The 72,089-nt window shown below is 35.3% G+C and overlaps 1 protein-coding gene across 1 annotated transcript; it reads left to right on the top strand.

The window, feature by feature from the left end:
• The first annotated feature begins 16,328 nt into the window (after positions 1-16,328).
• RERGL (RERG like) lies at positions 16,329-25,753 on the top strand. Its single transcript, XM_043561977.1, has 5 exons — positions 16,329-17,039; positions 18,072-18,128; positions 22,118-22,191; positions 22,457-22,605; positions 25,159-25,753. Exons 1-5 carry the CDS (start codon positions 16,988-16,990, stop codon positions 25,439-25,441), a joined length of 615 nt encoding a protein of 204 aa, XP_043417912.1. The 5' UTR covers positions 16,329-16,987; the 3' UTR covers positions 25,442-25,753.
• Positions 25,754-72,089: the final 46,336 nt, after the last annotated feature.

The raw sequence follows: 72,089 nt of genomic DNA, 5'->3' as shown, positions 1-72,089 counted from the left end.
TAATTGGCATAATTTCTCTTCACAAATAGATTTAAATTGTTTATTTGGATCGGAGTTAAAATGATCAAGGGAAGAAGGAAAGAGCAATTAATTTCATGAATCCAGATTTTAACCTTTTTGAAGCTGCATCAAGACAGCTTAAGGTTTATACTTCTAAACTGATAAATTGCCACAAACTAGAATTTAAATGAAAGAATAAAACTAAGTATCTTAAATTTTTATGACAGTCAAATTATCTTACATGAAAAAATATTGAAATGTTTTTCTTAAATTTAAATTCAGAAACAGAGAGTCACAGTTATAATGATGATGATGATGATGATAGTGGCAACTGAGGGAATGAATAAAAATGAAGAGGAAACAGGTGAGTACTAGGCTTCTATATTTTTGCAAAAGAAAATTTTGCCACACTCACTCTATAGCAACCAATAAATATCCAAAGACATTATCTCTCAAGAGCAAGAGAAAAATAAAGACAGTTTCAGAGAAAATAATCGTATGTCCAAGAGATGGTCACTAAAGGAACTTTTAAGGATGTCATTTCAGTAGAAGGAAATTACTCTGTAAGGAAGACCTGAAATACAAGAGGAAATGGTGAACATTTGTATTAGGAGGATAAGTCTTTTAAAAAGTCACTTGGACCACAAAAACTGCTAATAATAACAATAATAACGTGTAATTTTGAGGATTTAGGGAAAAGAATTGTTATTGATATCATTATTGTGAGGTTTGAATGATGTAGGGTTTGCAAAAGTTTGTATTTTTACCTAACACAATATTTAGTGAGACTTAGAACTCTACAATCAGATTACTTTCAGGAGAGTTAGAACTCTACAATCAGATTACTTTCAGGATAAGTATATTTGTTTTGTTCCCATATGTTTTATTTTTAGCTTGTCTTATAATTTATTTTCAACTTTATTTTTGGTATGTATTCGTTTTCTTTTTTGGTTTTCTATGTGAGATATTTTAGTCCTGGATTTGAACCAATAGTTTAAGGACATAAATCCTGATTTCTTATGTTTAGGTGAATTCAAAATGATTGAAAATCATAATCAAATTGTTTTATGTAGTGTTAAAAATTGAAAAATTCACAAAATAACCTAAAATTTAATCGCTTATAAGAAGGTTTTTAAAAAAACTGGCGATTTGGAGAGGGGGCCACCTGGCTGGCTCAGTCAGTAGAGCATGGGACTCTTGATCTCAGGGTGGTAAGTCCATGCCCTATGCTGGGTGTAGAGATTACTTAGAAAATAAAATCTTTAAGAAAGAAAGAAATAAAAACTGGCAATTTGGGGCACCAAATTGGGGCAGCCAGAAAATTTTAGTTTATTTTTGTTCTAACTTTGTATTTGAACGCCTTTAAATGGGGTGGGAATTCATTCCTTAGTTAACTACCATGTTAAGTATCTCCTTTTTTTTTATATCTATCCATTTCTTGCCATTTCATACAGTTATGTTACATGCCTAATACTTAAATGTGTTTGAGTTCTTGATTAGTGACTTACAAGATGATGAGTATCTGAGGTATGTGTATTCCAGCTTTAAAAAATGGAAATTCCATAAACTTGCTTTCATTGTTCTAAGAAAGTCTAGCATGTAATATTAATGCCAGGACTTATTTAAAACATGTATTTGCCAATTGTTGATGTGAAATCATAAGCTAATTATGTAATCCCTCTGAGTCTGCTAACCATCTGTAAAATAAGTATAATAATTACCCTATTTCAACTGGCATGCTGTGTAGATTTCTGTTCCCAGATTTCTGTAATTTCCCACCCCCTAAAATGAAATATTGCTATTGTTATGTAAGGAGCTTAGAAGTTGTCACTCACTCCTAATAACAAGTAACAAAACGAACAAACTGAAAAAATCAACAACTCTTTGTAAATTCATTAGAAAAGTGAAGTCACAAGGCAGAGCGTTAGGTGGAGAGACAGAGAGGCAAATATGGAAAATCACAACTTACCAGAGCAGAACCCTCTGTGGGAACCAGTGCCAGGATAGGAAAACCTGAACTGTAGTTGATGAATTGATGGAGGCTCACTTCAGACAAGTGTGAGAAAGTCTCCAGGGGGACCCAGTTACAGGGAAGCTCTACACTTTTGTGAGTTTTACCTCTAGGAGCTTTACCAGCTATTTAGAGTGTAAACCAGAGAAAAATGCCCTCATGCTTCTGGGAAGGAGAGAAGAAAATGAACCATTTTTAAACACGTCAGATCATTCTGTTCTTCTTAACAAAGCCTGCCCTCAGGAGAAAGCAATCTTACCAGGATGTAACCTGCTGGGAAAGAACATCATGGGATATTAACTAAAAGAAATAAATAAAATTAATTAATTAATTAAATATAAACTGGCAATTTGGGGCACCAGTCCAGCCAGAGAATTTTAGCTTGTTTTTGTACTAACTTTGTATTTGAATACCTTTAAATGGGGGTGGGAATTCACTCCTTAGTTAATTAGCTACCATGTTAAGAATGCCCTTTTGTTTTATATCTGTTTTACCACGTGTATTATATGGGCACTATAAGTGGGATTGTTATATCAGAAAGTTTTAAAATAAACATAACATAAAAATGAAACACAGACCATCTCTCTGTATGGACTAAGAGATACTAGTTCATATTTAACACTCAGACACTGTTATTTTCTCTTCTCTAAAACTGAGTAATATCACGGAGATTTTGTGTAATGTAGTTTTCTTTTCTTTTTTTAATGTTTACTTGTTTTGAGAGAGAGAAAGAGAAAGTGCATGTGAGGAGAGCAGGGGTGGGGCAGAGAGAGAGAGAGAGAGAGAGAGAGAGAGGATCCCAAGCAATCTTCACACTGTCAGTACAGAGCCCTTCACAGGGCTTGATTCCATGAACTGTGAGATCATGACCTGAGCCAAAATCAAGAGTCAGACTTTTAACCGGCTGAGCCACCCAGCGCCCCTAGGTAAAATAGTTCTTTTGTAATAAGTTTAATAGTTATCTTAATAATCAGATTACTCTCAAATGTAATATATCTTGAAACCAAAATTATATTTTCTAATCAGTTTCCCCACTGCTGTTAGTAAGGCAGTTAGTATACCAATATTATAGACCTGATTAAGTTGTCATCATTCTAAACCGAATCTGTCTTTGCAAACAAATTTTCCTAAGTGTTTTTCAGAATTGCTCATTCATTTTCATTACCACTGATCATCTCCAAAGTTATTACTGTGCATGGTTATCTTGGACATTTTTGAGTATTTTTTGTTTCTACTGACATACCTCATTTTATTGTACTTTACATATACTGTGATTTTACAAATTGAAGGTTTGTGGCAACCCTACCTGAAGTAAGTCCATCAGCGCCATTTTTTTTTTCCAACAGCATATGCTCACTTTGTGCCTGCATCAAATTTTGGTACTTCTCACAATATTTCAAATTTTATTATTATTATATTTATTATGGTGACCTGTGATTAGTGATTATGGAAAACTCAGATGATGGTTAGCCTTTTTAGTAAGAAAGCATTTTTTAATTAGAGTATACAAGTGCTTTTTAGATATTATGCTATTGTGTACTTGATAGACTACCGTATAGTGTAAACATAACTTTTATATGCACTGTACTTTTATATGTTCCAAAAACACTCTTATTAACTTTGTTGCAGTATTTGCTTTATTGTGGTGGTATGGAACCAAACCTCCAATATTTCCGAGGTATGCTTGTATATATATTAATTCTTTTCTGATTCAGCATGACTTGATTGAAGTATTAAAGCCTACTTGATTTCAATGATCACTAAAGAATAGAGCATACCCCAGACAGAGGGATGTGCTTGGTTGCGATAGAAATGAGCATGTGGAACCCAACCCTAGAGACGAGTTCCTGAGGAGCAGCTGGCCTGTCCAGGCTTATAGTTCAGAGAAGCCTGATGCTCAACTAGAATTCTCCAAATGGTCACTATTACAACTTTAAACCTGATAGGGAATAGTGGGAACAAATCCAAGTTCTTAGGAACCAGGCTAGTGGTGGAAATGGCTTTTAAATATGTGTCCATCTAGGGCATAAAACCAACCAAAGCATTGGTAATATGAAAAAAAAATTGTTCTTGAGGAAGAAAATTGTCAACATTTTTCCTTAATCAAATATACTTTTTGTGAATGTATTTTCAAAGATTCCTAACAAAATACAGTTCCCTTTGCAACTAGAGAAGAACATAGCTAAATATTGTCACCATTGAATAAGAAAAACAAGTGTAAGAATAAGGATCACAAAATTAAAACAGATTTGCAAAAGGATATTTCACTTCAGATTCTAAATAGGGAAGTTTCTGTTCTCAGCTAGAGTTCCTTTGGAAAGAATTTAATTATTAGAGTGACAGAGACCAAGTCTTTGCTTAAATAAGTTAAAAAAAAAAGTCTATCAGAGACAGAAGATTTCTGTGTAACAGAAGTTAAAATAATACTTTGGCTTTACACAACTCATCATCTTTTAAAATGAAAATTTGGTGATGAATCTTGGCTTGCTTGGTACACTCCAAATTGTCAGCCAACAATTAATATATGACATTTGGGACACCCACTCTATGTTTAGTGCTATGCTATACATTATAGGACTATAATTTGTTTTGAAAATTAATTTCTGTAACATTTAAGTTCTGTTATATGGTACTACAAACTGATTTAAAAAATCAGTTTCAAGAAATCCTACCAATAAGAATCATCTAGCTTAGAGAAGAGGTATATTAAAAGCAAGAGATAGCATGATACAGTAGAAAAATTACTGAAATTATGCATCACAGAAACTGTAGCTTAAATTCTAGCTTCTACTTACTAGGAGAATTTCTCCGGGTTGCATACTTAAAATCCCCTCTGAGCCTCAGAATGCATGCTTACAAACTGGGACAAATAGGATCCATAATGCTTATTTATGGGGTTGTTAAAATAAGCAGAAATATTTTATTTAGTGTTTTTTTTAGAATTTCCAAAATATCTAAGGCATTTTGGCTTAAGAAATCATCTAAAAAGCCAAATGTGGAAAACTCTTTGTAAATAGCTTTCTCTCTTCTATAGAGATCAAAGTGGGTTTTTTTTTTTCCAGAAAATCACATATCAATTTGCAATCCCTGTCATAAAAACAAGCTTAACTCTGTGCTGAATGTGTATTGATAAGATGAACTGCTTTTCCCTTCAGCTCTGCCTGTTTTCTCACATTAGACTTGTACAGCCAGCTTACTACTGGACACTCCCAAGGATATCTCAAACTTCACATGCCCAAAACGGGAAGCATTTGCTCCTTCAAACTGCTTCTCATAAGTGAAATTGAACAAAGCAAGTGCTCAGTTACAACACCAGTATCAACTTCATAATTTTGAGTCAGAACTTGGTACTCATCTTAGGTTTATTCTCCCTTTCTCATACCACCTCCCTAATCACCGAATCCTGCTGAATTTTAAATTTTTATTGGCCAAGCATTTCTCAAAACAATATTCCTTTGATCCCATTGTCACTCTAACTGAGACCCTTTGAGAGTGTAAAATAACATAACAGGTGTTACTGCTTCTACTTATTTAGTTTCTCTTACCTTCTCTATTTCCCTACTTCAAACCATATCTTATATTACTTCCCAGAATGGAGCATTTCATAATAATGTATTACTCTCCTGCTTAAAAATTCTTTTTTTGAAAAAATTATTTTTGTGTAATCTCTACACCCAACATGGGGCTCGAACTTATAACCCCAAGATCAAGAGTTGCATGCTCCACTGACTGAGCCAGCCAGGTGCCCCTTCTACTTAAAAATCCTTCATAACTCTTGGGGCGCCTGGGTGGCTCAGTCGGTTAAGTGTCCGACTTCAGCTCAGGTCACGATCTCGAGGTCCGCGAGTTTGAGCCCCGCGTCTGGCTCTGGACTGATGGCTCAGAGCCTGGAGCCTGCTTCCGATTCTGTGTCTCCCTCTCTCTCTGCCCCTCCCCCGTTCATGCTCTGTCTCTCTCTGTCTCAAAAATAAATAAACGTTAAAAAAAAATTAAAAAAAAATCCTTCATAACTCTTTATGTCCTATAAGACAATGTGTTTAGCATGCCATGTAAGGCCACCATAATTTGTATTCATTTTGTCAAGGAGCCCTGATTCTCACCATTTCTACTCAGTTTTTGCTTTCCAGTAATGCAGAGGTACTCCAGTGCCCAGCATCTACCATCTACTTTCTACTCTATGACTATTCAAGCTGTTCTTTCTGTCTGTAATACCTTCTCTATTAGTTTCTTAAGGCTTGTGTAAAAGATTACCACAAAGTTGGTGGCATAAAATCACAAAACAAGTATCTCTTCTAGTTCCGGGGACCAAAAATTCAAAACCAGTTTCACTGGGTTGGAATCGATGTGTCAGCAGGGTCCTGCTCCCTCAGAATCACTAAGGGAAAATCCATTCCTTGCTTCTTCTGGTTTCTGGTGGCTCAGCATTCGTTGGCTTGTGATGGATCACTCCAGTTTCTGTCTCTGTGGTTCCATTGTCTTCTCTTCCATGTCAAATTCCTCTCTGCCTCCTTCTTATAAGGATGCGTGTGATTGTATTAGAGCCCGCTTCAATAATCTCCCCATCTCAAGATTCTTAATCACATTTGCAAATCCTTTTTTTCTACATATTCTAACATTTAATTAGAGCCTGATATCTTAAAGGGCCACTATTCAGCCTATTCCACCTACCCTTTAGAATTTAGCTAGGTTTCTCCTATCGGTGCAAGTACAAGGCACCTTGTACTTACCTCAATTTATACTTGATATATAAATATTAAATCTTCCTCACTAAAATGAAAACTTTACAAGGGCAGAGGATTAATGATTTTATTCATTTCCCTTTCTTACTGTCAATGTCCTAGCATGATGTCTGGCCCATAGTAAGCACTCATTGTGTATTTCTTAATCTTTTGAAATGAAGGCAGCTCTGCTCTCTTATTTTCAAAGTAGATGACTTACCGAGTGGGAAAGAACCAGAAAGATAGTATAAGCTTATTTCACTGCCCAAAGCACTCACAACCAGTGTGGCCTACTTCCTGACCATATCTAACAAAATGATGCAAGTAAAAATGCATCACTTTTCAAATGCCGGCTTATTAATTCATTTTCTTAAGATGAAATTCCAAGACATAACTGGCTAATGGGATTATATGGAGCACATTGACTCAAAATTATATAGAACACACTAAAAACAGGTCCACACATGCCTAATTATTCATGTGAAATGTGATCTAATCACCATTAACACTTGCCATCTATAAATAAAACAAAATAAAGATATACTTTGTTTAGAACAAACATCAAATAAAGAGTTAAGGCACATTACAGATATACCCTAAGGTGATCCCCAGTGAGACACATCCCATGTGATCCCCTCCCCTTGAGTGCAGGTGGGGCTTGGGATTTGCTTCTAACTAGTACAGTATGGCAGAAATGATGAAATATCAGTCCTATAATTGCATTAAGATAAATATGTATAAGGCTCACACAAACACACGATCAATATCTGTCTATATGTTTATATTATCTATCTATCTATCTATCTATCTACCTATCTATCCATCTATTATCTGCAAGGTCATATGGACAAACCCAAGTGACAAGAACTGTAAGCAGTATGTATCCAAGAACTCAGAGAGGTCCCTGGCCGACAACCACCACCACCAACTACGACAACAAAGAGAAGAATCAGAGTTCTACAGCCACAAGGAGACTGGAAATAGTACTTTAACCAATAAGGCTTCAGAGACGATCACAGCCCCAGCTGACACCTAGCTTGCAGGCTGGTGAGATCCCGAATCAGAAAACCCAGTTAAACACTGCTGCATGGTCTTTTGATCTATTGAAGTTTCAAGATAATAAATATGTGGTTGTTTTAAGTCATTAAGTCCATGGTAAATTGTTTTGCAGCAATAACAAACTAATGTGGGACATAGCTTTCTTTGTAATAGAGAATTGGCAGAAATGTAAGAAAGTCATTGCAGAATTTTAAGTTAGAAAAAAACCATAGAAGAAAATAGTTGGTGTAAAGCAAGCCTGAAAAAAAAATCAATTACATTTACTTCAAATGAGAAAGAAAATAGATATCTAAAAAATTAACCATGGTTTTATACTTATGAATATAAAGGGATGGTGCTCTAATGGGCTCAACTTTTCAAAAAAATAACCAAGGAGATGAGGTAAGAAAAAAAAAGCCAAATATAAACATGTATCATAACCCTATTGGAATAACATCATTGAGGCTGAAGCAGTAATATCAAAATCTTGCAAAAAATGTTGGAGAGAGAAAAATCTGTTTTATTTCACATAAGAATCAATGAGCAGGGAAAGGAGAGATCTGTGGGGTGTTACAGTGGCTGTTAAAGACGGTAGGCTTTAGGCCAGCTTGCCTTTACTCTTTGTGTAACCCTGAGCAAATTACATTTTGAGATATACTATTAGAGAAAATAAAATTTCATCTTGGAAATTATATTAGGGTTTTTCACAGAAATAGAACCAATAGGACCTGAGATATATATATATATATATATATATATATATATATATATATAACATATACATTATATGTGTATATATACACACAAATAATATACATGTTATAAGAAACTGGCTTATATGACTATGGAGACTGAGGAGTCCTAAGATCTATAGTCAGTGAGCTGGGGATTCAGGAGAATCAATGGTGTAGTTACAGTCCAGGTCTGAAGACCTGAGAACCAGAACTGATGGCATGATTGCTAGTCCAAAAGCTAGAACATTTGAGACACAAGAACAGCCAAAGAATTGATGTTTCATTTATGATTCAGGCTTATGTGAACAGAAGAGAAGCGCACCACTTCCAGACTAGCCCACCCAAACCTCCTACACATGATTTGTCTTTCTTTTTCCCTTTCCAGTGCCCTGGGGCACGATATTTGTAAGCCAGACATTGAAGATGTTGGAGAGATGTTTCACTGATCAGGAACACATATTTAGTATTTTATGTGAGCAGGAAATATACTTTTCTTCTGTTTGAAGCTTTACATATTTTGAGGTCTGTTTATAACAGTCTTTCAGAGGAATCATACTTTTTATTCATTCAATTCCATTTAATTGTATGATTCAGTTTGAATTCTGAACATTTAATTTTGGATTATTTATTTCTCTCTTTTTAAAGTTTATTTATTTATTTTGAGAGAGACAGAGACAGCATGAGCAGGGGAGGGGAAGAGAGAAATAAAGACAGAGAATGCCAAGCAGACTCTACACTGCTAGCACAGAGCCTGACACGGGACTTGAACTCAGGAAACTGCAAGATCGTGACCTAACCCAAAACCGACAGTCAGATGCTCAACCGACTGAGCCACCCACGTGCCCCTGGATTATTTATTTCTAAAGGATAATGAAAGGAGTTGAGAAAATATGAGTAACATATCCTTCTCACAAATGCATTGCTCAGCCTTTTAAATGCCTATTTTTGCAGAATGTGCCCTCACTGTAGTAAACCCCGTGCTGCTCACTCAAGCTTCCTGATAGAGTGGCCACATGACAGAGGAAGACAGTTCTTGAAGACCATAGTCACTTTTGTTCTACTGACCAACTTAAAGTGATTAGGAAACAGCTAAGAGCTAACAAAATTCTTTTTTAGTCTACTCACAAACTTTTGACAAAAACTAAAGTAACTTCAAGGAAAATTACTAGCGCCTACAGAAAGACTGACATACATTTTTAGAGAAGAGAGAGGGCAAATTGCTGAGTGTAATTACTATTAGCTATCATGTTTCAACTATTATATATGTAGCCGGAAACTAAAACCTCATCAAACGATAAACACCTCAAGAATAATTTAAAAGAGTAAGATAAATACTGAATTGTTACCTTGAAAAGATAATTGCAATTATAAGTATGCACGCTGAGAAAAATTAGCAAAGGCATTCAATTATTTAGTTCACATATGCTTTGAAAATCTTTGCAAATTGGTGAGGTATTCATTATTTTTCTTAAAAAAAAAGTCCCATGTAATTTAGTCAATTACTAACATTACATATTGAATAAAATTTTCCTTTAGAATATGATACCCAAATGAAAGATTAGCTTTCAAAACTTGTTCTAAAAGTGATTTAGGATTAGAAAGGCATAACTTTCATAGGTCAGTTCTATTAATGATGTCAACTGAGTTTTCAAGTTGTTTGGGAATGATATAAGCATCTTTACCTTCTTTAATTGAAATTCCTACACACATATATCATATAGTAAAAATCATATGTTTATGTATTATGGGGTGACTTAGTGGTCACGAACTCCTCGAACTCCTTTAGTTTTGTTTTTTTGTTTTTTGTTTTTTGGTTTTTTTTGGTCTGGTAAACTATCTCTCCTATTTTGAATTACTGTATTACAGTGTAATTTAGAACAAAACTAATTCATAAAGGTGAAGTTAACTATGAAAGGGATTATATAGTTTCAAATTCTACTGCACCATATGTCAAACTTTTTCTTTAAATTGAAATTAATTTATACGCTATTTCAACACGATAGCAACAAATAAGAAAACACTCTTAAAAATTGTGTATGTGTGTATACATATATACATACATATATATGTATATATATATATATATATGCATACTCAAGGTAGAATCTATGAAATAAATCATAGAGGAGAAATTAAAGATACAGAACAGGTCAATAGGAGAGAAAATGTCAGTATTAAGAGTCAATCTTGGGGGATCCTGGGTGGCTCAGTTGGTTAAGTGCCCAACTCTTGGTTTTGATTCAGGTCATGATCTCACAGTTCGTGGGATCAAGCCCTGCATCACGCTCTGTGCTGACAGTGCGGAGCCTGCTAAGGATTTTCCCTCTCCTTCTCTCTCTTTCCACCTCTGCTGCTCGTGCTCTCTCTCTCTCTCAAAATAAATAAATAAATAAACTTAAAAAAAAAAGAATGAATCTTGTAATTTCAAAATCTGATTAATGCCCATTTCAAACAGAAAGAACACATAAAACTAGAGTTGAAAAAATTGTTAAAGGCATAATACAAAAACAATTCCTAGAACTGAGATGCAGGAATCTCTAAATTTAGAAGGTGAGGTGAGTGTCAGTACAATTAATGAAAACAATGACATGCACCAGAAAATCACATTGTGAAATTTTAGAACATTGCTAATGAAGAAAGGCACCTACAACCTCTTAAAAGCAGCCAAGAATAAAGGAAGAAAGCAAGCAAGGAGAAACACATTCACACCAACAGGAAGGGAAATGGGGCACAAAGAGGAAGAAGAAAAAGAAAAGATAAACTCAGATTTAGTTGCAATTTGTAGAATAGGTAGGTGTTCAGTATTCAGGTATGATTTGTTAAATTTTAAACAGACACTCAAGAGGCTATCTATAAGCCAAAAACTTAGTATAGACTCTACACTGAAAATAGGTGTAGACTCTGAAAATAGTCTTCCCAGACCAAATAATGTGGGAGTAGTTTTGTTACATAGCAATCTGTTTTACATACTTGTTCAAGTAAATAGCCAATCCATCAAAAATAATCACACATACAAAAAAGAAATCTATTAGGAAAGTGTAATAAGTGAACTGTTAGAACATAAATTGTACTAAGCAAATATTAGTTCTAAAATACATATATTATAGCCCCCCAAATCAGACTGTGGACTAATAGAAGTTTTTGTATGCTAGCTACTGTTAATATTAATAGAGCTTTTGTATAGTAGCCTCCATTCCTATATCTTCATCATTTGTTTAGGCAAATGTCCGTGTTTGAATAATTCCTTTGCAAGAGATTTTAGAGGATTTATGATTGCAGAGAAATTGCTCCTAATCTCTGGCTGAGAATGCTATCTGTGCTATTTATGTCATGAAACATAACATAAAGTGCTTTGAGAACAAGAAGAGATAGAGCTTAGCAATCAAATGTTCTTTTTTTCTATAAATATTCCCTAGATTGCTTACCTAACCCCAACATAATGTGGAAACACCTGAACACTCTTAATGCACTTTAAATCTGTTAGCTGTTTGAAAACATGTGCTTTGTGAGATTAGAATAATACCATTTTCTTCTTAAAAAACAAAAACAAAACTACTCTTCCATTATAAATTTCCATATTATCACATAACATTATCCAGAAGTAATTCCATTTTAAAAACACTTGTTTTCTGCTAGAACTTTCTTTTAGAAACATGGATTATAATTTGAAGTGAAACAAATACCTCAGTTCTGATTAAAAAGAATCCATTTGTAGCTAGAAACTTATTTTCTATTAAATGTACAAATTCACAGACTTTGTTAAATAATCCCATGGAACTAACATAACCAACACTTAAAGATCAATTATGAAAATTCATTATATTGTTTTTTCTGTATATATTTTTGTATATGTCTTTAGATTTTTTTCTTAAAAAATAATGTTTATTTTTGAGACAAAGAGTGAGACAAAACGTGAGTGGGGGAGGGGCAGACAGACAGAGGGAGACACAGAATCTGAAGAAGGCTCCAGGCTCTGATCTGTCAGCACAGAGCCTGATGCGGGCCTCAAATTCATGAACAGCAAGATCATGACCTGAGCTAAAGTCAGACACTAACCGACTGAGCCACCCAGGTGCCCCTGGATCTATTTCTTAAGAAGACTTTTCCCTCTCTACAATTATTTGGAAGATTCTCATATATATGTCAAAGGCTATGTAAACCTCTCTGAATTTAATTTTCACACTAAGATTTTTAGTATTCATAATTTATTTTTCTGTGTGGCATATGGTACAGATATAACACATTGTTCTAAGATTTTTTTTTCTAATAACATCAACATAATTTAAAAATAACATGTATTAAAAGCATTGCATTCATAATAAAATAAATTTCTATGTACTCAAATTCTATATTCAAAAATCTATTCAATTAATGAGCCTATCAATCACATTTTAATAGAATAGTTTTTTTTTTTTTGGTATTATTTGGTTCATGAGAGGTATTTTGTCACTCTTTTACCTAAAAATTCCTCATTTATTCTTACATATTTTCTTTTTCAAAATAAGCTGTCTACATTCAATCAAACCGTCTTTGTTGGGCTTTTAATTGTCATTGCATTTTACTTTTAGATTGATTTGGTAATAATTATAACATTGGGCCATTCTATTTATGTTTGTCCATGTATTCAAGTCTTATTTGATAATCTTCAGTAAGAGAATTCATCATATAAATCCTATACATTCCTTTTTAGTTTTCTTCTTTTTACTTCTTTTTTTCCTTTCTTTGTGAAAAAGGACTGTATTTGTATTATATAATAATGGCACCTACCTGAAGTTTCTCAGAGGATTAAATGTAGTTATACTTGGAAAACATGTTAAAAAATTACCTGTTATACACTGTAAAACATGTGTTAGCTGCTATTTTTATCATCTGGAATTATTGTTTCTATGTTTTTCTTTTACTTGGCCAGCTTACTGAATGATCTTACGTATGCTAATAATGTAGATAAAATACAGGTAAGGAAAATATCATTTGTAGGTTGTAACTATTTTTCTCCCCTTTTTCATATATGTAATTTCTTCCCCTCATTGTATTGAATAGGACTACAAATTCTGTGCTAAAATTAACAGACAAAATACTCTTTTTAGAGGAAATTAAGAGTAAAAATTCTATATGTATTTGTTATTTTTCTGATATGTGGATTAAAAATATATAAACTTAATCAAGTTAGATGTATTTTTAGATTACTAAGCATTTTGTTTTAAGCAGTTGTTAAATTTCATGAAATGCTTTTAGGAGCAGGTTATTCATACAGTTTTTCTCCTTTATCATGCTAATGTATTAGAATATTTTACCAAACTTCCTGTTGTTCAATCAACTTGCCTTTCTTAGAATAAATTCTACTAGCTCATTACAATTGGCTCTTTAAATACACTTCTGGATTTGATTTGCTAATATACTTCAGACCTGGGGATCTATATTCATAAATAACATTGTATTTCTATGATTTCTTTGTTTTCTGTTTGTCTATGTACACCATTCATGTCTATTTTAGATTATTGCAGACACAGAAAGTGAGTTGGGAAGTAGTCCATCTTTTTTAATTTGTTTTTATTTTTTAAATTTTTTTTTCAACGTTTATTTATTTTTGGGACAGAGAGAGACAGAGCATGAACGGGGGAGGGGCAGAGAGAGAGGGAGACACAGAATCGGAAACAGGCTCCAGGCTCTGAGCCATCAGCCCAGAGCCTGACTGCGGGGCTCGAACTCACGGACCGCGAGATCATGACCTGGCTGAAGTCGGACGCTTAACCGACTGCGCCACCCAGGCGCCCCAGTAGTCCATCTTTTTAATGTTCTAGAACAGTATAATGGAACAAAGATAATCTTTCTCCTTGGAGATTTTTTTAATCACTCCACCCTCTGAATCCGCAGCTTTTGGTGAAAAAACTTTGCATCTATTCTAACAGAAATTACAGGGAAATGAGATTAGTTGAAAAGGGCCGGTTAACTTGACCTCAAAATTAAACAGATAAAATTATAGCATTAATGAATACCTGATATGTAATCGTTACTTATTTTTTAATATTTAAGGTCCATCTCCAATGAACAGAATCTGTAAGTACTTTATTCACTAATATGTTTCTAGCATTGAAAATAGTGCCAAGCCTATAGTAGACACTCAATAAATTTTTGTTCATTCAATAAATGAATAAAGTAACAAAAAATTATATTGGTTGTGAATAAATATTTATTTAGGGAAAGGTGAAAGGATTTTGGGTAGTATAAGTAATATGTCTATCAGAACATTCATATGTTAGCACCCTTTACCTGAGGCCAAAAAATATATAGATACTCTGTTTCTTAGAAAAGCATGTACATAATTATATTCACTCTATTCCAACACTAGGCTGCTTTTTTTTAATGTTTGTTTATTTTGAGAGAGAGAGCGAGAGAGCATGAGTGGGCGTGCTTTTGGAGGTAGGGGCATAGAGAAGAGAGAATTGAGGCAGGGCTTGATCCCTGGAACCAAGTGCCCTTAGGCTGCTTTTTTATTAGATTTAGTTTTGGAATTCAGTGGCAGTGGGGAGGAGCAGGATATGGCAAAAAAAAATGTAGGTATATATATGTAACTATCTATATATTGTTTTCAATATCATGCATGCTATGAAATTAAGCTTTTCCTTCATATCAGTAGGTATACTAAACTTTCTAAAGACATCCGTCAGAACTTTCTTAAGATAAAAATATAATTTCTCCAAATAGAGGAAAAAACTTTCAATTTCATAATGTAATGAATCAGCTAGTAAACTCCCTTAATAAAAAAAATAGTTACCTGTTACTCTTAAAATAGGTGTATGGATTACAGAGAGAACATAGGTTATTTTAAATTTTTTTTTATGGTTCATGTGTTAACCTTGATATCACAAATTGCCATACTCTCTCTTCCTTTTTTTTTTTTTTTTCTTTTTCTTTACAGAGTCTATTTCTTCTTTTGGAATAGACACATCTCCCTAATTCCCAATCACTTTTTTTTTCTTCTGTTGGGTCCTGCTCATGTTTCAAGCTTTACCTACTTTTTGAAGACCTTTCAATGCACTGCTCTGCTTTCCTCAGCCCTTGGTTAGAGCTCTGTTTTAGCCATGATCATGTCTATTATAATTCTAATTATGTCAATTTGCATCTTAGTAGACTGTAGATTCATTAAGGAATCTTAATGAATTCTTTAATTGTTGACCTTGTTAACTCAACACATCTTCAATAAAAAGTGGCAGTTGCTCAATGTTTGCTAAATAAATGCATTTTTAAAAAGCATGTTATACCTGTGATCAACCCAGCCTAGAAATGAAACTCCTTTACCTGGGTCTCAAAATTTAGTACACAAGGTTGAGTTCTTCTTTTTTTTTAAATTTTTTTTTCAACGTTTATTTATTTTTGGGGGGACAGAGAGAGACAGAGCATGAACGGGGGAGGGGCAGAGAGAGAGGGAGACACAGCATCGGAAACAGGCTCCAGGCTCCGAGCCATCAGCCCAGAGCCCGACGCGGGGCTCGAACTCACGGACCGCGAGATCGTGACCTGGCTGAAGTCGTACGCTCAACCGACTGCGCCACCCAGGCGCCCCAAGGTTGAGTTCTTCTATTTGTTGTACTCTTTTCTCAACTCTCCAATTTATACATATACAAATGAAGAGAGAGAAAGGAAAGAAAGTAATGGGTACCACAGTACCACAGAAGGAAACATGACAGGTTTTTGCTTATTGCTTTTTAAACAACATGAAGCTGCTTGCTTTATTTTTTTCTCAGAAAACATACTATTGTCTATTGACCTAAAATAGAGAGAGAGAGAGAGAGAGAGAGAGAGCTTATTAAGAAAGACATTGCAGAGATAAAACTCTGTAGTGTCCATATTTTTCATTAAAGCCTCATATGACTCAAAAACATGGGCTGTGTGTTTATGTGCCCTGCTGTCACTCCTAAACAACTACATCTGAGACAGCCATCCTCTTCCTTCTCTCATTTCTTGTCATGACTGAGTAAACTTATTCCCTTTGTCTTTCACAGAAAAAGTCCAAGAAAATATAGGCTCAGGTTTTATAGAAAAATCAAAACTGAGCCAGTCAAAGTAGATTTACAGGAATGTATACTCATCCTCTAAAACCTCATTTTCTTATTTAGAGAAATCCTTTTTCTAGGTCCTAGAAAGTTAAATTCCTGGTACACAAAAAGTAGAGGATTGGGAACTAAGCTTTCTTAGCTGACTTAAGAATCTTCTGCAGAATTTCTGTGAAATTCTTAACTATTGACTTACGAAGACTTTATGTCTAAATAGTAACTGCAATGTTTATTTTTTTAAATGGAATATGTTTAAAAAGACTCCAGGAAAACATTTTTAAAGTTATTATTGGATGGGAGGAATATGGGGCGGAGTTGGCCTTAGAGAAATGATAGCAGCATTAGTAAAAAGGATTTTAAAAAGCACATGCTGGGCTCAAGTCAGCATAGCTCCAAAAGACAGGACTGAGCAAGAAGGATCAGAAAGACAAGATGAACGATGTGAAGCTTGCTGTCTTGGGTGGTGAAGGAACAGGCAAATCTGGTGAGTGGTGTTGCATACTGTGGCATGGTGCAGAGTGTGAAACGAGTGAGAAATATATTGACCTAATAGGTAAATATAGCTACATAATTATGTATACTACTTTTCATTAGGAGTTTTCATTTTTATGAGGAAGTAATGCAATTAACTGTATATTTATAGAACATATAGGCACTTTGAGAAAGATAACTGTTTGAAGTATTAATTTGTAGGAATAACAGTCAATCACTCCATCACCATCCCACCTACTTCTCACTCTAACACACCTGCCCTCACATCCACTAGTGGCCAAACAATGGCCTTGAACTGAGCCTAAGGGTGGAGAAGAATGCAGGGAGACCTGTGGATTATGTTTTAAATGCAACATTCCTGAGGTGAAAAAACAGGATGGGCGTGGCTTTGTAGATGCCTGCAGACTGAGCAACAGGTGCCCCTGACTTTGGAAGTCACGGTTTTGTTTTATTTTACCTGATTTTGGTTTTGGTTCCATTATGATGGTGGTGAGGATGCCATCAATAGAGCTACCTGATCTCAATGAACGATGACAACTGTCCAGACCCAGGAGCTGCAGCAAGATAAACCCACACTAGAGGTCTTTTTTCTGTTTCCTGGGTTTTGAAGTCCCTCTATCCTTGCAAACAACTGTGTGATAAACAAATGTGTGATATTGTCCTTGTTACTATTAGAGCCAGATATGACCTGGTAAAGAATTTAAAGAGATGGTATAGTTCTTGAATCTGAAACTTAATGAGAACTCTGTTTCTGTTACATAAAGTAAGCTGTCTTACCTGTTTGCATTCATGAATTAATTACATAGTGATTTGAATAGGCAGATCACTTTCTAGTCTTTTAATCTTTATGGTTGTACAGTGAAAATCTTGATGACTATTATTTAGACTAGAATTTAATAAAGCTTTAAGGTCTGCATTAATGCTTGGTAATTTTTGAGCTGAAAGATAAAACCTTATGTACATAACTAAGTTATCTGTATCCTAAAACAGAAAAGACCCTAAGTCCAGCCTGTTTGTCTTGTAGCACTTACAGTAAGGTTTCTTACCAAGCGATTCATTGGAGAATATGCTTCTAATTTTGGTAAGTCACCACTTTAGACTTTTTTTTTAACCTTTAAAATTTCATCATTTTAATTAAACCACAATTAAGGTCACTGAAGCATTTTGGTAGAATTTTCCATTTTTGGATTTTTCAGCAACATATTTATTCAGATTCTGGTTGGAAATATCAAAATAGGTACTTGAATAGAATGTGTTTTTATGATAAAATTCACCCAATTTGATGTTAAGTGAGATGGATTAGGAAGTCAGTTTGTTTCAGTCTAGAATTAGAAGAACATTAAAACTAAGATCCCCCTCTCCTAATATTGTGAAGCGTGTCAGTGTGAATATTTTTGTAAACTATGAAACAGTTTTGAAATTAAATAAACATTTGTTGAAAGATGAAGACATATTAATTATAAAAGCACTAGTAACTACAAAATAAAGCTTATTTTAATTTATTCCCATGTGAAAATAATGGGAAAATTATACCTTGATTAAAGATCATATCAAAATTATCTAGGTTGCTTATCTAAGTTTCAGAGAAATTCTAAAACAAGTGTCTTAATATAATCTTAGAATAATTTTACTAACTCTGCTCTAAATTTATTTTGTTCAGAATTAGCATGACATATGGGAAATATCAGAGTGAGGCATTAATAAAAAGTGAGGAACTTTGCCAGAGTTTTGAGTATATTTTTGGCTCAGCAATTAATCAATATTAATACTAATATTAATAATCAACATTAGTACTAATTAGTACTAATAACTCACCTGATTTAAGTCATGAGGGAAAAGTGATTTTGCTTTATGTTTTTTAAACAAGAACAGCAGAGTATAAAAAAATTATGAGAGTTGGAAGAAAGGGGAATGATTTTGATTTTTTTATGCAATAATTCTTACTTAGATTAAGAGGAAGTTATAATTGAAAACATGTTTTTCCATAAGAAATAATGTCCTCCACCAAAAAAGAAAGAAAGCAAGCAAGAAAGCAAGAAAGCCTCCATTCATGAGGTAGCATTATTCCAGAATTTTAGAAACTAACGTTAAGGTATTATATTGTATTACTTTTTACATGTATTTAACATACTACTTCAATCCATATGACATTGGGAATATTTTAGGGAAAGTGCTTGAAAACTGATTAATGATAGAAGAAATACATAGAAAAAGAAATTCCTATTGTTTAAATTCTCAGGTGAAAAACCTCTGTCAAAAAAAGTCAATATAACACAAAGAGTCAGGCAGGAGAAGATGTTCCACAATTACAAAACCAAACCAACACAAATAAAACCACACCCAAAAATAACAACAGCAACAACAACAAAAATCACCTTCATCTTTTATAAGATATAGTTATATAAACAAATGAAGTGTATACATTCCAGGCTGGTACATTTCCATTAAAAAATATATGACTTAGAGACATTTTGAAAAGACAAACAAATGAGCAAAAAGATCATCACTGCACGAGGAAAAACTGGCAGAAAATGATTCCATCTTGTAAGTGAAGACCAGAAGGGGAAATAATAAAATTCTGAAAAGTTAAGAGTTAGTGACCCCAGCTGGCAGTTTTTGATTTTTGAGTAGATATGTTTAAATGTCTAGAAGGAACTTGTAGGGTTCACAGTCAGTAGTAACCTATGAAGTTACAAGGAACTGTCTGAAAACATATTTTAAGGTTTAATGAAACTATAACAAATTTCATTAAATGTAACCTAAAAGGATTTTAAAATGCATCCTTAACCCCTGAAGTCAGCTCCCCAAATCTTGCTATATCTTTTTAGCTATGGGTTATGTTGCCAGAATGGGTCATGATTTTTTTGTCAGTGTGCTATTTTGGAGAGAAGTAGGTCTTTTATTAAACTCTGGAGGAACAGTTACAGAAAGGAAGTCTTTTATTCATTAAACAAATATTTATTGAGCACCTACCATGTCCCAGGTATTCTTCTAGATAGAGAGGCTACAGTATTGAACAAAATAGACAAATATCCAAGCCCCCATAAGATTTATATTCTGGAAGGAAGGATCAATTTTAAAAAAAAAAGTACAAGTTATTTCAGATGATGATAACTGCTATAAAGAAAAAGAAAATATCATGGGGGAATGGCACTAATATGGTATGTTAAAATTTAAATTTAAAATAGGGTAGTCAGGGTAGACTTTGCCGAGAAGGTGATATTTGGATAGAGAAATAAAGGTGGTGAAATTGAGCCATCAAGGTATCTGGAGGATTACATTCCAGGCAGAAGGAACAATTACCAAAATTCTGAGGGAGGGAATTTCTGAAAGAAGTTGAGGAACGCTATGGAGGATGGTGTAGTTTGTGTGCAAATAATTTGAGAGAGTATAGCCAAAGAAGTCATAGAAGTGATGGGAGACTAAACAAAGAGGGACATTTTCAGGCATTTTAAAGGCTTTGGTTTATCCAAGTGAGATGGGGAGCCATTGGAGAGATTTGATCAGACAAGGGATATGATTTGGCTACAAGGTTCACTTTTGCTCCTGTGTTGAGAATAGACTAGGCACAAGAAGGGAGTTAAGAAGGAGGTAAAACAGAGAGATGAATGAGGAGGTTTTGTAATACTCTAAATAAAAACTAATGATGGCTTGGATCATAGTACTAACAATGGCGATAATGAGAAACAGATAAATTCAAAATATACTTTAAAGATAGAATAAAAGGAATTTTTTTAAACATTTATTTATTTTTCAGACAGAGAGAGACAAAGCATGAACAGGGGAGTGCCAGAGAGAGAGGGAGACACAGAATCTGAAACAGGCTCCAGGCTCTGAGCTGTCAGCACAGAGCCTGACGCGGGGCTCGAGCTCACAGACCACGAGATCATGACCTGAGCTGAAGTCAGCCGCTTTACCGACTGAGCCACCCAGGTGCCCCTAAAAGGAATTTTTAATAGGATAAATATGGGAGGTAAAAGAAAGAAAGGATCAGGGATGACTTAAGGCTTTTAACCTGATAAATTGGAGTTATGGGTATATAATTTAATGAAACAGAAAATTGTGGAAGATTCAATCTTTTCAGGGGAGTCAGGGATTCCATTTTAAGTATTTTCAGGTTGAGATGTCTATTAAGTATCTAAAGGGAGGTGTCCGATAGCAGTAGTTGTTTGTGTCTGAGGTTCAAGGAAGAGGTCTAGGCTGGAGATATAAATTGGGTTCATCAGCAATAACTGTTGTGTAAAAATCTGAATGAGATTAGCCAGGGAGTATAGATAGAGAAGAGATCCATAACCTAGACCCATGTCTGGAGTGTGAGAAGACATGGTGGGACAAATGAAAAAGATTAATACGGAGCAACAAAGAATAAAGAAGAAAACATTATAAGGAGGCAGCAGTGATCAGCTCTATTAATTCTACTAGGACACATAAGCTCAAGACAGAATTATCCATTGAATCTAAAACCATAACCTTGATAAGAACAGGTTTATTTAAGTTCTTGGAACTAAAGCCTGATTGGACTGATTCAAAGAGCTGGATGGAGACAGAAATTGGACACAGAGGTGTAGATACTTACTAAAAGGCTAGGAGAGCAATGTGGCAATAGTTGAAGAGATTGGGGGTTCTAAAGGATTGTTAAGTTAGGAGAAATTCAGCGGTTAATAATGATATAGTAGAGAGGAACAGTTTATGATGCAGAAGAGAGAGGTGGAATTGGTATGGTTATGTCTTTCAGTACATCAGAGGAAATGGTAACTAGTTCATGATGAATGGATTGGCCTTGGAAACACAGATAATTCGTCCATAGTTGTAAGATGGAAGATAAGTAGATAAGCACAAAAGCATGCAGTTGAATAGATATGGTGGAAAAATTTATTTGTAAGAAATACATATATGTATGAGCAAATATAACATGCATGTATTTGATCACTAACAGTTAAAAAAAGCCACTGTTCTATTCCACTAAAATCTGACCAGTTGAATTTGTAAGACTGTAATACAAATATGAATTTATTTTTTTTAATTCTAGAGTATTTCCATACTGACAATGAATATATGTATATTTTGCAGAATCTATCTATAGTAAGCATTTGTATTTGGAAGGGAAGCAACTGAACCTAGAAATATATGACCCTTGTTCTCAAGTAAGTAAAACAAAGTATTATTTTATTTTATTTTTTTTCAATCATGATTTGAAGAAGATTGGGTAAGAGTAAATGTAAAGTTGCCAGTCTTAAAACTGAAATGTGTTCTCAATTTTAATTAAAATTTTAAGAGATTATTTTTAATATTATAAAGTCCAATATCTATCTATTTTTTGATAAAATGGGTTACCATTAATTAATTGTCTGAAGTGTCAAATACAGGTGGAATATCCCACCAGTTTCAATTTGCTTGATTTATTTTCAGCCAAAGAAAGCAAAATTTTCCCTCACAAGTGAACTGCATTGGGCAGATGGGTTTGTTATTGTGTATGACATCAGTGACAGGTCCTCATTTGCTTTTGCAAAAGCACTGGTCTACAGAATTCGGGAGCCACAAACTAGTCATTGTAAAAGGTAAGATATTCTCCATTCCTCTTGCCTTTCCTTTTAGTAAATCATCATAGCTATAAGCATCATTAGGAAGAGCTTAATACAGCCTTCCAATTACAAAATTTAACAGCCCTGAACAATTCACCTTCCATTCCACAGGAGTTACACATGTAGTAAAAGGAATAAGATGAGAATACTTTATATCCTGGCTGACATAAACAGTTACTTGCTCTGAGTAAATGGCTATTTTACAAGACAGCTTCTATTGTTAACATGACACTCACTTGCAAAATGGTTCTCTGTACACAAGATAGTTCACTTTTCAACCTTTTCTTTTCATTCCCACAAAAATGTTAAGGATATTAAATAAATCCAAATTTGTTACATTTGGCATCCAATTCTTGTTGTTGGGTTGTTCAATCTATCAAAGCAAAATAGACTGAATAATCAAACCATTACGAATTCTAAGTATGAGAATACATTTTTCTCTGTTTCACCTCCTAAAATAAAGAACTGATCAATGATTACCCATTGTTAATTGTCTTGACACAAAGAAACTATGAGGGAAGGCATACCTGCCTTAAACCATTCTTGTATTATTAGATATATATTTACACATATGAATTTCCCATTTTCTTTATTTTTTTGTTTGAGCCTCTCCCATTTAAAATATTTATTTGACATGCTGATATAAAGGATTCTTTGTGCTCGTGATAAGATTTGCCCTTAGAATCCAAAATAACACTTTAATCTGGGAAGCAAGAAGCACAATATTATTACTGAAAATTGGTATATGTGTTTTTATATCTATTTTAAATGCCCACTATCAAGAAACCATGGGATAATGATTGATAAAGGTTGTTTCCCTGAAGTCAATTGATGTAAATTCTTGTTTATATCTGATTGACCTTAGGTAAACCACTTTAATCTCTAGACCTCATTTTTCTGGTTATAAAACTGATAGAAACATGGTAGGAGAAAAGGATTTGATTTTACTGAGGTAACTTGCAGCTCTGATTTCCTCTCATATTACAGATTTTTGTTTTGAACTTCATTGTTTTAAGCATTAAATGCCTCATATTTAAGCAGCATGACTTAGGTAAGGGATAATAATAAAATTCCTTCACTATTCTTCCAAATCAAAAGAATCACTTAAGAATAGTCAAAACATAAAAATGAAAACACCTATACCTGACATTTTTCAGGCAATCTTCTTAATGTACTAAGTAATTTTTAGAGTATTTCCCCACTTCTCAATCTGTAGATAGTCTAGGATAGCAAAATATGTTACTGTTTTATAAAATTACATCTGATTATGAGTCACCCTTCAAAATATTTCACTTATCCTTCCCCATTAATCCTTTACAATACTTTTCTGAATTTTATAGAAAAAATATTAATACCCTGAAAAGTCTAACAGACACAGTGCTTTTCCCCTCACCACTCACACACACCATCATGCAGATGAAACTGACTTTTAGCAGAATCTAAAGACAGTATCTTTATAGATAGGGTTGAAGACTGCATTTATTCATTTCTTCCCTATAGTAGATAACTTGGCAGAGTTCCATGGCATTTATAAGGACTAGTTGTCTTATTCTATCTTTCAAATGAAACCCTGTTTTAGAAATTTGTCTCTGTAATTATTGATTTTTGTTGAAGACATTATTGATGATGTCAATAATATTGAAAATTATTGATATTTGTTGAAGACATTATCTTAACAAAGAAATGCTTTTCTTTAAAAAAAAATATTTATATTGAGAGACAGGGAGGGCGAGGCAAGGAGAGAGGGAAAAAGAGAATACTAAGCAGGCTCTGTGCTGTCAGTACAGAGCCCGGTGCGGGACTCACTCCCACAAACTGTGAGATCATGACCTGAGCCGAAATCAAGAGCTGGATGCTTAACTGACTGAGCAACCCAGGAGCTCTGGAAACATATTTCTTAAATAAATAGAAAAATTGCACAAGGTCATGAGATTATAACATTTATCTCTAGACTGTGGTATAATGGATAATAACAAAGAACAAACAGCAATGAGTATTGAGTAATATTTTTCCCTAGGAAAATGATATCTAAATTGTTCAATTATAGTAGCTATTCAGTAAAAACACATTAGTTAGTCCTTCTCTTTCAATTGATAAGGAAATGAAAAATAATACTTGGTAAGCATCTTTTGCTGACTGTGCTAGGTATTTTTATGTACATCATTTAATTAAATCTCCATGACAATTCTGTGTAACACGTGCTATTTCATGATTGTTTTACATATAGGATAATGGAACTTGGAAAATTAATAATCATGCCTTGTTGGTAAACAGATCCATTATTCAAGAATAGGTTTGTATCAATGCAAATCCTATGCTTTAATAGTCTTGTTACTTCTGTGTCACATACCACATTCTATAATTTTTGTAAATAATTGGGGATTTGTGTCGTACAGTTACATATGACCATAAGAAGCACATATACACACACAATAATTTTTTTGTCCTTAATTCATTTTTATATAAACCTACTAATGCAAAAAAAAGAGATGTAAAATAATTTTGCCAAAGTTGTGTTCTACATTTCAGAGCTGTGGAATCAGCGGTGCTGCTGGTTGGTAACAAGCAAGATCTCTGTCACGTGCGAGAGGTTGGCTGGGAAGAAGGGCAAAAGCTGGCATTGGATAACCGCTGCCAATTCTGTGAATTATCTGCAGCAGAGCAGTGTCTGGAGGTAGAGATGATGTTTATCAGAATTATCAAGGACATCCTGACAAACTTCAAACTCAAAGAAAAGAGAAGACCCAGTGGATCTAAATCAATGGCTAAACTGATCAATAATGTATTTGGAAAGAGACGGAAATCTGTTTAGCAGACATGTAATCCTAGGGGATTTATTATATCAGAGAGTTTTAAATATTCACGTGATAATGAAATTTGCCCTTTGTATGCATTAAAAAAAATAGTTCTCTTAGAGATATGAACTGACTGAACATAAACCACAGCTGTGTTTTCAAATATATAGCTTGCCGTTTGGTTGTTTGTATCTTGTACACTCATGCTTCACACCCAGCCTTTTCCGTATTATAGAAAATGGCACTCACTATAACTTACCAATGCATTGCTGTATAGTTTGCTTGTATAACTGCTTAATGATTTTATTAAACTACCTCCACAGGCCTCAGTTTACTTTTATTATAATTATTTCTTTGAAAGAAATATGTAGTTATAGTTCATCAATTTGGTAGAAATGCATGAATTTAATTTTTAAAGTGCCTTTCCAGTAACTCAGTGAGTTCTTGGTGTCGTTTACATCTTCATATTACTTATTGCTCATACTACTTATTTCACTTATAATTTAGACCTTAAGAAGGTGAATTCTCTGCCTGCAAGTATAGTTTGTATTTGGTCTGATAATGAAAAATTCTGCCTTCCATGTATTCCATATAAGAAGGGTAGTTAGCACAAATTAAGTTATACAGCTAAGATCCTTTTCAGATAAAAAGGATTGGTTGTTTTTAGTTAATAATAGAGATCCATACATCACAGGGGAAAAGTAAAAGCTGGTTGGCACACATATAACCTTGAAGACCTTATTGCCTTGAAAGAAATATTGTATTAGACAAACATTTTGGGCCTTCTCAGATTTCTCTGAGTGCAGTTTCCTTCAGAAATCAACTGTTTACCCTCTGTACTTCAGTGCCCCTGCCGCTGGCCTCGCTGCCTTTTAAGTTGGGGCCCTCGGCCTAACTTCAGCCAAATCACTGATAATTAAGGTTACATCTCCCAGAAATTAAAGTGGGAGTGCAAGCAGTGCTACGTACCCCAGTTAACATGTATCAGCGAGAATCTGGGGGTGAAGCTGGAAGAAGATCTTGAGTAGAGGTTGGTAGGCAAGTGGGGGACCAGTAACACAGAACGTTAGTCTGCATAGGAGAGAATTCATTGACTTGGTGTTAGTCACCATGAACTGTGATTCCACATTATAGGAGGGACATCTAGAGCTCATCAATGTAGTTTTGCTGTTCCTTAGAAGTCTGGCCTTGATGATAGACTGGAGTAAAAGTAGTGGAAATAATAGAACATTGTGTGGTAGAATACAAAATAGTTCAGAACATTCATAAAGGTAGGGAAGTTAGAATTGATATGGTAGGTTTGCCCAGGAACCCACCATGTAATGGTGGTGCTTGGGACAATTCAGAGGAATTTCCTTTACTAACAAAGTGAGGAATGCACTGGTGAGGGGACACAATTTTGAGAAGCTTAATAGTGACTGTGCTCTATAGGTCAGAGTCGGCAGTAGGAATGTTGTCATCAAACTGTGCTGCTTGAAAGAATCCTGGAACAGCAGAATCTGGATGCCAGCATTTTTTTTTAAGTTTATGTATTTATTTTTAGAGAGATAGGGTGGGAGTTGGGAAGGGGCAGAGAGAGGAGGGGAGAGAGAACCCAAAGTAGGCTCCAAGTTGTGTGCACAGAGCCTGACTGGGGTCAAACTCACGAACCCATGAGATTATGAACTGAGCCGAAATCAAGAGCTGGGCGCTTAACCAACTAAACCATCAGGTGCCCCTGGATACCAGTGTTTAACTTGTTTCCTGTTACCCACCCACTCAGCCCACAAACGGTGCTATATCCAGGGCAGAGGTTCCATTTCTAATAGTGGCTGGTTGGAAACTTAGAAGTGACATATTCAATCAGTTATATTGAGGCAAAATCCATATTATAAGCCCATGCATTGCTTCCATCCATGCCACTATGACCACTGTTATCCTGGATCGTTGTTGTAAGCACAAAGATGGCCAAGAGGCAGACTGATATCTGCAGAACAGGTCATCCTGTCCCTCTGGTTGTAAAGTGACTTCTCCTTGGTGGATGCTCTCTGACGGGCATAAACATGATACACAAAGATATGAATATTTTATGTTCTCTCTAAGAGATCCATTCACACATCTTTTTCTCTGGTCCTTTTTGTCATCGTCACCCAGTTTTGTTTCGTACTGATCTCTAGCTAACTGGCAAAACCACTGATTGCTGCCTAGAAATCTGTACCATGGGCCACTTTTCATAACATACCAAAGATAGACAACATAGTGCACTTCTTGAAACTGGCAAATGGGATAATTTCCTTCTACTAAAGAACTTCATGGTAACCTCTGTGTAATGAGGCACAGTCCTCTTATGCCTGGCACTAATATCTCAAGATTAGGAAAGATTTCTATCAACTAGGTACATTCAGATTGGATTGCTATGTAAATGAGAAATAAATTTTATTGTGTAATATTATTCTAGGAAATTCAATGTTACGCTTTTTTAGTCAACTGTTTGCAAGGATTTCATTAATATTTTATAGTTTCAATATTGTCTTATATTTATATGTACATAGGTAAACATATATATACATATATATTTATATATATATCAGTTTAACCATTATATTTTAATTTTTTGTTTTGTTCTAATTATTCCGTTAAGTCCTATAATTTCCTTTTTAGAGATTTGGTCTTCTTTCTTTAAAATTATTTTCCCAGGGGCGCCTGGGTGGCACAGTCGGTTAAGCGTCCGACTTCAGCCAGGTCACGATCTCGCGGTCCGTGAGTTCGAGCCCCGTGTCGGGCTCTGGACTGATGGCTCAGAGCCTGGAGCCTGTTTCCAATTCTGTGTCTCCCTCTCTCTCTGCCCCTCCCCCGTTCGTGCTCTGTCTCTCTCTGTCCCAAAAATAAATAAACGTTGAAAAAAAATTTTTTTTAAATAAAATTATTTTCCCAGTTCAAAAAAGATTCTTTTGGGATGATTTGGTGTGAAAAACAACATGTTAATTTATGTGGTATGAACTCTAATGTCAATATGGTATGAAAATTCTTTAATAGTTTAATCCATGCATACCTGTCTGTGATGAGTCAGAATTCAAAATTCCTCTGTTAAGGATACAAATATTTGAATATATTTTACAATTTTATTTATTGTACCTTGATTTTTTTGTCAAGATGACTTGGGATGACACATCTTGTTATAAGGAGTCAGTGGAACAGAGTAACGCAAACAAATGTTCTCTCACACACGAAAGATAACTGTGAGGTGATAGATATGTTAATTAATGTGATTGCAGTTTGATTGTGGTAATCATTTTACAACATATACATATGTGTGTGTGTGTGTGTGTATATATATATATATATATATATATATTAAATCATTATGTTGTATACCAAATCTATTACAACTTTATTTTTCAATTTACCAAACCTGGAAAAAAGGGGACCAGGTTGGGAAAGGGGCTTGAGCTTGATCTGTTCCTACATCATCTGTTCTCACCTGTTCCCATCGGCTCCTCCCTGGGATTTAGCTTTGGGAGCCATGAGTCAACATATATGAATCTGGTTGCCCTGAAAGCACAGGGCTGGAGATACCACACAGGATTAGTAACCACACAGCCACTCAATATATGAGCATATCCAGCCTCTACCCTTGGACTAACTGATGCCAAGTAGAGCAGAGACGAGTTAGCCCTCAGAATCTTGCCCCAATTGCAGATTCGTGAGCCTAATTGCCATTGTTGGGGGCTATTAAACCATTGTTTTGGGTTATGTGATAATAGATAACCAGAGTAGATAACTTATTAAAACTCTTGGCAGTTCAGACAATACAAAATATTTGGCTTTCTTATCGGGGAAAAATGTGAAAAAAAGAACAAATCCGCTTTAAGCCACTTCAAAACAGTCTAGAACCTGAAGTTGTCGCAATATCAGTTTTCTTGTGAATGTAATTCACACGTAAAGCAACTTGCAAGAACCTAAAAAGTAATAAGTTACAGTTTTCCAAAGTGAGAAAACCACATCTGCTTACAGAGAAATAAATACATCAACATGAGACCATAGAATATTGTAGGTTCAGGATAGCAAGTGTGTCTATAAATCTCAGAGATAGTTAAGCTGTATCACTAGGCTGGGAATTGCCTAAGCTGCTTCTAGTAAAAAGATGCTGTCATTCACTTTGGATGAGCTTCAGTGAGATAACACATAATGAGGGGCAACAGCTGAGGAAGGGAATGCCAAAAGGGAGGGGCCTTTAAAATGGTTTTGATTTAATACAAGGCATGCACTATTAATAAAGAGGTTGAATGATACCTGTATGTTTTATAGGTTTATAAATTGGCTGTAGTAAAATATTTTACATCTTAGATCACTAGGTATTGTTTCAGCTTATTATGGGAGATATCTATCTAGAGTTGACTGAATTGTATTAATCTGAACCTAGTTTAATGATGCCTTAACATTTTTATGGGGGAATTTAATGTTTGCAATATCCATGTTCCTTATTTGAAAGCGTGACTTATAGGTTTCTCATCTTCCTTAAATTATGAAATCCTTCAGCTAATAAAGGAAAATGATTATAGTTTGCAAAAAAGGCAAAGTCATTTAATAATCCATATAACTGTCTATTGTAGGACTTTGCATAATAATTGTAATTTAGCTATTAAGGATTCTAAAGGCAGTTATCAGTCATACTCTACAATTCTGGGGGAATCAGGCAAAGCCCAAATTATTTAAAGTATTTTAAATTCCCAAAGAAAAAAAAAAGACACACTATAAATTGGAAATATACTTTATAATGACAACATATTATTTCAAAGTAAAGAAGAAGGTCATCATAATTTTCAAATGTATAAACTACCAAACAGATTGTTGTTGTTTTTTTCTTTTGGATAGAGATACAATTTAATAATGGGAATGTAAGTTCCTCCAAGGAGGGAATTAGAAGATTCTATGGTACTAGTTGCAATGTGGAATTTTACCAACATTTTAGTAATCCTGGAACCACTAAGGCATGAAGAATTAAGAGAAGAAAACCAGACCATTGAAGAAGAGTAAGATATGAGATTACTTGCCATTATTTGAGAGTATGACCATGAGTTACTGCTGTAGCGTCTAGACCATTCTATAGGACTAAAGATGACTAATATCTAGACACTTGGAAACATTCAAACAGATATTAAGTTAAGCTGGTGTTTTTTCCAGACATAAATTTATTTTCAAGGTAATCAATTATTTAGTTTTGGATGATTTGGGTACAGTTCTACATGTAAACACATCTAGGAATTAAAATTCTTGGGTTGGTTTGGAGGTAGAATGTTTAACTCATTCAAACAAAAATTCTTTATTTAAAAAAATTTTTTATGTTTTATTTATTTTTGAGAGAGAGACAGAGTGTGAACAGGGGAAGAGCGGAGAGAGAGGGAGACAGAATCCGAAGCAGGCTCCAGGCTCTGAGCTGTCAGCACAGAGCCGGACGCGGGATCGAACTCACAAACTGCGAGGTCATGACCTGAGACGAAGTGGGATGCTCATCAACTAAGCCACCCAGGTACCCCTAAACAAAAAGTCTTTTAAAAATAACCAGTTGGATGACTTTTGTCAGAAAATTTTAAAGCCTAGACTATAAGAAGTGTGTATTTTGCTTACATTGTCATTCTCCACAATAAGAGAGGTTTTTTTTTTTTAATTTTTTTTTCAACGTTTTTTATTTATTTTTGGGACAGAGAGAGACAGAGCATGAACGGGGGAGGGGCAGAGAGAGAGGGAGACACAGAATCGGAAACAGGCTCCAGGCTCTGAGCCATCAGCCCAGAGCCTGACGCGAGGCTCGAACTCCCGGACCGCGAGATCGTGACCTGGCTGAAGTCGGACGCTTAACCGACTGCGCCACCCAGGCGCCCCAATAAGAGAGGTTTTGAGCAAACCCTGCTAAAAAGTAGTTTAAAAATTATGGGTTTGATCATTCTAAATTACTATTTATTATTTTAATCATGTCTTTTTAAGGCTTAACATTTTGTAGATAAGATTAACACATGTCTTTGTGTATATGTATATAGATATACTACCATATACGTAAATAATGTTTTCATAGATATGTTATTATTTAATCAGATAATAACCCATTCTGTCAGAAGGAATACAAAATATCAAGTGAGTTAAAGGCAGAGAAAATAAGAGAAAAAATGAGGGTTGGTATATGTGAGAAAAGTTGCATTCAAAATTATAAAATTGGGGACAGATTCCAGGATGGAACCCATCCCATGGGAAATGATTGGATACATATAAGTGTTAGAACAATAGGTTTGTAGTTACAAAAAATGAATAGTTGTTCATTAGTACAGCATTATAGTTAAAATAAGTGGGCATGAGACAAAAATGAGATTTAACAGTTCAGATGAAACCGAAATATAACTGAGGAATGAGATAATGTCCCCATTGTTCTTAGCAAACATCAGAATTTGAAGAAGAATTAGTGGATGTCTATAAAGTATTAGAAAATTAAATCTAGGAGAAAAGTCCACAAAAGGGGAATTTTGTACCAAAACCAAAATATACGCAATTTGGGTACCTTATTTTATAACAGTGAATAACATGTAACCAAGAAACTATGTAAAATGAAAAAAAACATATTTTGGAAAATGTATTTTCTCTTACTACATTTTTACTTGTTAAAATCAGTATGTTAGTTTGTGATATTCAATGTTCTAAAAATCAGGAATAGAGCAACAAATGCTTTGGTTACTTCTTTTTCCGTTAGTAACACCTGCTGCTGTGTCAATTATCTATTTGAGGACACTCACCAAACACTGTTGATGGAAAATGATGAAAGGTAAACCCAGAACTTTGATTAATGATCAAAGATCATTTTATTAAATATTTGTTAAAATATCTTTAAACAACATAATTTCCTCTCATAAGGAAAATATAAAACAACATAGCTTTAGTAATTTTATTTTACCTTTATAGAACCACTAGTAAGTGGTATCTCTGAAACAAACTTTAATTTGGACACATTGGCATGTATTTTTAAATTTTTTAAATTAAAAATAAACATTAGAAAAATAATAATAATAGGAGGGCCGCATGCGTGGCTCAGTCAGTTAAGCATCCGACTTTGGCTCAGGTCATGTTCTCACAATTCATGGGTTGGAGCCCCACGTTGGGATCTGTGCTGACAGCTCAGAGCCTGGAGCCTGCTTCAGATTCTGTGTCTCCCTCTCTCTCTGACCCTCCCCTGCTCATGCTCTGCTCTCTCTCTCACAAAATAAATAAACATTAATCAATCAATCAATCAATCAATCAATATTCACAGTTAGAAGATTAACAAAAGCAGGACTGGCCAGAACAGTGCTTATTAAAAGCAAACTCTGATGAGATAGAGATTTGGTTGTTGGAAATGTTAGGGCAGAGGCTCAGAGATGTGGTTTACTATTATTTGTGTGTGTAGCATTTGTTTAATGGAAACAAAACAAAACAATTTGTGTCATGTTATTCACCACATATAATTTCTTCCCTGTACTATGAAGATGGCAAGTTTAGGAACCACCTCCCACCTCAAAGAGCACAGCCAACTAAATCAGTCCTGGTTATGCATAGAAATTATGCTGAGATGAACACAACAGCCAGAGTGCTGGAGAATGCACACCGTTCCCTTCCCAAAATAATGATTGACAGGATGATGAAGATAGGATAAGATAGGTGCACCATATGTTGGCAATCCAGGCCATAGACATCTTTCTTTTTAGAGGGATCAAGAAACATAAAACACAGTTAAATCCCCCCACCTTACACATACATTAAAAATAATGGATTTTTAGGGGCGCGTGGGTGGCTTGGTCGGTTAATCGTCCGACTTCGGCTCAGGTCATGATCTCACGGTCCGTGAGTTCGAGCCCCACGTCGGGCTCTGTGCTGACAGCTCAGAGCCTGGAGCCCATTTCAGATTCTGTGTCTCCCTCTCTCTCTGCTCCTCCCCTGTTCATGCTCTGTCTCTCTCTGTCTCAAAAATAAATAAACGTTAACTAAAAAATTTAAAAAAAAATAATGGATTTTTGAAAATATTCCTTAAGACAAAAACACAGCAATAGTAATATGAAAGAGGAAGGTATATGTCTGAAGATAATTTTAAAAATGAAAATGAAAATTGGAAGTCTAGAGCAGACTTTAAAATCTGCATTTTTGTTAATGAAGAGTCAAATTGGCATTACAGAAAATCAGTTAAATGGCATTGATATAAAACAGAAGATTTTTTAAGAACATGAAGACAGTCAAATAAATGAACATATTAAAAAGCATATAATGTAAATATTATAGATATGAAGATTAGAATCTAACTATAATAATAATAATAATAATAATACATATTCTTGGAATATAGAAGCAATAGTCCTTATCCTGGTGGTGTAAGGAGAAAAATTCTACATCTCAAATATGATTCAGTGTGTTTCAGAAAGAGAAAAAAAAAACATTCCAGGGGCGCCTGGGTGGTTCAGTCAGCTAAACGTCTGACTTTTGATTTTCGCTCAGGTCATGATCTCTGGGTTTATGAGTCTGAGCCCCTTGTCAGGCTCCCTGCTGAGAGTGTCCAGCCTGCTTGGGATTCTCTTTCTTTTCAGCTCTCTCTCCCCCTACCCCGCTCTCTCTCCTGCTCTCAGGATAAATACATAAACTAAAAAAAAAAATAAATAAAAATATTCTGGTCTCCCAGAAAAAAAAACAAGTCAAAGCAATTGAAAAAATTCAGCATGACTTAAACTCTTTGCAATTATATGAACAGAAGTTAGTTAAGAAAAGTAAAAAGTCTAAAGAGTTTAGAGGGAAGGTTTTGCAAAAGTCTAATTATAAAGACAGCTAAATTCTGGTTAAAATAAGACAAAAGAAAGATAGTTTCAGGTATGCAAGTGCTCTGAAAAAATACACTCAATGTTACTTAAAAATTATCAAAGTTTCAATTCCAAAAAACAGAGAATAATCAAAATGAAGAATTTAGGAACTAGAAGGCTATAAAAGAAATTGTGATGAGTCTAATTATATGCATAGAATGAGGTATGTGATATTATTTATTATCAATGACTAAAGTGACTTTTGTGGAAATCTAGGCTATGATTAATCATATGATTAATCAGAAAAACAAACTATTTCAAGTAGACTTTGTTAGAGCAGAGACAAAATTTAACAATATTATTGTCTAACAATATGTTTAAAATAATTATGATATAAAAATAGTTATGATATGTAGACTATATAATCATTTATTGAGTACATACTATGTATGTATGTATGTATTGAGTACATACATGCTATATGGCTTAAATATATTTTATGTAAATATATAAAGTGCCCTGCAAAGAAGATATTATCGTATTTTACATGGTTGAATCTTTTATACACCTCAATATAATTAAAAAGATTAATCTAGATCAAAGGCCAATTATTGTCTGAGTTAGAATTCACAAATAAATGTAATTGGCTCTAAACAGCTCTCCCCACCACAATACCCTCCTTCAATACTACTGAAAAATATATAGACATTTTAAATCATTTCTACAAGTGGTTTTGAGTTATACAGGAAGATGCCTAGGTTTTGATAATAACATTTTTTTAATTTTTTTCATTTTTGAGAGAGACAGAGTACAAGCAGGGGAGGGGCAGAGAGAGAGGGAGACATAGAATCAGAAGCAAGCTCCAGGCTCTGAACTGTCCACATCTGGCTTGAACTCGTGAACTCCAAGATCGTGACCTGAGCGGAAGTTGGTCGCTTAACCGACTGAGCCACCCAGGCACCCCTTATGTTTTGATAATAAATATAAAAGTAAAATATGAAAGTACAGGTTAAGTATGATTTCACTTAAGGACAAAAGTACCACAAAAAAAGGATCGCAAAGAAATATACCAAATGATTATTAGCTATTGGACCTCAAGGGTTTTATATTATGTGAGAGACCCCCTCCCCCAGATAATATGTTCTTTATCTAAAAGTTGCCATTGTTTATGTAACTCAATATGTGTTTCTCCTTGTGCAGTTAATGACCTTTATGTCAAAGTATTTTTCTGAGAAACTAGTGAAACTTTTAGGGCCTAGTATGTGTGGAACCTAGCATCTGTAAAACACATTTTAAAAACAAGTAAAGTGATTAATATTGATCGACAATGTGTTATGGGCCAGGTGTTGCTCTAAGCTTTGGGGATAGAGCAGCAAATGAGACATATAAAAGTCCATACCTTCATAAAGCTTGTATTTTAGTGGGAAGACACAATGATAAACAAAATATGTACATTATACAGGATGTCAGATAATGATAAATGCATGAAGACTACGGTGAGAAGTCAGCCAAGAAGGACAGGCATGCTGCAGGAGGGGCAGTGAAAGACTGGTGGCTATTTATTTATTCATGAGACAGAGAGAGCATGAGCACAGGGGAGGAGAAGAGAGACAGAGACAGAGAATCCCAAGCAGGCTCTCCACTACCTGCACTGAGACTGTGAGATCATGACCTGAGCTGAAATCAAGAGTCAGAGGCTTAGCCCGTTGAGCCCCCAAGAGTGGTGGCTGTTTTAAAAGAAGGTTAGGTTTGGCATTCTCGAGCAGATCCTTTGAGCGAATATCAGGAGAGAAGCATTCACAGAAAAAGCAAAACATTTCCCCCCTAGTCCAAAGCCATGTGGTTTATTGGGGGCTGGCACCATGCGGGCTGTAATGGGTAGGAGGAGCCCCGTGCCTCAGTCCTCAGCGGCGTTGAGCTGCATGTTGCCTGGTCTCGCAAAGCTCTCCACCGCAGTCTTTGGCCGGGGAGCTGTAAGGCCAGGCAGCCCTGGGAAGGGACTTAGGGGCCTCCACCGAGCCCCGGTCCAGCTCTGCAGGCGGAGCATCACCACCACCATCCTCACCTGGTCTTCAGTGACTAGGTGCCAGGGCTCGAGCTGCTGTGGGCTGTACTTCTCCACCTGGTTGCGGAGCTCCATGAGCTCCGCAGGTGGACCTACTTGGCGCACTTGAACTTCCTCATCGCCTTGGGCCTTCTGATGTGCACGTGAAGCTGCCCCACCACTTTGAAGGTCTTCCCGCCCATCTGGCAGAAGTGGGGCCGACCCTCCTGGTGGCTGCGGGCCATGTGCCTCAGCAGGATCCCTTTTAGGGGAAGCGCTGCTTGCCGAACTCACACCTGAAAGGCCCTCTCGCCCATGGGGGTACAGTTGTGCTTGTCCGGGCTGGCTTGGGGTACAGAAGGTCTTGTCACCGAGGTGGCACTGGAAGGGCTTCTTGCCCGTGTGCGTGCTCAGGTGCGGGTCGAGGCCGGCCTTCTAGAGAAAGGCGTGGCTCCAGAATTCACAGACACACGGCCTCTCGTTCCTGCGCTTGGCCTTCATGCGCATCTGCGGGCCATTTCTGCCGGAGGCCCCACTCCTTGCACAGAAACAGCTTCTCCCCGCAGTGCTTAAAAGGCTCACGCAGCTGCAGTTCTCTTGGGACATGAACATTTGGCACAGACGGGACGGGCATGGAGCTTGGCCTCTTCGAGGCCTCCTTCGTGAACTGCTGGGTGCAGGAAGAACACGCGGAGCACATCTCTCCCGTGTGGGACGCCGGGTGCAGCTGCGGCTCCAGCCTCCGGTGGAAGGTCTCCCAACACACGGAACCTGAGAAGACCTGTTCCCAGCCGTTCATATAATTTCAGGCTTCATGCTCCAAGAGTTTCTCCTGTTCCAAAAAAACCCTGTGCACATTTGGGACATTGAAAGAGTTCCTCCCAGTGTGTTTCCTGTTGTCAATTTTTAGATGCTATTTGCTAAGGCACGTTTTGGCAGAAAAAGGAAGGTCTTGAGTGTCCCCTCTTTCACCTGTTTCTTACCTGCCTTGAATTCAAAGTAATTACTGTGCCAAAGTGAGAGATTCTGAGGTGGCACTTTACGATTTCTTTCAAAGGAATATACATACTTTCTAGGATTATAGGGGCTGGGTGCCTATTTCTATGGTACAGAGTAGAGTGGGGGGACAGCACCTAGAGAAAGTATTTCAAGCCTAGTGAAAAAACCCTCTGTGTGTTTGAGAGCTGACAGGGAGGTCAGGATAGGACAGCAGTCAGAGAGACAATGATGGCATAATATGTGTTGTACAATGCTTGGCCTTCCTAATTGAAAAATATCAAGAGGAGCACTTGGGTGGCTCAATCGGTTGAGCTTCTGACTTTGGCTCAGGTCATGATCTCGTGGTTGGAGAGTTTGAGCCCCAGCTGGGCCTCTCTGCTGTTACCAAGGAGCCCACTACAGATGCTCTGTCCCCCTCTCTCTCTGCCCCTCCCCCTGCTCTCAAAAAGAAACAAAGCATTAAAAAATATCAACATCATTAAATATATATATTTATATACACATATAAATATATATACTTATATGTATATAAATATATATACATATATTTATATGTATATAAATACATATAAAGAAATTCACAACGTATACAGGAGACCTGCTTAGAATTACCAAATAAATGCTTAATATACTGCTACTAGCCCAGAATCTTTTATGTTTACAGTTGTTTGATAAATATCTCACTGCAAAACTCTTAATTATTTACCCAATTTCAGGATAAAAAAGAGGTGTGCATGCATCTGGAATTATGAAGACAGACTGAGTGAATGCACTTTGCAAAGGCAGGCTCGATCTAACTCACAAATGGATGAGAAACCATCTTAGCACTATGCACATTGGCTATATCTCTGGACTTTTTAATCCTCTTATTTATTATTATTTTTGTTTTTGTTTTAAACATGAAAACTGCTTATGCTTATATTTCTAAATATCTATTATAAAAGTCAGTATCTAACATTGCTCCTTTTAAAACACAATTATAAAACCATTTCTTATATCACCGTTAAATTTATTATGTTTCAGTGATATTTTGTTCCTTGTACGATAGGAAGTTAATAGGCCTCATGAACTGTATCTAGAATACAAGTTGTATGGGTAGCATATTCCAACCTCTAAATGCCTTTCATGTCAGCATGAGAGATACCATCAGGCATTTGAAAGCTCCAGCCTATTTATAAAGATACCATCAAAAACTGCCTGATGTAGCTGACTTATGAATCAATTATCTGAACTACACCAAGTGATGTATCTATTCTGAATTTTACAGTCATATATTTGAAGCTAAACTACAAACAGATAAACTATTCAACAGCCTATCATGATTCTTATCTTCATGTTTATATCTGTCAAATGTAGGGAGAATAAAAGCAAAATCTGAGATTTTACCGGGAAGCTGTTAAAAAAAATAAATCACACACATATGAATTCTCTGTCTCTCTCTAACACACACACAGACACACAGACACACAGACATGTACTTGACAATCAAATTACCTATGACCTGAGGGAAAATGAACACACAGATCAAAAAGTAAAATTAAAAATTTTTAAATAAGGTTTATTTATTAATTTTGAGAGAGACAGAGAGAGAATGGGGGAGGGGCAGAGAGAGGAGGGAGAGAGAATCCCAACCAGGCTCCACACGGTCAATGCAGAGCCAGACACAGGGCTCAAACCCACAAACCGTGAAATCATGACCTGAGCTGAAGTCAAGAGTCAGTCGCTTAACTGACCGAGCCACCGAATAACCCCCCAAAACTAAAATTTAAATAAAATCAAGGACACATGAAGGATTACTATTGTTGTAAAGGGGAAAACTAACAATAGGTAAAATTTATTCTCTTAAGTTTTATGTCTTAAATGGCTATTTCAGTAAACAGAAACGCTGTTGCTGTTCTAAAAGTTACAAAGTCACTGGATATGGAGAAGAAATGGTCCTGTTTCATTCCAGATGTTGTTGACAATAAGCCAAACTTAAGAGAGATGTGTGTCCTTTTTGCTTTGTTTTGTTTTTAGGTGATACTTCAAAAGACATTCAACTTAAAAAGTTACACTTCATTTGTAAATGTTAATTTACACTTTCATTGCTTTGTCTAATAGTATTCAGATTTTAGGGAAGACCCATCAGAAACAGAAAAAAATTTTTAATTTTTTTAATGTTTACTTTTGAGAGAGAGAGAGAGTGAGGGAGAGCAAGCATGAGCAAGTGGGGGAGGGGCAGAGAGAAGAATCTGAAGTCCGCGCAGAGCCTGACGTGGGGCTTGAACCCACAAACTGTGAGATCATGACCTGAGCCAAAGTCAACACTTAACTGACTGAGCCACCCAGGCACCCCAGAGAAACGGAAATATTAAGATAACAATGTGTTAATATAGACTGATACATGTGGTTACTTTAGTCAATGATTTATTTTCTCAACACAAAAACCTGTGTGAGACACCAAGTTAATATCAGAAGTTTGCTCTTCTGCAGAGAATTGTAATAAAAGAAACTCAACATGTTACTGCTTCCTTGAAAAACAGTGACCGCCAAGGTGAGTGAAAAATAAGAGGCAGTTAGGCAAAAAATGCTGATAAAGGCGTTTGGAGTTTAATACAACATAAACCAAGGCTTCTGAAGTTATGTTCCCTATAGCAGAATCTCCTGGGGGAAGGGGGTAGATGTGAGGGGATAGAGTAAATTTAAAGTGCAGAGTCCGGTGTATGGAATTGTTGAATCACTATGTTATACACCTGAAGCTAATACTACTTTGTGTGTTAACCAACTGGAAATTAAAGAAAAACTTAAAAAAAGGCAGAGTCCTGGGCTCCACCCTGGATTTACTAAATTAAAATCTGTGGGCACATCCTAGGATTTAGTCTTAATATGTTTTTTTTAGTATTTCTTAGGCTCACTGGAACTTAAAACACCTTTTCTGTTAAAGAAGGAATCAAGAAAGCTGGCATGGTAAGCAGGAGACAGGTCAAGGTGGCCTAGGCTTCACGATAAGGGATTTGGTGTTTTTGCTTAACATGGTGGGTGGCCATTGGGCAGGGGAATGATGTGCACATATTTGTGTTTTTAAAATACTATTCTACCTGTAGTGTAAATAAGGGCAATGTAAAGAAAAGAATGGAATCAGGGAAACCATAGTCAGGAAGGAGGTGGTTGTAATGATCCAGCCCCAAGATGGTCATGGGTTGCACTAATAATAATTAAAACAATATTAAAAGTCATAGCTAACCCGTACTGAGATACTATGTACCATAAAAAGTGCTTTACAAGCAATTTCTCACTTAAATTTTAAATTTTTTTTCTTTTTCAACGTTTTATTTATTTTTGGGACAGAGAGAGACAGAGCATGAATGGGGGAGGGGCAGAGAGAGAGGGAGACACAGAATCGGAAGCAGGCTCCAGGCTCTGAGCCATCAGCCCAGAGCCTGACGCGGGGCTCGAACTCACGGACCGCGAGATCGTGACCTGGCTGAAGTCGGACGTTTAACCGACTGTGCCACCCAGGCACCCCTCTCGCTTAAATTTTAAAACTACCCTATGAGGTAGGTGGGAACAATTACTATCCTTATACAGACAAAACAGAAAACCTCAACTCAGTTATCAAGTACTTTATATAATTAGCAAGTGGTAAAACAAGGATTCAGATTCCACATCTGTCAGACTCAGCTGCCTATGTTTTTTCAACTTTTTTTAATGTTTATTTTTAAGAGAGAGAGAAAGAGAGTGCGAGTGGGGGAGGTGCAGAGAGAGGGAGACACAGATTCCGAAGCAGGCTCCAGGCTCTGAGCTGTCAGCACAGACTGACGCGGGGCTTGAACTCACGGACCGGGAGATCATGACCTGAGCCAAAGTTGGATGCTTAACTGACCGAGCCACCCAGACGCCCCTCACCTGCCCATATTTTTAATTGCTGTGTTACTGTGTAAGAAGCAGTGAAGCAGCAGATTAGGGAACCACAGAAAAGACAGAATTTGCAGGATCGATAGTTGCTTATATGACAAAAGAGATAGGGAGGCCTGAGATGAGGCCTGGAACTTGGGATGGATTGTGATATTCTTCGCTGGTGTCAGCGAATACGGTAGAAAGAAAGAGAATATATTCAGTTTTGGATTTTGAATTTATGATGTCTCTGGAACATCTATGTACGTACGTCCAGTAGGCAGATGAATATAACATTTTGGAGTTTGTGATACAAATCTCTGTAGTATGTATTTATAGTATGTAGTATAAGACTGTAGGATGAAAAGTCAGAGGCACATAGAAGAAACTCAAGGTCTAATATCCAAATGTTTGAATACAGTGAGAAGAAAAGAAGGCTTATAGCAAAACATTAAGAGCACTAACAGGCAGGGAGGAGGAAGTACCTAAAACTGTTACCATATAATATTTCCAAACTGGGTCCCTCTGAGAGTGAAAGGAGACACTGGTAATGATTACAGTGAGGTGATGGGCATAAGTGGGTTCTGACCCAGGTCGGCCAGCACATAAAGCCACCCTTCTCTAAGGAGACTAAGAAATGAGCATTTTAAAAGGCAGGCAGAGGGGCGCCTGGGTGGCGTAGTCGGTTGGACGTCCGACTTCAGCCAGGTCACGATCTCGCGGTCTGTGAGTTCGAGCCCCACGTCGGGCTCTGGGCTGATGGCTCGGAGCCTGGAGCCTGTTTCAGATTCTGTGTCTCCCTCTCTCTCTGCCCCTCCCCCGTTCATGCTCTGTCTCTCTCTGTCCCAAAAATAGATAAACGTTGAAAAAAAAAATAAAAAATAAATAAATAAAAAAAATAAATAAAAGGCAGGCAGAAAGCCAGCCAACAGTGTTAGCATTGAATCCAGGAGCATTTACAGTATCCCTGTAAGGCTTATGTGTTCATAAACACATTTGCTCTCAGGAAGCCCATAATTTAAGTTGTGATTTCCGTCTTCCCAGTGTGGGCACCATGAGTGGGAAAAATCACTTACAGAGTGTTGTCTTCTCTGGCTTCCCTAAGTGTCACATTCCACATAAAGATAAAACTTCTACCTGGATTTAAATGATTATTTCAGTGAAAATTTCATCTACTTTTCTTTAGAGTTCTTTGTTTGTTGTGAAAACTTATAATAACACATATTAGTTTTTGAAAGATGTTAAAATATCTTCATTTTTGGAAAACTGCTTAAGGAACAACGATGAAGATTAGGCTGCCCCATTTGTCATCTGTGATCTGGAAATGATCTCATGTTTACAACCCCTGGAATATTTCTACAGATGACTGATACCATCTATCGTTATTTATTTTTGCATTTATTTCAGAGCAGTTTTACAATCCTGATTTCAAATTGTGGGTTAAGCCTTATTTCCTTTCGGTGTTGTGATGTTAACTTACTGATATGATTTTCTTACAATTAAAGGAGACTTAATATTCTCAGGATCATTATGTCTTTTATTAGAAGAGGAATATCATCACCTAGTTACTCTGCTCAATTTCTTCTCACATAACCATTTCCAGCGCACTCTAGTCAAATTGGCTATTGTTTTTCCTTTCTCATTCCCTATAGTATTGGTGGTTATTCTTTCCCACATAGCACGGGCCTTTTTTTTTTTTTTTTTTTAAGAGAGCGAATAAGGGAGAGGGACAGAGAGAGGGAGAGAGAGAACCTTAAGCAGGATCCACACCTAGTGTGGAGCCCCACGCAAGACTCAATCCCACGACCGTGAGGGATTGATTCAGCTTGAGCCAAAATCAAGAGGTGGACTCTCAACCAACTAAGCCACCAAGGTGCCCCATCACAAGGGCTATTTTGTAACTTTCTCTTAACACATGAAATATTCTTTGTTAATCATGCTGTTTTATTCTATTATAGATATACTCAGGTTTTTATAAATATATACATGGAAAAATTAATCTTTGATATATGTATTTTTGTCCATAATAATATTGTGAGGTCCATAATGGTTCAGGACATTAACATGTGTAGTTTAAGAATGTAATAATTACTCAATAAACATTTGTTGAAGGGATTAAATTTCAGGATCATTCAAGTATAGAATAACACTTTGTATAAAGTAGATACAGAAATTTTAACTTGGTCTTCATAACGTACTGTGGTAGGTTGTAGAACAATGCTTGATATTATAATGCCCTGCTCTTTTTTCTGCATTATCAAAATATCTCACAAAGTAATTACAGCAAATTCTTCTATTTAAAGTTTATTATATCCTTAGAAATATTGCAAAATATAACAAAAGACATTATATAGGTCTGCCTTTGCACAGAAGTAATCAGAAAGTATTCTGTCTCACATATGTATTAAAAACAATATAAAAGTCTAGAGCTGCAAAAGAAATACAGTTAAAGATGAGTAGGAATGTAATAAAAATTTAAATATTTGATATGTGATATGAAATAGATGACATTTGTGAACTTCCAGAGCATATTTCTTTTGATGTAACAAATGTGATGTCTTCAATACTTGATGTTGTCTCATAAATCAAAGGGAAATAATACAGCAGCTACTCCATATAAAATGGGTAAGGTTCACAAAGAAGAAAATATAAATAACCAATGAACAAACAGATCAAAAATTATTCAAGTTTCTAGTAACCAAAAAAAATTAAGATAAAAATAGTGAAAAGATTCAGCCTGGTCTATCACATGGGTAAATGTTAAGATGAGAATAATACTCAGTGAAAAAACCAGGATAGTGAGGCTGGCATTTCTTGCACCTTGCTGGTAGTATACACATTTATTAAACTTTACAGGAAATTAATTTGTCAGTATGTATCAAGAGTCTATGCCTGAAAAATCTGATTTTCTTTATGTGCATGGTATTGTGTAGATTTAGTACATTTTATTAAAAAATAAAATCACATTAAAAACACAATAATGCTTTATATAACTCCTCATTATTCACTTTTTTCTGACATAATTGTTTAATTATTATTAAATTTAGAGAGGGAGTGGACAGGAAAATATATGTATATTCCCTTATTTCAAATTTTTGTGCAGTCCTATGATTTTTCTCTAAATATTCAGATTTAGAACAGTCCAAACTCTATCAAAAAGTAGGTTAGTTTAAATTTCTACAATATTTTCTTTTAATGTTTAAGTTATTTCAGTTATGTTTTTATGTGGAAAGGAGAAATGAATTCTGATTTTCTTGTTCTACTATGCATAGTTACAGTCCACTTGATTACACACTGGAAATTTATGCAAAAATTTGTTTTGAAGTTTAAATAATATGTTTTTGAGTAGATCTATACTTAAAACTATAGAAATTTTTTTTCCATAAGACCCTTTGTTCTGACCTGGGTCAGAATTATCGGCAGCATTTTATTCATTATGTTTCTAATTTTTAAAAATATAAAGATCACATTTACTTCAATTCTTAGTCAAAGCTGGCTTTGTGGTAAGAGCTCTTACTTTCCCTGGGGTATTCTTTCATTATTTCAGTGGAATATTGTAAGGACCAAATGTACTACTTGGAACTTTTAAATTTCTAATGTTACAGGGCAAGATAGAAATAATACATAGGGCAATTATTCCTCTTTAACTCCTTCAAGATGCAAAGAGGTACACACATACAACTCAGTCTTTTGAAATAATATTTGTATTTTTTTGCCATGATATACTTAGTATTTCAGGATTCATTTTACAAATTGTTTTTATCTAATGGGATTAGTAGGAAATTTTAAGGTATTCAACTAATTATCCAATTAATTTATATTACTAATTTTATAGATGTGTGTATTTAGCATAAATGTTATTTCTTATTTCAGTTTTATACAATTAAAAATTCCACAAAGTGAATTATAAAGTTATATTTCATTATTTTAACCATCGATGTGACAATAGTTTTTTGACATAATCATCTTAAATTGGTCATTTTATTTTGTGTGTATTAACACTTATTTAATGAATGCTCTGTAGTCACATATTTGTTTTTTCAATTTTTGTTATAATATATACTGCAATTATATGTGTTATGATACACCTAATTTTTCGTAAGATTATTATACAGGTAGGATAACATTCTGGAATAGGAAAAAAGTCAAACGATTGCAATGTTTTAAGGTTTTTGATACTTATTGCCAAATTACTTGCTAGGTAAGTCTTCCAACTTATACCATTTCCAGTACTGTTGAAGGTATAACAGTATCTTTGCTTATCCATTATTTCTTTGGTTTTACAATATCTTCTGCATTTGGTCCTTAGGGGACTTTTTCTTACTACAAAATTCATTTTCTACATTTGAGAATATTCATTCTGCTACGGAAGAAAGGAAAGTGAATAGAATAACTTACATGTTTAACTTGTGCGGCTTAGAAAGATAAAGTAGATCATATATCTGTGAATATAGAAGGGGATGGGAGAAAGCAGAAATACCTAACTAATATTCACAAGGCACTAAATATACATGAGGCACCTGGGACACTAAATATTCATGACATACTAAATATACATGAGACATTCAATATCCTTGCAATCTTAATTCAGCCAACATTTGATGACTGCCATCATGGCCCCATGAGTCCTCTGCCCTTGCAAGAAACATTCAAACCTCAGTTTTTGTCCTTGTGTCCATCCTGTCATCATACCACAAACACTACACACCCAAGAGCCAGGTAGTGCCCTTTTGATTTAATTGCATTATATCCTAAGCCAGTTAAGCACCCATCTCTGTCACTCAGCTTTGTGCTGTGTGCTCTAATTTAACTCAAGTCATTCAATTTGTTCTGTGAGCCTTTCCATTCCCTGATCTCTGGGGGAGCTTGTCTGGTAGCATACTTGTACTTGGAGGCTACCTTTGTATTAAGATAATTTCTCCATGACATTTTCTTACCTTCCCACTTGTAAATTTAAATACTTTTAAATACATTTTAAGCATTATTAGGTGTTTGTGTGAAGAATTTTAATAACATACAGTGTTAACCAATAGAGAAATGGGAATACATGTACTAATGACTGTGTAAATTTACACAAATTATCTTTCATCCAGTAATTCAACTTTTAGTAATTATTCTGCAATGTTTGCAAATGTACACAAAGAGACTTGTGTAAAGTAATAGTAAAACTTTAAAATAATGTAAATATCTATTAAGAGGTAAAAGAATACTCTGAAGCCATTAAAAAGAGATCTCAGAAAATATATGGAATTTAAAATAGAAGGTATAAAAGTGTGTGTAGCATGTTCCTATATGTATAAAAAGAAGACATAGCTTTATTCAACATACACTTTTGTGAAATCTTATACGTTTGTGTATTTGTGTGTGTGTGTCTGTATTAATACTTGCAATTTTTCTGACAAACACACAAGAAGGCTCATATACCTATGGAAATGAAGTGGAGGTCTGAAATGGAAACAAAGATCAGTATTTTATATTTCTTTGTTTACTGTTTGTTTTCTTATGGAGTGCATGTACTATTATAATGATGATAAGGATAATAGACTTAATATATAAAGTAGTAGTTATAAGACCAGAGTCTGGAGTTAAGATGCCCCTAATTGTTTAGTTTCATGACCTTGGGCTGGTTACTCAAAATCTCTGTGCCTAAGCATCATGCAAAATGTCAATAAAAATAGTTCTTAATTCCATAGAATTGTTAGCTCAGAAAAAAATATTAAGAAGTGATTGACACCTGACAAACATCTAATAATAATCGATATTATTATTTCATAGAATGCAAAGTTATATAATTACATTTTTGTTGGATTCCTCAGAGAAACATGACATTGTAATGTCTCTTCCCTTGATAAACATTAATGTAGATTCTAGAAATAAAAAAAGGTGGGGTAAAGACAAAATATAATTGTAGCTTAAAATTTGGTAGGTATGGTTGAAGGAAAGGAATTAAGGGAAGAGGAAGGAAAAAAGAGAGAAAAGAAGGAAGGCAAAAAGGAAGAAAAAGGAAGGAAAGAAGGAAGGAAGGAAGGAAGGAAGGAAGGGACTATATTTTGAGTAGGCAGGGTACTAGATTCTAATGTTATCACTAATATATAGTTTTGGACAAGTCACTCACTTTTTTTTATTCAGTTAAGAAATATGTAACATATAATCTATATTTTTACAAACTTTTAAGTTAGTACAGTATTGTTAACTAAAAGTACAATATTGTACAGGTGATTTTTAGAACTTTTTCCACCTTGGAAAAGTCACCATTTTTATAAGATTTTTTTCCTGTATCTCATGGGAGTTCTGGGCATTAAGGAGAGCAGTAGTGAGACTATGTTTTGAATGGCATAACGCTCTATAAAAGAGTAAGGAATTTTAGTATTTTGGTTGTCATATTCTTGGCTTTCTGTTGGTGCACCAGAGTTGGCTGCTTAATAGCAGTTTTAAATATTGATAAAACACTTCCTTCCTCACTCTGTAGTAGTAGTATAACTGCTATAGTGGTGAACGGATGATTGCATTATGTGTAGTTAAAAGTGACAGTGTTTGCAAGAAAGTTCTTTTAAAATGTAGTTTCATTTTGGATGTATCCATACATAAGACAGAACAAACAATTCTAGATGCCTTCTTTGCTACTACTGAGTTACCAGAAAGCATGCAAAATGCATTAGCTGCTATTACTAGAATGATCTCATGGCGTATGTATCTCATATGGGGATTAGGAAGCACATAGGAGAGGGTACTCACCGCTTTGACAAGTGAGGGTGAGAAGCCAAGGGTAATGGATGGCTGTCTCTGCTTGGGAAGAATAACTCTCTGCTATTTAGATTGAAACTCTTTTCTCTTCCTAGGCCTCAGTGTTATTTCATCCTTTCAAGCTGGGACCACATACTTATGTAGTAAAATTAAGGTTATAAGACACTTAGATCAAGTGGAATACTTTTATAAAAGTACTCACTGAACACAATCATAAAAGAGATGAACACCTACTGTGGTTGCCACAAAATAAACTATACCAACCAATAATTTAACTGTAGTCGAGAAATAAGAGTGGTTTTATTATTAGTGGAATATATATTTCTTTAAGAATTGAGAACTCGGAATTAAAAATAGAACAGATGCCCTAGCACTCATGTAATCCATACATTCACTAGGTTTTAATTAAATCTTATGCACATACTACTTGCAAAAAGTAGTTTTGTGGTAGCTATTGCATGTATGTTTCCAAGTTTATGGTTTCACACATACTAGGACCTAACAGTTTCACTAGTTCCTAGGAGAAATACCTTGACATAAAGGTCATTAGCTGCACAAGGAGGAAGACATAGTGAGTTACGTAAGCAACTGCAAATTTTAGATAAAAACCGATTACATGCATGTGTCATTCTCTCACATAGTAATAAGAAACCCTTGATAGTCTCTCAAATTTGTATAAACTGAGGTTATAGTTGGGGCTACCCATGGATATACCTAAGCCTGCAGGAAGGAATCATGTCCCCTCTAGTATAAAAGAGGAAGGATTGAGAAAATAGGCACCATGGCATCTGACCTATTCTCAAAGAATTCACTGCCAGTGAAAACACATACAACTGATGTGTTAGGTCTACTGTTGGTGTAGGTGACACTCCATCTTGAGACTCAGCACCTACGTTCAAAAGAGTCATCAATTTGGAGTCTATAAAGCACTGAAAAGCAATATTTTTCCTAAAATTTCTTAAATAAGTTGGCAAATAAGTTCTCAAATAAAAGAAAGTATACAACCTGCCACAGAGCCAAATATGTTAAAAGTCCACCTACCTTTGCTAACTTCCTTGAAGTCCTAAACATTACAGAAGTCCCCAGCCCTGACTAACATTTTGGATTTCATCCAAAACATCTTTTTCTCTCTGAAAACACTAATTCCAACTTCATAATATTGTCTCTTTTTTCTCTTATATTGTTTTGTAGATTGATTAATCACTCTCTGATAAGGCAAACGTCAGCATCCATTATCACAAATGACTCAATAGTTTCAGCTAGAAACTTCCTTGCAAAACAGAGTGAGGGGTAGGACACCTGAGTGGCTCAGTCGGTTCAGTGTCAAGACTCCAGAGTTTGGCCCAGGTCATAATCTCATTGTTCCTGAGTTCAAGCTCCAAGTTGGGCTCTGCGCTGACACTGTGGAGCCTGCTTGGGATTCTCTCTCTCTTTCTCTCCCTGTCTCTCTCTGTTCCTCTCTCTTTCTCTCAAAATAAATAAACTTAAAAAAAAAACAAAAAAAAGCAGAGTGAGGAGGAAAAAGTTTGCTCTTTGTCCATGACATATTAGTGGTATAAAAATGCCTTGTGCCTGTAAGTTTTCTCTTCTTTTGGTTTCCTTTCCTTTTTTCCCTTTAATTTCCTATTCTTTTTTCTCCTTTCCTTTGCTCATTTTCTTTATATCCTCTTTTCTTTTCTTTATTGTTTTTTCATTGTGTAGAGCACAAAAGATTTCACAGGAGTGAAACTGTAAATTAGCCATCACTTAGAATAGTGTCAATAATCCTTACCATAGCCTGAAATGCTGTCTACCTTATACGCCCGTGCCAACCTACTGGACCTCATCTAGTTACAGGATGCAAAGCCCCTGAGAAGCAACTGAAGTTAATTCTTGGTATTAGGGTGGTAGTAAATACTGTAGTCATATGAACTCCATTAAATATACCCAAAGCACACGCACACTCCCTCTTCTCTGTGTGTGTGTCTTTCTCTTTCTTTCTCCACTCCCCTTTTTTAGTTCATTCTTGATGGATGCTTCTAAGAAGTAAATGGACCGTATAAAAAACTGAAAGAAAAAAATGTGAAAAAAATAAACAAACGATCCTTGGATTTCTGGGATCTAGAGAGCTGCTTCACAGGAGGTTGTGAAGATATTGAGGCTGTTTTTCTGCACTCATTTCCCCCCGTTCTTTGAATCTTTCCACCTTCTATTTGTCTCTGTTACTTTTACATATAATGCTTACTGGGTGGAAAAATTTAGACACACCTCTTTTCAAATTAGAGCTTCACACTTACTAGCTGTAAATTGCCTTTCTTTGTTGCTATTGTCACATATTGAAAATAAAAATAACAATGTCTTTTTCATAGGTTTGGAGGCATTAAATCAGAGAGTGTATATAAAGTACTTCATGTACTGTAGAGCAAACAAAAACTGGTCAATACATGTTTCTTACCTCCTCACTTACTTTTCATTATTAGAATATATTTTCCTGTAAAAGTCTAACATCAGGAAGCTACACTAAAAGGAGAAGTTTTGTCAGTGAATTGCTTGTCCTGAGAGACTTCAAATTTTAAGCTTTCTAAGTAATAGAAAAGTATCCAATTTATTCTATATTAAAGGGGATTCTAAAATGTTTGAGCCGGTAGAATCAAGATATAATTTATTTTAGTGAATCTTATGTGTTGGAGAGGATAATACTTGAATATTCGGTTCTGTTAGTCACAAAGCTTCTTTCACTGTATTCTTGTCAATAAAATCATTTAAATACATGAAACATGAAGGCAAAGTGAAACATTATGGTTTCCAAATCTTTACCTAGTTATAGATTATCAGCATCTTAATACCACAGTTTTATTTTATACACGATGATGTTTTATATCCTGCACTAGACACCATAGGAACCATTAATCTCCATTTCTAATAAAACTTCATAACTAGTTAAGTGCAGTTGTTAAATAATTTCTTTTTATAGTAAAAGCTTTTACAATTAACAAGCCAGACACTGATTCAAGTCATTATCAATTTCTCTGTGATTATTATAGCTTCCATAATAATCTGCACTCTATTAACATGGATTCAGCTGCACTTTAAAGAGCAGCGTCATTAGCTTTGGTTTCACAAAAAGATGAGAAAAAAGTTGGCTTTTAAGTTCATGGAGTCTCAGAGTTGCAAACTAACACCAAAGCTCTCGGACCAAAGACATAGGCAAACAATATTGTGTTTAATTTTGAATACGACTTGTCTTTTGTTCTGAAACCAACTCTGAGGGCTTGTGCCCATTAATATTTTTTACACTTGTTTATTTCTCATTTAGATTTCAAATTTGAATAAAGTGACACTTAGACACTCATGCAGTTACATAGCAGAAAAATCACTTAGTTATAATTCATATTTATCATGCAGAGAGAAAAAAGGGTCCCAGAAAGAGAGCCCACAATTTAACAGTAATGCATCAGATATATTGTAAATGTGGTTGCGTCTAGACAAATAAGGAGAGTGTAAAACAATAATTATATTATATAAATGGAGTAGATGAAAGTTCAAAACACAACTAAAATCTAGAAAAGAGCATGCCTTTCCAGGAGAAGATGAAAGAAAAATATGAACTTCATATATTGTTACATATACATTTCTATGGTAGGGACTTTCAGCTCCAATGTGGAGAGAGTAGTTATCAGTGGATGAGCATTCCCATCTAGTATAGATACACATAAATCAAATACATAAAATAAAATAAAATAAAAATGAATAAAACACATATAGCATAAAATTCAGAAAAAGAATCTGTTTGAAGGAAGTAGATAGTTGCTGAAGTAAAAAGAACTAGAGAGAATTCTGAAGGGAGGAAAATTCAGAGATAAGGGATGGCTCTTCAGTGCTTACAGCCTGGGGCGTCTACTAGACTCAGGCATTTAAAGCAGCTGGATGAGAAAGGACAGGGAAAACAGAAGAATTATGGACGGGAATTTAGAGACTCAAGTACGTAGCTAAATTTCCTTCAGTACATTTGCCAAATGCTGAAGCTACATGGAGTGCAGGGGTAAAAGTTTAGCAGAAAAATTTTGAAGAACATGAGAGTGTTCACCATTCTCAGGAGGATAGAGACTAGAGGTTTTTACTGGTAGAAGAAAGATGCACAGAATACATAGTATTCTTAGTTGAAAACAAAAACAAAACCAAAACAAAACACAACCTGGGAAGCAGTATAAATCAGAGATGGATTGAGCCTTACTAGAACTTCAACCCAGCTTTGATTTATCATAATGTCTGGTAAGATTAAGATGATCAGCCACTTCTCTATGTGAGCTATGAAATGAAAGAGAGAGCTTTTCTAGCTACAGAAAATAACATATGAAACATATTACACAAATTACTATAATATTTTAGAAACACAATGTCTGGAATTCAGTCAAAGATATCTACTGAATATAAGAACACAGAGTGATTGAAGTAATAAGATGGAAAACCACAAATCATGAAAACACTAATTAGAAGAAAGCCAAACACCAGACAAAATGGACTTAAAGCAAGAAGGCTTTAAATTGTTATACACTTATAACACAGATTCAAAACATGAAGGATAAAAATTGACAGGAAACAAACAAAAAGAGCCAGACAAATGTACAATCATAATGGATTATTGTAATAAAAAACAAAAAATGAGGAAATATGTAGAAGACTTTATTGTAATTAAGAAATTTAAATTTTTAGACATACAGATAGTATGTGGATTCTTTTCAAGAGCATATATTGTACTTCCCCAAGTTAACTATACCCTGCATCATTAAAAAAATAATTTAAATTATTGAGAGCATGGTTTCAGATTATAGTGAAATTAATCAAAGAGATAATCAGAAAATTCTCAATGGGTCAGAAATGAAACAAAATACCAGTAAATAACCAAAGGGCCATTGAAGGAAATATAATGGAAATTGGAAAAAAGTTAAAGCAAATGGAATGATGATATGACTCCTAAAATAACTCTAATGTCACACAAATGCACTAAGGAACACCTCCTAAGTTTCTCGGGTCAATTAAGCCTGAAAAAGGAATTTAAAAGAAGAAAATTACTAACAAATGTTGCTGAGCAAAGTAAAGGCAAAATAAATCTCAGCAAAAGAATAACCATAAAATTTAGAAATATATATGTGCTTAAAGTATATATATATATATATATATATAGTATGAACATTTCCTTAAAACTTACTATATATGTGATACACACACACACACATACACACATATATGAAAAACTGACAAACTAATGTTTATTTTAGGATTGAAAGGTTGGTTTAACAGAAAAAATAGTCCATACAATTAATCACATTAAAAAAAAGGACCAAACTTGTTCAATCAACTTGACAGTTACAGAAAAGATAGTTGAGGGGCACCTGGGTGGCTCAGTGGGTTAAGCGTCTGATGTCATCTCATGGTTCATGAGTTCGAGCCCCAAGTCGGGCTCTTTGCTGACAGCCCTGAGCCTGCTTCAGATTCTGTGTCTCCATCTCTCTTTCCGCCCCTCCCCCACCCACGCTCTGTCTCTCTCTCTCCCTCTCAAAGCAAATAAACATTAAAAAAAAAAAGGAAAAGATGGGGCGCCTGGGTGGCGCAGTCGGTTAAGCGTCCGACTTCAGCCAGGTCACGATCTCACGGTCCGTGGGTTCGAGCCCCGCGTCAGGCTCTGGGCTGATGGCTCAGAGGCTGGAGCCTGTTTCCGATTCTGTGTCTCCCTCTCTCTCTGCCCCTCCCCCATTCATGCTCTGTCTCTCTCTGTCCCAAAAATAAATAAACGTTGAAAAAAAAATTAAAAAAAAAAAAAAAAAAGGAAAAGATAGTTGACAAATCCAATACATTTTCTACAGTGTACCCTCTAAATCAATCCACAAAAGAAAACTTCTAACAATCAGGAATAGAAGGATACTTCCTTAACCTGAAAGAAAACTTCTACAAATAACTTGTACAAAACAGAAATATATATTTGATGAAGACTTATTGAAAAGAATGGCACCTGCTGTTGATTTGATTTGTAAATATTGATTTGAACATGTCTATACACAAAATGTCATGAACAAGAATACTCATATCAGCAATTTCTCAATAGCCACAAACTTGAAATCACTTCCAATGTTCAGATATACTGGAATGTATAAATCATGGTGTATTCATCCAATGGAATAGGGTCCCATAATAACAATGAGTAAACCACACTTACCCACAATGACATGAAAGGATGATTACACATAGTAACACAAAGTGATGACATGGAGGAATCTCACAAATATAATTTGAGTGAATGGTGCCTAACACAAAGTGTACACACATATTATGCACATTATATGCTATTGTAAGTGAGGAGAGTGCATAAACTTGGGCACTGTAGCTGGAAGACAATAAAAGGAGTTTTGGGGGTTTGGATAATAAGTTCATTTTTTTTATCTGGGTGCCAGTTACCTTATGGTTTCATTTCTGAAGATTTATTAAGCTGTACGCTATTACACTATCTACTTTCCATGTGACTTTATTTAAATTAAGTTTATTAAAAATAACATAAGGATTCTGAAGGAATAGTGTTATATACAAAGTGCATCAGATTTATAGGGTAATTTTGTTTTGTAAAAGCATAAGAGGAAAGATGATCAGCACACTTATTTTGTGTAATTATTTTCCATAAGAAGAAACTACTTCTTTTGATCCTATCTCTTATGTGTATGTATATGAATATGTAAATGTAAATGTATATGTGTATGCACATACATATGTATATGTATATGTGTATGTATATCTCTTTCTGATGCACAGATCATTCCTCATTTCTGTGAAAAAAAATGCCATTTTAAGATGAGGCAACCCAATTACTATCATCAAATCATAATTTGATGACACATAGGCCAATACAACCTAACAGAGAACTCAGAACAGACCCATAAAATATGTTCAACTGATTTTTGACAAAGATGAAAATGCAGTTCAAGTGGTAAAGAGCCTTTTCAGTAAATAATGCTGGAGCAAGTGCGCATCCATAAGAAAAAAGAACAGAACCTCAATGCAAATCTCACACCCTATACAAAAATTAACTCAAAATGAATCATGAACATAAATGTAGAATTAAAAACCATAAATTTTCTAAAAAAAAAAAGGAGAAAATCTTTGGCACCTATGGGTAAGCAAATAATTTTTAAGCTTGTTACCAAATCACAATCCATAAAAGAGAAATCTGATAAATTGGATCTCAGCAAAATTAAAAAGCTTTACTCTGTTACAAGAAAGAAAAGACAGAAGAGTATATTTTGGAGTCACATATCTGACTAAAAAAATCCTTTTATCTATAATATATAAAGAATTTTCAAATGTCAACATTAGAAAACAAAATATTCTAATTAGAAAATGGGCAAAAGATATATGCCGACATTTCACAGAGAGGATATACAGATGGAAAATACACATTTGAAAATATGCCCATCATTGGCCATTAGAAAAAGGCAAAACAAAATCACTTAGCGTTCACAAAATAGAGAATAGGAGAAGAAAGCTACACAATGCACAAGAGAACTCTTAAAAGGTCTTTAGACATAGGGGCACCTGGGTGGCTCAGTCGGTTAAGTGTCCAACTCTTGGTTTTGGCTCAGGTCATAATCTCATGGTTCGTGGGTTTGAGCCCCGCTTCAGGCTCTGCACTGACAGCTGCATAGCCTGCTTGGGATTCTCTGTCTGTCTGTCTCTGCCTCTCCCCTGCTTGCTCTCTCTCTCTCTCTCTCTCTCTCAAAATAAATACATATTTTTTTAAAGGCAAAAAAAGGTGTTTAGATGTAGTCAGAAGAACAGTGATCAATTGACATGTCTGCGGAAACTATTCACAGGGAGGACAGAAACGTGAAAGTATTAGAGAAAGTGCACATGGTACTCACACAAGGCCAGGAATAGTGCTTATTCCCACCAGTCAGACTAGAAAATTTTATAATTCACAGGAAGAGAATGGAGAGGGGTCTAACAGTAGTGAATAATTCACTCTAAACTAAATACTACTCTAGTCCTGTAAAACAAACTTAAAACGCAAGGCACAAAAAGATCAAACTATTTGTGAGTTACTTAGTGTATCCCAGGATGAAACTCAAGAATATTTTCAGGAATATGGGGCACTTGAGTGGCTCAGTCGGTTAAGTCTCTGACTCTTGATTTTAGCTCAGGTCATGATCTCAGGGTGATGGAATGGAGCCCTGCTAATCCCACACTCAGCATGGAGTCTGCTTGGGATTCTCTCTTTCCTCTCCCTCTGCCACTATGTCTCTCTCTCTCTCTCTCAAAATAAATAATAAAATAAGCATTAAAAAATATTTGTAGGAATAAAAAAAAATCCAGCACCCAACAAAGTAAAATCCACATGTCTGGCATCCAATTAAAGATGATCAAGTATGCAAAGATTCAAGAAAATGGGGGTGGTTTAGTCAGTTAAGTGTCGACTCTTGATTTTGGCTCAGGTCATGATCTCAAGGTTCATGAGATCAAGCTCCATGTTAGGCTCTGTGCTGACAGTGCAGGTCCTGATTGGGTTTCTCTCTCTCCCTCTCTCTCTGCCCCTCTCCCACTATCGCTCTCTCTCTAAATATAAATAAATAAACATTAAAAAAAAGATTCAAGAAAACATAAGCCTTAAAAGGGGGGAAAATACCATGCAATTAAGGCTGAGAATGGACATGCATGTTAGCTTTAGTAGAAAAGGATATAAAAACAGTTGTGCTAAAATACTTAAGTAGAGATATAATTAAGATAATAAAAAGACCCAAATAGAACTTCGAAGATGACAAATACACTGTGTGTCATTGACAGCAGATCTGACATTGAAGGAGAAAAGAATTAGAGAACTTGAAGACACAGCTACAGAAACCTTCCAAAACGAAATACTCAGAGAAAAACAAAAAATAAAATTGTAAAAAATTAACTTTGGACAACTTCAAGAAACCTAGTATATGTATAAAGACGATTTCCAAAAGAAAGGAGAAAACAAGGGGGCAGAAACAATATTTGAGAAATAATAGCTACAAATTTCACAAATTTGATAAAATATATTGTCATGTTTTCCAAGAAGCTCAATAAATCTTAATCACAGAAACATAAAGAAAATTAACCAAAGCACATAATCAAATTGTTGATAATGAGTGATATAGAATTTTAAAAGCAGCCAGAAGGGGAAAAAAAAAATCATGTTACAGAAAATGGAGCTAAAAATGATAGAAGATTTCTTACTGGGAGTAATGCAGCAAGAAGAAATTGAAGCAGCATCTTTAAAATACTGAAAGAAAAAATATACTGGCAACATAGAATTCTATATCCAGCAAAAATAAATTTTGCAGAGGAAAACCAAAAAAAGAGCCTGTTTCAGACATAAAAAAATGAAAGGAACTCCTCACTGGCACACCTGTCAATCAGAAAGAAAATGATAGCATGGAGAAATCTGGATCTACACAAAGGAGTAACAAACACTGGAAATAACTACATGGATAAATATGTGACTTTTTTATTATTTAAATCTCATTAAAAGGTAATTGCTTAAGTGAAAATAATAGTAATGTGTTTTTGGGTTTATAACATGTGCAGCATAAAATATATGACATTAAAATATGTCACAAAGGCCAGGAGAAGAGAAATGGAAGTATACAGATGTGAAATCCTTACACGACGTTTTTCGTGATATAATAGCACATGAAGGTGGACTATACCTTCATGTTAAAGTTGTACACTATAAACCCTAGACCAAGCAAGAAAATAACGAAAGAAACAGAGATAAAATGAATTCATAAAAAAATACTGGTTAATATAAAGATAGAAAAAGAGGAAAAGAGAAAGAATGGATGAGATAAATAGAAAATAAATAGCAAGGTAATATAAATTTACACATATATAAATACATTAAATTAAAATTATCTAAATATCTTAGTTAAAAGCAAAGATTGTCAGATTACATTATAAAGCAAGACCCAGCATGTATATTGTAAAGAAGAATCCCCACATTAAAAAAAGAAGAAAGAAAGAAAGAAAAGAAAAGAAAAGAAAATACACATAACTTATAAGTAAAAGGGTGGAAAAAGGCATAGAATACTTGCAGTAATTAAAGGAGACTTAGGTAATTATATTAATGGCAGACAAGTGCCATTTAGAACACATTCACATACACATAATACACACATACCCTTCACGCTACACAGATTTTATACCTTTATAAGAGAGGCAAGAGTTTTGAAAACAATGTTCTATATGCTTTTGCTTTTCTTGAGCCAGAAAAGGTCTTCTGAGATTCCAAAATCTTGGCTTTGGTTATGAAGAACCAAGGTTTGGAGAACCAAAATCCCAGAGTCTATAACATCAGTCAGGAGGCAGAGAAAAGAGCAGATTTCCCACCAGTAGAAAAGGAGATAATGGTGCATATAGAGCTGACATAAGAGCAGATTTCCCACCAGTAGAAAAGGAGATAATGGTGCATATAGCTTGTGGTGAGGAAAGACATCAGAGAGAAAAGAGTTAGGGTGTTGTCGTTGAAGGAGAGGAAAGTATGTGGGCACAGCAATTAGGGAGAGCTAAAAGTTAATTGCAAAGTTGGAAGAAGACAGCAATGCCCTCCTGAGTGCTACAATTAAAAGTTTAAAGTGATAAAAGAAACAGCAAGTGCATAATAAGTAAAAGGAGGGGTGTGTGGATGGCTCAGTCGGTTAAGGGTCTGACTTCAGCTCAGGTCATGATCTCACAGTTGGTGAGTTGGAGCCCTGGTTCAGGTCAGGCTCTCAGGCTCTGTGTTGACAGCTCGGAGACTGGGGCCTGCTTCAGATTCTATGTCTCCCATTCTTTCTGCTCCTCTCCCACTCTCTCTCTCTCTCTCTCTCTCAAAAATAAATAAATAATAATAAAATTAAAAATACATGAGTAAAAGGAAACTTGGTCTGAAGTAAAAGTATAATCAGCAGGATTATGTTTGTGATATTAATGAGAAGGTGACTCTAAGTCTCAGTAAACTTCAAATATTTAAATTAAATTAACAGTTGTCCAGAAGCAATTTAATGTTAAAATTCAGAGTTCCTGAAAAGTCAATCACCGTGAATGTTTTCCATCAGGAGAAACTTATTTAAAATAAGTATATATGAGGAAAAATGGAGCTTGCTTTCCCTGAGCAGTGTTATTTTAGGAATTTGTTCTATGTGGTTAGATATGTTACATACAAAATAGTCATCATGGTTATTATGGTAACATAATAGTGAACCACTTGGAATCACCAATGAGGTGCTGGGGTGGTTAATTTACATGTTTTACATTTTATCCTTTTCCACATGAGTCAAGGAAAGTATTTTTACTGAAATCTGGAAGAATTTCTTCAGTAAGTGAAATATCTCTGGAAACCATTTCTTTCTCTAGAAGTGAAGATGTTAGATATTAGTGAAGATGGTTTCGCTTGAATCCTCAGTGGAGTGAGCTGTGTGTTCTTGGAAGATTGTTTCTTTTCACTCTTCTGTAAAATACAGATGATAATAGCACCTACACCATTGGCTTGTGATAAATAAATGATTATAGTACATGTAAAGCCATTATATTTTGGTTGGACCTCAGTACACTTTAAGTATGTGTGAACTTTGCTCCTACTTTGCATAAGCTTCATAGCCACCTTTTTTTTCTTTACTTTTTTATTGAAGTGAAATTCACATATTATAAAATTAACCATTAAAAATTTACATTTTCTCAGGCACCTGGGTGACTGAGTTGGTTAAGGGTCCAACTCTTGATTTCGGCTCAAGTCATGGTCTCATGGTTCCGTGAGTTCGAGCCCCAAGTCGGGCTCTGTGATGACAGTGTGGAACCTGCTTGGGATTCTCTCTCTTCCTCTCTCTCTGCCCCTCCCCCACTCTTGCACTCTCTGTCTCTCAAAATAAATAAACTTAAAAAAATGTACACTCTCCATGTTGTGCAGCCATCACCTCTATCTAGTTCTAAAACATTCTTCTCCCCAAAAGAAAACTCCATACCTATTAAGTAAGCTATCTCCATTCTCCCTTCCCTCCAGGGCCTTTTTTTTTACATTTATTTATTTTTTGAGAGACATAGAAAGGGCACAAGTTGGGTAGGGGCAGAGAGAGAAGGAGACACAAAATCTGAAGCAGGCTCCAGGCTCCGAGCTGTCAGCACAGAGCCTGACGTGGGGCTCCAACTCACAAACTGTGAGATCATGACCTGAGCCGAAGTCGGACACCCAACCGACTGAGCCACCCAGGCGCCCTGGTCCAGGGCCATTTTTTAAAAAATTGTGGTAAAAGTACATAACATAAAATTTACCATCTTAACTGTTTTTAAGTGTACATTTCAGTAGTGTTCATTGTGTTCACATGGTTGTGCAAACACATCTTTAGGACTTTTTCATCTTGCAGAACTGAAACTCAATATCCATTGAACAACAGCTCTCCCCACTTCCCCCTTCCCCAGCCCTTGGAAGCCTTTATTCTACTTTCTGTCTCTGTAAGTTTGACTATTTTTGATACCTCTTATGAGTGGCATAATACAGTATCTATTTTTTGTGACCAGCTTACTTCTCTTAGCCTAATATCCTTCATGTGCATCCATGTAGGAGCCTCTGGGAGGATTTTCTTCTTCTTTTAAGGCTGGATAGTATTCTATTGCATAAATACACCACATTTTCTTTATCCATTCATCTGCCCATGGACCTCTAGGGTGCTACCATCTCTTGGCTATCAAAACTAATGTTACTATGAATATGGTTGACTTTTGACTTTGCAAATTTTCTTTGCTCTTCTACTACGCACTTACATATTGGTTTTTTTTTCAATTCTTAATATCTTTCTCTACCTCATAAACAACCATTTTTAAATTAATCATCATAAGTCTGATTTCATTACATGACATGAATTATAACATTTTTGTGGCAGATTTAATACCCTTGTGTATCAGTTATGATTGTTTCAGTAGCAAGATATAGAAAATGCAATTAAAACTGGGATTTGTCCACATGACCAAAGATCATGGAGCAGAGGCTCATGAATGAGGCTTTTCTGTGAATCTCAGCTTTGCCCTCCAATTTGAACTGGCTTTGTCCTTAAGGTAAGAAGATGACTCCTGGCAATCCAAGGATTACAGGCTTTCTTCACAGAGAAAGAGGTGACTTTTTTTCCTTTATCAACAACAAATGTTGAATCTTCCTTTGCCTGATTTGAAGCAGGACAAGTGTTTGTGGCTAAAGTGACCACCCTTACTCCAGTCACTGCAGCTAAGGGGTTTTGGCATATACCAAATGAGTGAGTCTAGTCAGGGGTTACCTTCTGGAAATCCAGGGCTTATTAAGAAGAGAGAAAGGGGAAATGGATACTGGAGAAGCAGCCAAGAACAGCCTCTCTGCTCAGGATTTTTCTCTTCAAGGATCGCTGCTCATGTCCTATTGCTGTCATCGTGTTACATCAATGAAACTCTCCTTTCTGAGTCCTTTCAAGTAGCCCCAGAACATCATACTTTTTTCAGGTCACAGTGCTTCAGGAACCATGTATTCAGAATGCTCTGATATTACTCAGGAAAGAAACACATTGTGTGTACATATAAAAGTGCATACTCCAATCTTAATATCAGTATTGGGGCAATTCATAGACTAACATGGCCTCGAACTTGGGCATTTCTGATACTGCCAAGAACATCTTTATAGGAAATTGAGGATCTTTTTTCTCTCCTGGGATCCAAACTCAGGGACATAATTGATCCTCACATATCCAGGAAGAGAACACATGAGGTTTGCATATATACTTCAGAAAGCCGAATACACTCAGGTGTGAAAATTAAACTGTGATATTGCTCTGGATTATATTCACGTGTGTGTTCACTCACACTACTTTGAGCTAAATAATAGTTACTAAGTATGTTTTAGTGTTATTATTCTCATTTTGTAGATCAAGATACTGAGACCCAGAGTTAGAACTCCTGCTTTAGGAAATAAAAAATCACTTAGGTTGCAGTAAGTGAATCAGCAATTAGAACTTAAGTCTTTCCGATGTCCAAATTCTCTTGTTGTGTGCTTCAGAGGAATTTCACTCTTGGCTGTCTCCTTATATCATGTTCCATAGTATAATTTTATTTATAGTCATCTATTGTCTTACTTGAGCCTGTAGATTACCAATTGGGAGATAGATAGATATAGATACAGATACAGATACAGATACAGATACAGATACAGATATAGATATAGATATAGATATAGGTAGATACATTTTTTTTTCTTATTTTGGACGCTGCAAACTCCCAGGTTGTTCTGGGCAAGGACACATTCTCATCATCAGTTGTTTTGTACGTCTGTCTTTAGTATGCTAACACAAAATACCATAAATTAGTTTTTGAAATATTGTAGAGAAGATGTCTTAACTAGCTATTGACATCCTTCAATGAGTTAAATTATATGATAAGCATCAATCACTAGAAAATAATTAATTAAAGGATTTTAAATTAATAAGAACTCTAAGGCAATTTTTCTAACCAGCATTTGAAGCCAGAAAAATGAATTCCTGGTTTCAAAGTCACAGTTCTCAACCCTGACATTTTAATGCAATGCAGACTTTCATGAGGGAATACAATATGAAAATGGCATTCTCTGAACTTAAATTGCTCTCCTTGGGCATGGTTTCCTTATTACAACCCATAAGAAAGACTAATTTCCTTGTTGGTAAGTTAGGAGACATTTTGGAAATATTGTCTATGGGAAGAAAATAGATTTTTGTATGGTTTTGTTTGAGCCAATTTTGTATATGATGAATTTGTTTTGCATAATTGTGTGTATGTAGTACATGTACATCTGTGTGTATGAAAGCCTCTATTTTTGTGCTTATTCCAGGACTTATTTATTGTATGCTAAATATTGTATCCTAAATATATAATTTTGATTATCTCAAATCCTAACTTACCATTTATTATACCTAGGATCCAAGCCTATCAAACATATTCTTCCCTTATTTGATAGTCTTTTTAATATTTACTATTTAGTCCTCTATCAGTCTTGTAGCTTCAGTGACTTCATTCCATTAAATTCCTTTTTTTCCAATTTAAGGCAGCAATAGAGAATTAAAGAATATTTTAAATGAAATGTGCTGGTCTTCTCCAGCTCGATTTAGACTTACATGTGTGCATACCGGTGCACACAGTGAGATACATATGCCCTCTGAGAAAAATATAAGTTTAATTAGAGAGAATATTAATCAGATCTTCTACAATCATTGTGTAAATGCACGTTTAAATAGCTATAAAACATTTATTCTGTATATACATGCGTATGCACGATTCTTTGCCTATTTGAACTGAACTTTTTATATAGCACTGAAATTATTCAAAATTTTTCTTTTTTATCAACTTTGCTAATTCAAAATATAGCTTAGAATTAGAAGTACAATGTAGAAATCATTTATATATTTCACCAAGTCATTCGTAGAAAAATGTGCCTTCCTATCTAAGCCTATTCTTTAGATGAACTCAATGTTGCTGGATAGCTGCTATTAATTTGAGCAGGTATATTGAAGACAGACCAAAACAATTAGAGTTGGAAACTATCTGGGAAGAACTGTTTCTGTGATTCATGCACATGAAAGTCACTGACACAAATAGAATGATTAATTAATTTTAGAAAAAACACTACTCCCGCCAAGGAAATCACCCCTATGTTCTAACACAGTTTAGATTGTTCGAGTCTTAAAACCAATTCAGGCTTCCCAATTTCCGTAAGCTAGAATCAGCCTGCAAAATCTGAGCAACTACAAAAGCAGGTGTACTCCTAAACACCCTGTTCAGATGTGGCTAAGAAGAAAACTGAAAACAAAGAGCTCACTAGCCAGAATTGCTTGGGGTTCTGCAAATTTCTACCAGAGGGTGAAAAAGCAAACTTCTCCAGTGATCCCAATGATCCATACTGGAATAGAAGACATAATTTGTCTTTTCAAAGTATTGGCTATAGGATATGCTTCTGAACGTGATGGGGATATCTACACCTTACCACGTGATTCTGGACTTTGAGCCAAATAGGACCTCAGGTTTTCTCCTTAAAAAGGAGAGTCAGCTTGTTCCATGTGTGGGAAGGAATATACAAATGGATATTTGATTACTAGCGGTCAGGCTATTGCAGAGAATGCTAGTAGCTATTCATCACATATGTTTATTTCTTCACAGGCATATAACTAGCCTGTTCCGTTTTCCTTCCACAGGTAGCTGTGGCCATGGGACTGAGCTCTGGCTCATTTCTAGTGGAAATGCTGTACCCCTTGCAGGTCTGATGTGCCCTCCCCTTTCTGGCAGACTGAGATGATACTGCCCAGGGGATCTTGGAAGTCACTCACTGAAGAGGAAAAAAAGGTATCAGCTAGGGTTTCTAAAGGACAATGTCGAGATCACTGCCCTGAAGAAATACTTATGAAAGAAAATAAACCATTTGGTCTTTAAATAATAAATTTGGTCCTAAAGTAAACCACCTGTAATTTTTTCAGTCCACTTAGTGTAACATACTGAGAGCTAACTGTCCTATTTTGCTGGAGAAAAAATAGGGCTTATGCCACTAATATAATACCATGATCTGTACCGTACCATTAAAATCAATGTTAAATGTGATCAGTCTCTACTGAAACATCCTAGGTTATTTGTTTGAAATAAAAATGCCCAAAGTTCGCTTCTTCTCTCGTCCCATTAAAATGTGAAAAAGGATTCATTTTTCAAAGTGGTAGCTGTATAAGCATGTGAACAACTTGGAAAACAAGCGATTTTCCACAGTCTTAAGCTCAACAGGGATAGAGCGCATTTCAATATTTCTAATTAAACTGACAGAATAGGTGATGATAACATCTGGAGTTTTTTGGTAATAAAATCTATTGATATTGCTGACCTGAATGTTTCTTATCTGTGAAAGACAACAAACGAAGATAAGCAAAGTTAAAAAGGAGGAAAATGGGAATAAATTCACCAGTAAATAGCTAATCTACAAATTCATCATTAATTATGTCTTAGAAAATTTTTTCAGGAAACTTTTACTTAATAAACATTAGATAAATTAATCAATATAAATTTTTCATGGTGTTAAGAGATATTTGAATATAGATATAAAAGGTGTTACAAAAATCTCTTCATCTCTCAAAGATATATGAGGTAAAAATTTACTTTCCCTAAGAGACTCCAACTTTTAAGTCACAAGTAAGTAGAAAGTCCATTTGCACCCACTAGAAAAATGCTAAATGTTGGTTTTAGTGTGTTCATAAAATTAAATAAGAGCATACGTGAATGGATAGGTAACACGCTGCCAACCTTATGTACAATAAGAATGAAGAAGTCACTTTGTGGCTAATGCTTAACAGTTGACCAAAAAAGCACGCTAAAAAAAAAATAAATCTGGCTATAAAAAACAACATGGTTTGCAATATTTGAAATTACTGGAGGTTTTTGCAATATATACAACAAATGTTTTCTTTGAAGGCAGTCTTATTTCCAAGCAGAGGATTGACTCTGTAATCATCAACTTCTGTGGTTTGTAAGATGGAGGCAGCATCAACAGATGTGTGTTCACAAAACAAACACACTAAGAGTTGGTCCTTTTAAGTAGCTCAGAAGTAAATTAAGCATGAACAACATAATGCTACTTAACTTGTAATTGTGACAACCAGAACCAAAAATTATATCCAGGCTGGGCAAGCAGCACGTGTTCTTCCTTCTCTGTAATTATGCTGTTTATTTTCTCACTTTAATAGTCTTTTCTGAGGGAAGCATCCCATTTAGTATTCGTACTCTTTTTATTTCTGTAAGTCTGCATTTTGTCTTCCACAGTATTTAATGTGGACACAATATTGTCTTCTCTTTTGACCTTCTGGGCGGATTGTTGCAAGAAGAAAGTGTTTGATGGGAGTAATTTATGCAAATATGAGTGTGGGGTCTGCCACTAGGGGGAGAGCAAACACAGTTTGGTGACAGTTGGAGAAGACAGAAAGGGACTATGTATGGAGAAGCTACTTGCTGTGGACCTTGAGGCTTGCCGTTTTTACCTATGTTGCATGCAATTATGTAATTCTTACAAAAGCTTCGAAGGTAGAGTTTCTTTAAGGATAAATAGCCTTTCTGATGGTCAGAACGGCTGTGATTGGCTCCAGGTGATAGAGCTAGAAAGCCAGCATTTCAGCTAGGAGTCTACCATTACTCCCGGGAGAGCTTGCTGGTGTTGTCTGATAGTAGGAAGCAGTTGAGAAGAATTACAATGACACTGGGAAGAAAGGAGTGTTCTGTTATGTCCCCCCTGCCTTCTGACTCTCCCACAACACATCCATACAGACAGACACACCTCCACCCCACAGATGCTCAGAATGAGACTGGCCAGAAATGGGCAGAGGTGGGACCAAGCTGCCAGTCTGGCTGGCTAGTGCTCTTCTAATGTGGTATCTCCTGCCAGAGGCTGACTGATCACTGACAGTCGGAGCTGGAGCACAGCAGGGGTGGAGAGGAAGACACGATCGTGAGAAATGCAGAGACATATATATATATATACATATATATATATAAAATTGAGGATCTGGGCATATTTAGTTTATATTACACCTCCACATTTTTTATGTTTGTTATATTATTGTCTATAATCTTGCTTTAACAAAGGTTATACACGTGTAGTTTAGGGGTAAGATGGCACCTTTTCCTAGCTTTTCTGGATGGAATTGCATTTTAAGTGAGGTCATCTGTCAAAGAGTATTATCACCTACTAAGGAGGCTTAAATGGATAGAGTCTAATTTAACAGGGATATGTCCTAAAACGTTTTGTATTAGCATACCAAAGAGGTTTTCATTTTTTGTTTTTGTTTTTGTTTTTTTTAGTTTTAATGAACAGAGGACATAAGGATGTATCTGACACCTTATAGTTGACATATGATGCCTGCCTCAATAACTAACTTATTTTTCCCTATATTGTACCATGCTGAACTGCATTTTCTAGCTATTGATTTTAACCAGAATTATTTTTATTATGCATAAATTACAACAACAAAAAACCTAATATGAGTGTCATTCCTCAGAGTTCAAAAGCAGACTGACACTTAGGTCACCTACTTAGAAGTTCAAAGTGGGTTTTTTGGGTTTTTTTTTTAACATTTTATTTTTTATTTTTGAGCAACAGAGACAGTGCACGAGCAGGGAGGGACAGAGAGAGAAGGAGACACAGAATCCAAAGCAGGATCTGAGCTGTCAGCACAGGACCTGCTGTGGGGCTGGAACTCATGAGCTGTGAGATCATGACCTGAGCTAAAGTCTGACACTTAACTGACTGAGCCACCCAGGAGCCCCAAAGAGTTTTTTGTTGGTTTGTTTGTTTTTTAATTCTGATCTCTGGTTGTTATATATTAAAAACAAAACATCTGCTTTCAGAGAATAGGTATGTGACGTCACAATTATAGAGCATTATAGAGGCAAAGTTAAAAAAATGTAGCATTTGCAGTACAATACTCATCTGAAGTTGAGTAAGTTAAAAGTTTAATTAAATACAGAAAAAATAAAGAATGCTTTGCTATTTTCCTGTCTCTCTAGATATGTGGAATGTGCGTAGCAAATGGTGCACACACACACATTACCAAAAAAAAAAAAAAAAAAGAAAAGAAAAGAAAAAGAAAAAAGAAAAAGAAAAAAGTTAGCCCGAGCCAATTTCAGGCTCTCTTATTTAAAACAATACTTAATGCAAAAATAATTTCAGTATAGTAAGACATTGTGAGCAATCTCTATTATACACTGTGTAAAATTCAGAAGACATGGCCTCAATTGTATATTCTTTCTTTATTTGCTATTATATAATAGCCTTGACATGTAAAAATCATGTAATCTTTAAACAAACAAACAAACAAACAAAAGGAACAGCCTTTAAATTAAGTTTATTTTGAAGCTGTATTGCTGTTCCTGTGATAATCACATGCTAACAATCGTGAAGCCCCGTTGGAATACTGGGAGATGTCTGCGGCAGGTAAAGTAAATAATCTTGCTCAGCATAAATTCAGCTTCCTTGTGGCCTTCCTTCAGTACTGCTAAAGACTACATTTCCCAGACTTCCTTGTGGCAGGAGTTTTGGATGTAAGTGAGGTTCTACTGATCATGAGCACTCATGTTAAGTCTTGAATTCAGAGCTAATCTAAGTGGAAGAGGGGCCCTACTATTAATATGGTTGGTGTAGCAGAGCCCGCAGCCAGCCTTTTCATGCCTGGATCACAGCAGGTGGAGCATTCCCCAAACTAAAGTTGTCTGATCTCCAGATTCCAGCTAACATTTTGTGATCATGAAGTCACAATTTGGATTATCAGTGCCTTTCTTTAGTTTCTTGATTTTGTTTCAGGCAGTTTAGTGGTCAGTTCTGTGATGTGATTCTGGAATTATTCAAAGACGTCCAAATACTGATTTGTTAGCACTTAATTCCTTTTAAATACGTCTTTGCTAGAGGTACTGCTAAAGCAGTTTCTGTTAGCTACAGTTAGACCTGACTGATCTTGTTTTCACAAAATTATTCAGTGATAAAATGAGAAGAATCTAAGAATTTCTAAAGACTTTTAAAAAATTACATGTTAGAAGAGTATGAGAGAGAGAGAGAGTAAGAGAGAAAGAGAATCCTAATATGCTGTATCTGGACTAGAGTAGAGCAAGAAGATAAATCTGAGTCTACTCAAAGGCAAGACTAATTAAGCCTTGGTGACCTAATTTCAACCACCCAGAAAAGCAAACTCTCCACCTGCTTACTATGTTTTAAAACCTATTGTGACAAAAACCTCTATGACTTTCTTCTCTACAAAAGAAGGACAGTATTGTCCTGAAGAGTCTTTCTTTGTTTTTATTTTTTTTAAGTTGGTAAAATATGACTTTAAAGTTAGTGTTCTTCATCTCACCATAATAGATTTGTGAATTCCTTCAGGTGGTCTGATACTCTAAAATTAATTGCAAAATGTTGTGTATGTAAATATGGAAAGTTTTCAAGTGAGTGATCTATATTGGTGATCTCCAGATTTTCAAAAAGTTCCATCATTCAAAAGGAATCCTATGGACCATACATGAAAATCATTCTTTTTACATTATAGTTATACTACTACATGCATGAAAAAAAATCCCTATGCTCATATGATATTGTATTTAATTTTTATTATAATTTTGTATAAAGCATTCAGGGTAATTCTTTGATTCATCAACACCATACTTGAAGTAAAGAAAAAAAAAGTCATTGGTTCACTCAGATGGAAATTCGTCTTAAAATTTTGGCAACTTATAGAATTATTTTCTATGATTTGCAATAATTAATTGTAATCATTGTTTTATTAAAAGTTCAAATCAATACAGTCACTACATGATGGCGTAGCGTAGATGAATCTCATTATGTAAAGTGAAAACAAAGTACCTAGTATGTGATTCCCTTTTTTAAGGTTCAAAAGGAGTAAAAAAAAAAAGCTATGATATTTCTTTTGGAATGAAGAGAGCTGTTCAAGGGATTTAAGGGGGGTTCCCTGGCACCAGTAATGTTTTGTATCTTTACCTGGTTGCTGATTATATGGCTGTGTTGTTTTTATGATAATTAACTTCACTGCAAATTAATGATATATTCACTCTTTGTATTATACTCCAATACATTTTACAAATTCCTAAATAAGAAGTTCATTTCTTATATAGATGCTCCAAAAATTGCACGAAGCACTACGTGTATTAACTACCCAGTCAAGTTCTATGGTTTCCCCTTTATTTTACCATGTTTTCCCTCCTGCCTTAAACCCCTCTAATATTCTGCCAGGCATCATCATTGATCTTTAATCATTTTTGAGGTCACACCCGACATTCTAAGGGAAACAGTCCCTTAATATATTTCCTCTGGACATTAGTTTAAGGAAGCCTGTGGGCTTGCTTGTGAAACAGGTGGAAAGTGGGAGGTAACAATGTTCTCATTTGATCTTTCATTTATTTGATCTTTTATTTACTGTATGTGTCATTTGATCTTTCATTTATTCAGTATCATCCTCTTCATTTCCAAGACTCAAAAAAATTCTATGAACTAGATTTTGTATTCGTCTCCTTAGTATTTTATTGTCACATATCCCAGAAACAGGAAGATACCTACCTAGTGAACTTTAGTCTGACACGTTCTACTTCTTTATAGACTGAATACATAAAATTAGAATTTCAGATGCTTCTTTCTGGAGATCCATATCTACATTTGAGAAAGGGTGCTACTTGATAAAATGGTGTATATTCTTAGACTGATACCGGGTCTAAAAAGCTAAATTCTTGTAGGTGAAAAATAGTACTTAGAGTGCACATCCTTTTTGCAATCAATAATGACTTTTACAAATCTTTTAAATTTAATGAAACATAAAAATAACTATTAGTTCAAAACAGGATTGAAAGAAATACATATATGACGGTGCAATGAGACCCCCTTTTTGAAAAGGTTTTTTTTTCTTTTTAATGTTTATATCTTTTTGAGAGAGACAGAGACAGAGACAGAGTGTGAACAGGGGAGGGACAGAGACAGAAACAGAGAATCCGAAGCAGGCTCCATGTTCTGAGCTGTCAGCACAGAGCCCAAGGCAAGTCTTGAACTCAGGAGGCAAGCCATGAGATCATGATCTGAGCTGAAGTCAGATGCTTAACCAACTGAGACACCCAGGTGCCCCAATAAGATCCCTTTTAAATACATATTTAGAAACAATCATAAAATCCTCAATTACAGCTTAATCTACCCTAAATTTTTGGTTTTTTGTTTTTGTTTTTGTTTTTTGACTATGATGATAGCAATTTAATTGAAATTGCATTTGAATACAGAGAATCTTATCTCTAGGAACTCCCAATATAATTACGCCAAAATCCTGTCAAGTGCTCTCCATTTATCTTCTACCCATTGCAACCACAGTAGTTACTCTTTTTATATCACCAACTGATGAATGACATAAGCTAATTCACTTTTCCTAGCATTGTTGATCAGAATAATTAGCAATCCCAAGTAAACTCCAAGGCACATGATTCCTTTTTATGAAAATGTGATTTCAAATTCAAGTTAACTTGGGAAACCCTGCAATGTGTAAATGACTCTTAAATACCTGCAGCTCACATCGGTGTACTAAGTTCCAAGAAATTTTTCAGAAATAAAACTTAACTTTCATTAAACATTTTAAAAATGTATCTGCCGTAGAAATCTCATTTTGTATAACACTTAAGATTCTACTTATGGGCTCTGCAGAATACACTTTGAATAACTAATATAGAACACTGAAGGATCATTACTCATTTATGCTATTTCCCAAACACTGTATAGTGGGTGCAGGGTTCCAAACTTCGTGCCACTGCATATATCCTCATGTGACTTTCTTGATCTTACATTTTTTCTTTCACCTTGAGGGGATGAAGAGGGGCTCACTTTTATAAGTCTTTGGAAAAGTCTTGCATATATCTTTCCCCTGCACAATAATATCCAATTTCTTTGATAACTAATATTTATGATGTTGAAATAAGAGTTTCTAATTATTAATTTTAAAACATAAACAAATGTATAGCTTAGAATTTTTTCTAGTTTTCTTAGTTTTCTCTTCCACCAATATTTGTGTTACAATTTTGATGGGAAATTCTTCTTCCTCCAGGTACAAACCTAAGCTTTCCAATGTATATTTAAGTATAAACATTGTAGAGTTAAGATATTCTTTTTTAAAACATATTTATACTTTTACTAATAGTTCTTCTAGCGGTGAATAGAAAAATGATAAGAGCATGTGGACAAGTATTTACCTACTCACCAGTCAGAAAGAGCAGAAGACAATAGAATAGGAGAAAATTATATGCTGTTCAAGGTATTCCAAATAAAACAATGACCTTCATGCTGCCTAACACAAGGGAGTTTATTCATATTATTTTCTATGTTCATGTAACAATAATGCAAATGGCATCCCTAGACTTATCAATGTGTTGGAAATATACATAATCTTTCAAAGGAAATAATAACTATACTTATAATAATTCAAAGGAAATATTCATAATCTTTTGTGTCAAAAGAGGAATTTCAAAGAGTGAAGTAGTTAAGATTATGTACCCAAATCCTGGTTCTGAGACTCTCTCTGACTCAGTTCTCTGATATCAAAAATGATAATAGTAATGGTATTTAAATCATTTAATGCTAAGGAAAAAACCTGATATAATGACTATTACTTTTATTAGTTCCAAATACTTTCTGTAGTTACTGATGCTTAAGGACATATTTGGAGT

The sequence above is a fragment of the Prionailurus bengalensis genome, chromosome B4, assembly GCF_016509475.1.
Source record: "Prionailurus bengalensis isolate Pbe53 chromosome B4, Fcat_Pben_1.1_paternal_pri, whole genome shotgun sequence".
Classification (NCBI taxonomy): Eukaryota; Metazoa; Chordata; class Mammalia; order Carnivora; family Felidae; genus Prionailurus; species Prionailurus bengalensis.
Note: the sequence above shows the minus strand (reverse complement) of the source record. Positions and strands in the feature narration are given on the sequence as shown.

Bases quoted from the DNA above. Each gene is read 5' to 3' on its own strand.
- RERGL (XM_043561977.1), top strand. From the start codon at position 16,988: ATGAACGATGTGAAGCTTGCTGTCTTGGGTGGTGAAGGAACAGGCAAA. The intron at 17,040-18,071 runs GTGAGTGGTGTT...TTTGTCTTGTAG, and splicing joins TGAAGGAACAGGCAAATCTG to CACTTACAGTAAGGTTTCTT. The intron at 22,606-25,158 runs GTAAGATATTCT...TCTACATTTCAG, and splicing joins CAAACTAGTCATTGTAAAAG to AGCTGTGGAATCAGCGGTGC.